The 72,089-nt window shown below is 38.7% G+C and overlaps 2 protein-coding genes across 3 annotated transcripts; one reads left to right on the top strand and one right to left on the bottom strand.

Annotated features, from left to right (window-relative positions):
* Nucleotides 1-14,702: 14,702 nt before the first annotated feature.
* On the top strand, nt 14,703-54,945 carry LOC117411127 (F-box only protein 11). 2 transcript variants are annotated; one of them, XR_009328824.1, is made up of 22 exons: nt 14,703-15,060; nt 40,714-40,841; nt 42,328-42,409; nt 43,540-43,684; nt 43,795-43,924; nt 44,333-44,416; nt 45,020-45,152; nt 46,384-46,490; nt 46,637-46,748; nt 47,073-47,179; nt 47,438-47,575; nt 48,173-48,390; nt 48,753-48,933; nt 49,307-49,429; nt 49,518-49,603; nt 49,912-49,988; nt 50,127-50,270; nt 50,644-50,754; nt 50,907-51,014; nt 52,598-52,648; nt 52,805-52,903; nt 53,360-53,497. XR_009328824.1 is itself a non-coding variant. In XM_034018295.3 (22 exons), the coding sequence occupies exons 1-22, from the start codon at nt 14,973-14,975 to the stop codon at nt 53,487-53,489; spliced, it is 2,640 nt and encodes an 879-aa protein (XP_033874186.1). In that variant the 5' UTR covers nt 14,704-14,972; the 3' UTR covers nt 53,490-54,945. The 2 variants fall into 2 exon arrangements, 1 of the variants encoding a protein (XP_033874186.1); XM_034018295.3 differs by having other exon boundaries at nt 14,704-15,060; nt 52,598-52,706; nt 53,360-54,945.
* Nucleotides 54,916-68,696, bottom strand: LOC117411126 (DNA mismatch repair protein Msh6-like). Its single transcript, XM_034018294.3, has 10 exons — nt 68,309-68,696; nt 66,366-66,571; nt 65,288-65,463; nt 61,319-63,869; nt 60,714-60,991; nt 59,594-59,711; nt 58,778-58,867; nt 58,075-58,229; nt 56,311-56,510; nt 54,916-55,108 (listed from the first exon to the last, which is right to left on the bottom strand). The coding sequence occupies exons 1-10, from the start codon at nt 68,566-68,568 to the stop codon at nt 55,027-55,029; spliced, it is 4,116 nt and encodes a 1,371-aa protein (XP_033874185.2). The 5' UTR covers nt 68,569-68,696; the 3' UTR covers nt 54,916-55,026.
* Nucleotides 68,697-72,089: the final 3,393 nt, after the last annotated feature.

Below are 72,089 nucleotides of genomic sequence, written 5' to 3'. Positions count from 1 at the left end.
TTCTTCAACCCACAAATAGCATGTTCAATATTTTTCAGTTCATAACAATACTCTTGCACTACTCGAGGTTATGGACAGTTTGGCCTTTGGCTCTGGATCATTACTGCCTGAAACTGGTATGTAACCTAAAGTCCTCTTTGCTGTGCTTAACAGAACATTTAATGTGACTAATAGAATGAATAAATAAACACATGATGAACTACCATATCTAACCCTAATAATGAATGGTAGTACAGAATAGAAACTCAGTATTATATATTTATAAAAATGAGAAGATTTGCTACTGTTAAAAGATATGGTAAACAACTGTTATAAAACACTTGTTATTACATTATACAGATATGCTGCATACAAATGAGATTTGGACTTTACCTTTAGGGGTAATATTAAAATAAAGCACACTTCCAAACTATGCCACTAAAAGTAACAACCCCCCAAGCCTGCATCCCATTAAGACTCATTTTGAGTCATTGTGGCAAAGTGGTAAGTGGTACGTGCAGGTGCAGGGGTGATGCAGTGCAGCAATGAAACACAGAGAGTTATAATCCAGTTTGGAACAGTTTTTAATTGTATCCAGGTCTGGTGGCCAAACAGTAATCCCCCGGCAATACACACCAATGTGTAGAGCATGGCAGGAAACAATAATAACTGGTTTTGCAAACCAAATAATATTACACGTTATCCGCCCCACAGTACAATACAATACACCAGTCCGGGTGCGTGCAGCAGTGCTCAAGGTGGGTGATAACAAATAACAGTGACTGTGGTGTTGTTGTTCCGGGTAGTGCTGGCCCAAGCGACAGCTCCGGAGACGTGTTAGCCGTCTAGTGAATTTACAAAACAAAAGACAATTACTAACAGCGACAAAAACAAACAAAACACTCACAAATACTTTTCTTAATATAGTTTGTGAACTCTCCCGGTCCTTCCAGTTCCGTCCTTCTCTGAACCAAGCGAAGGAAAAGATTTACGATTCTCCGGCCCCTTTATGCCATTACGCATGACCCATTGGTAAACAATTGCAGCTGTCTTTACTGTCTGCAGCTGCTACATCGTTTACCTTCCGGGTCAATACATTCCTGCAACAGAGTCTTGCCTTCTTCCAGACTGACCAACTTCCTGTCCCAGGAAATGAACTGTCAGGCCAGCTGGTCCAAAGCCTTTCCCTTTCGCTGCTTAGTGCCCTCACAGGTCAGGAGGGAGATTTACAACCAAAACTCATTATATTTCTGTCACAGTCATATTGAATGCTCCCTTCAAAATCCCAACCTGCAGCCTCTGGGAAGGTCGTGATCTCTGTTGTCATCTTCCACATTCACATCCCGAATTTTACATTCTTCAAATGATCCAATTATCCAGGTGGGAGTGGATCTGGGGAGGGATGCCCTTGTGAACTGAACTGGTGTCTCATATCACACATTCATTGGCACTTGATTTCCGAAACATCCCCTGACCACAGCATTTGGTACAAGGTCTAAATCCTCAATTTCAAAAAGATTTCATTGAGTGCTCCTCGGAAACTAGCCTTCTCTAGTGCGATCTGGAGCCATAATATAATGCATAACATAACTCTCAGTTCTCAAGATGTAACTAAAAGTGTGAGTGTGACATACACACACTTCTAGGACATGTGTCCCTCCCCCTGAGATATCATGTCCCTTTTCATGATGAACGAGCTTCAGGGTTAGGATTTCATATGATTGACTAGGATCTATAAGGTATTTTTGCTGTTAAATGTGTAAACTTTGATGGCTCTCTGGGTCATGTTGTACCCTGGGGGGATTTACAGTGCTGTGTCTTGTATCTTTTTTGTTAAGTGGATTGTCTGCCGGTCTGGAGACTGAAACTCTCCACATTGAGCCACAGAACAGGAACAGCAAACTCAACGGCAATGTGAGTTTCCCTTCTTTTTCTCTCAAGTATGCCTCAAGCCTGCCCTGAATCATCCAAATACTTCTTATTTTGAGACTGCCTGGTCATGTGGTCTTGTGCACAACACTAATTCCACTTGTGATATAAAACCGATTTGAATCACCAAGATTAGGTAAAGACTGAGTTTGTTTTTCCACTGTCACCTAAGATAATACAGTATGCTGTGATTAGATAGAAACCCATTGGTCGTTGTTAATGGTTAGTAATCTGATATTGAAACAGGAGAGAAAAACAAACTTAGACATTTAGAAGGACCGACAACTTTAGCATTACCCACATGACAAAAAATATACAATTGTATTCTATATTACAATATACTTTACTATGTAATGTATTCCATATAGTAAACTAGAAAAAACTAGTGTTTTGGACACTACTATAGAATAATATATTCATATGTATATGCATTCCCAGCAGAGCATCTAAAACCATTCTCCTGATTATCTGAAAAGAAAATGAATAATTTGCTCATTTGCTCTATTCCAGCTGTTTTGTTCATGAATGAAGTAATACGAGCATTAGAAACAGAGCTTGAGATGGTGCTTTTTGGCTTATTGAGTCCAGTTCCCTTTCACAGCACCGCTCCCCCAGGATGGCTCTGAATGACCCTGATGGTTCAGCTTCTGTGACCTCACCTTTTGTGCTGACTGTTATCACTATCATCTCTCTGATTATGTTGAAACCAAGAGGTTTGCCTTTTTGTTCTGTGTATATATTCAGTTTAATGCCATCTGCTTGTGTCACCTTCAATCTCTGTGGTTTGTCCACCATTCCAGTCCCTTTTTTTCCCAAACACACTTTCTCCCAGTGATCTTGGCCTGAGCTGACCTATCTCCACTGCTCTCTGCCCCACCTCACTCCCTCACCGCCAGCCTGTAAAGATGAGACTTCTGGTAATGGTTTAGACCAGAAGGTACCATAGAGAGTACAGACAAACAGAGCATGTTTATTGTGTCAGTCAAATCCTTCAGACTGCACATAGTATGCAGAGAACCCATTACTTGCAAGGATACTCACACTGCCTCACTGGAAATGAGCAGGGCTACTAATCTGTGAAGGGGGTATAGTGGAGGCGGCTGTACGGACACATGTTATTGAGAATATAAGAATCTGGGGATATATGGTGGCATTTGTCTGTCTGTACACCTGTCAATCTGTATGTGACAGATTTTCTACATATATCTGATGAACCACTTATCCAAATTTCATGAAACGTGGTATAATTGACATTGTTGAGAATGCCAGACTCTGGGGATATACTGTGGGGGAGTCTGTCTGTACATCCATTCTGCGCCTGTATGTCACACTACCAGATACCTGGAGAAGTGCTTATCAAACTGGGATTAAACATTTAATATTCTAAACTATTCTGTACACGCTGTCACAAAGTGTCATTAGCTTTCTGAGGAATTCGAAGAGAAGTTTTTACAATTTCAGCATTTCGTTATTAGGCTCAGTTCTAATCAAACCCTTTATTTTTCTACTTGCCAAGCAATACAACAGTTCACAAAAAGGGCGAAAAACATATGGGTGTAATCACAACTGGAAATGAGAAGCAGCACATAACTGTAATGCTGTGTGTGACAGCAGACTGGAAATGAGAAACAGCTCATAACTGTAATGCTCTGTGTGAAGCAGACTGGAAATGAGAAGCAGATCATAACTATAATGCTGTGTGTGACAGCAGACTGGAAATGAGAAGCAGCTCATAACTATAATGCTGTGTGTGACAGCAGACTGGAAATGAGAAGCAGCACATAACTGTAATGCTGTGTGTGACAGCAGATTGGAAATGAGAAGCAGCTCATAACTGTAATGCTGTGTGTGACAGCAGACTGGAAATGAGAAGCAGCTCATAACTGTAATGCTCTGTGTGACAGCAGACTGGAAATGAGAAGCAGCACATAACTGTAATGTTCTGTGTGACAGCAGACTGGAAATGAGAAGCAGCTCATAACTGTAATGCTGTGTGTGACAGCAGACTGGAAATGAGAAGCAGCTCATAACTGTAATGCTGTGTGTGTAGCAGACTGGAAATGAGAAGCAGCTCATAACTGTAATGCTGTGTGTGACAGCAGACTGGAAATGAGAAGCAGCTCATAACTGTAATGCTGTGTGTGACAGCAGATGGCTGCAAACTGCCTCCATATGTTGTTTTCTTATATGAGTAAATGCATCTTTGTAAATTCATCTTTATTTAATTTTTTATTTTTTCCTCAAGTAGAGGGTGGGAAATTTGGGCAGCATCTTAAATTTGATGGCATCTTAAATTCGAAGGAATACGGTAGTTGTTTAATTAGGATTTTGATAATGAAGACTTAATTAATATTCATTGTGCAATCTATCTGTGCAGTACCAGTCCCTCCTCCTTCTCGCATGGGTTGGCTCTCTCCCTAGGCTTGTCACAGCCGGGAGATTTCTTAAAGCGCAGGTAATAAGCTTTTTATCGGTGCATTATTCAAGTTCTGAAAAATGTACATAATTGTTAGGGATACTTGTAGGATCTGTGGACTCGGCACACCCCTAACACTACAACATATTACTCCATTGCTTAGGTCTCCATTGCTTAGGTCCAGTGACTTACTGAATTAATATTAAAGTTGCCTTGATAACTTATAAGGTCCTTCATGGTTTAGGGCCATCCTATCTCCAAGAATTACTAACTCCATATATTCCTATTTATTCCTTAAGATCAGAAAATGCAGAACTCTTAGTTGTTCCAGAAAATCTTCTTACAGTGCCTATTGAAAGTCTACACCCCCTTGAACTTTTTTCACATTTTGTTGTGTCAGTGCCTCAGAGTTTCATGCATTTAAATGAGGATTTGTCCCACTTATCTACACACCATACTCCAGACTGTTAAGGGGAAAAAAGTTTTTATTGAGAAAAAAATTATATATTACAAATACAAAACTGAAAGATCATAATTGGATAAGTCTCCACCCCCCCTGAGTTAATACTTGGTGGAAGCACCTTTGGCAGCAATTACAGCTGTGAGTCTGTTGGGATAGGTCTCTACCAACTTTGCACACCTAGATTTGGCAATATTTGACCATTCTTCTTTACAAAACTGTTCAAGCTCTGTCAAGTTCCTTGGGGAGCGTTGATGGACAGCAATCTTCAAGTCATGCCACAAATTTTCGATTGGATTTAGGTCGGGGCTCTGACTGGGCTACTCAAGGACATTTACCTTTTTGTTCCTTAGCCACTCCAGTGTAGCTTTGGCTGTGTGCTTTGGGTCGTTGTCATGCTGAAAGGTGAACTTCCGTCCCAGTTTCAGCTTTCTTGCAGAGGGCAGCAGGTTTTCCTCAAGGACTTCTCTGTACTTTGCTCCATTAATTTTCCCTTCTATCCTGACAAGTGCCCCAGTCCCTGCTGATGAGAAACATGAAAAAATGAATGAAAAAAAACTATTTTAATGCATTTTAATTCCAGGCTATAAGGTAACAAAAGGTGAACATTTTGAAAGGGGGTGTGGACTTTCTATAAGCACTGTATATCATTTGGAGCTAGAGCTTGTTGATGGTTGAATTTAGGCAGGTTGAAACATTGGATTCTTTTAAGTCTAAATTGAAAACATACTTTTTTTATGTGCTTTTATATAATTGGTTGTAGCTGGAGTGTATTGTACATATGAGCTCTCCTGTTTTGTTTTTAACTTTGTAGAACGATCTGGGATTCCATGGTGTGAAGGGTGCTCTATATATACGGAGTGCAGGATGCGCCCTACAGACTCTCCTCACCAACAGACTCAAACTGGTCCAGAACTCTACTGCCAGAATTCTCACCTGCACTAGATCAACTAAACACATCACACCAATCCTCATCAATCTACGTGGTGAAGCAACATCCCAGCTAGAAGCAAACCCAAAGTGTTTCTTACCCTGGAGCAACGTGGTGAAGCAACATCACAGCTAGAAGCAAACCCAAAGTGTTTCTTACCCTGGAGCAACGTGGTGAAGCAACATCACAGCTAGAAGCAAACCCAAAGTGTTTCTTACCCTGGAGCAACGTGGTGGAGCAACGTGGTGAAGCAACATCACAGCTAGAAGCAAACCCAAAGTGTTTCTTACCCTGGAGCAACGTGGTGAAGCAACATCCCAGCTAGAAGCAAACCCAAAGTGTTTCTTACCCTGGAGCGACGTGGTGAAGCAACATCCCAGCTAGAAGCAAACCCAAAGTGTTTCTTACCCTGGAGCGACGTGGTGAAGCAACATCACAGCTAGAAGCAAACCCAAAGTGTTTCTTACCCTGGAGCGACGTGGTGAAGCAACATCACAGCTAGAAGCCGGTACCAGCTGCCAAACAGTTTGGAGTTAGAAAAACACAAATCCAGAACCTGTTACGATGGAAGGCAGAAATTATGAGTCAAATGAAAACTATTCAATAAAAATTAAACATGCCAAAATTGGAAACAAAGAAGTCAACTTGCTCACTTCCGAGTGGTTTAAATCCACTGTCGCTCGTTATGTAAATGTCTCTGGTCCAATGTTTTTAAGTCCAGTGCAAGCCATGAATTTAACATAAACACAACTGCATTAGTAAACCCATCAAGAGATTTCAAATACAGTGCTGTAATGTAAACTGTATGTAGCGCTCATTTAAAAGGTGATTAAAATTTCACATGAAACATCAGTAACAATAGTAGCGTTTCTGTGCATTGTAAAAGTGACCATTTTACAGCAAAACTTTGAAGAGAGACCACCTCTTACAAGTGACCACTTTTGCTAACTCCCATGAGTGGTCAATCTTGGCAGGTTTTACTGTGTATATATATATGGCGACCATAAGGCACGTTATATATTAACGTCTCTACAGAGTTAAAAGATAGTTCACAGCAATGACATGTAAACCATGTATACTTTGCTCAACGATGCTCGTAGAGATTAGGCTGGTCGCACATTCAAAAATCTCTTCTTTTAGATTGACCACTAATATTATGCATGCTTTTATTATTTATTGAAACAAAACAAGAAACAAACACAACGTGTTTCGACACATAATGTCTTCATCAGGTGTTGCAGTGACATTATGTGTCGAAGCTGGCAGAGTTGAAAGGTCACATTGTCACATGATTTGAATGGAATGAGGCAGTGCTTGTCACTTACAGTAGGATTCTTCAGACAAGCTCAAAGGAGTTCAAAACCTGGTAAAGGCAGATAAAGAGACCTGTTATAATAACTGCATTAGAGCAACAGAACCTAGGAACTCAGAAACATCATAAACAGGAAGAGAAAAAAGCAACAAACATGACTTTTAAAGTTACTGTATGGAGCATTTGACCTTATAATGCCAAGTTGAAAAACAGCATTCTTTCTAATAGTTTTTTGTTTTTTCTGTTGACAGAAAAATGTCATCAGTTGGAGAATTCCTTCAACACAGTAGTATTTTCCACTTCAGATGGTATACATGCCAGATTGTTAAAAGTGTCGTTAGCGTTGCCAAAATCAAACAAAGCTCAGCACAGTAAGGACACTTACAATCAACCAGCAGCACAGAGAATGAACCAGTCTCCTCCAGAACAGAGTAAAGTGACTGCAGGGTTAGGTGGAATCTGCTGTAACAATCACAGGACATGGAATCAGCTTCTGTTTAGACATCCAGACCAAAAACAGCTATCTGAATACTCACTGATACGAGAGGGTTGGGTTCTTCCACTTGCTACTGGTATGCTAGCAGACCCAGCTGTTAAAAAGGGATTAGTTTGTAAACTTGGCAAATAATGGTAATAAGAGTATATTAAGTTGGTAGGAAACATAATATTATGTAAATGTTGATGATGAATTCCCATTCTCTTTGAGTTGTATTTTGACCAGTTCTTTGTTCTAACCTATTATAGTAAAATCCAAAAGGAAGCTGAGGTTTGAAGTTATGGATGGTTTTGGTCGATTGTGTACCAGTTTTGTGTAAATGTATCTCTACCAGCATTATGGTGCATCTGTTGCAGGTTATTGATGACAATGACTGATGCAATGCAAAGGATCTCTCCTGAATGCACACTGCTTGTCTGTAGATAATCAATATTTAGCACCGTCATGTTCCCATGCACTTGTAAAGTAATTCTATACAGTACAATACCAGTCGGATATCTCTGATATGGGAATTGAATCAACAGTGCTAGGCTAAGTACACACACACAATTTGCATGGCATTATTATTATTTGTTTATTTGGCAGACGCCTTTATCCAAGGCGACTTACAGATACTAGGGTGTGTGAACTATGCATCAGCTGCAGAGTCACTTACAATTACATCTCACCCGAAAGACGGAGCACAAGGAGGTTAAGTGACTTGCTCAGGGTCACACAATGAGTCAGTGGCTGAGGTGGGATTTGAACCGGGGACCTCCTGGTAACAAGCCCTTTTCTTTAACCACTGGACCACACAGCCTCCTATCATTAGAATAAGCATGCTAGCTGGGTACACTCTGAAGGGTGAGCTAAAGGTTGTTTAGCATTTCAAAACAGCATGACAACAACTTGACAACAAAAATAAACCCTGCTAGAGGTGACAAATTATAGCTAGTGTGCATTTCTGACCAAGACCCTCAGACTCCATATCCACTGCCTCTATATTATTATGTTAAGGACCTTGACAATCCTTTTCAGCTGTTTCTTAAGTGGCACTCCACGGGTAAAACACACAGTTCTTGCTGGTAAATGGTAAGTCAGTTTTTTAGGCAATCTGTGCGAGTTATATTGTATCATAGAACAACCAGACACGACTCTCCCACTGTTTTCAATGATCAAAGAGTCATATTCACAAAGCATGTCTATGCAGAAAAACATTACTGCTCATTAATTCCCAGAGTAAACTAGTCGCCATAATGTTCTGGAGCTTCAGCCTGCCAAGGAGTTATTCTTTAAATCACAGGTTTCACTTCAAGATGGTTTCTTCTAATCCCACATGAGTGTCATTATCCAGCGAGACAGCTGTAAATAAAAGGTGTTGTTAAACTGGGCAGTATTGTCCTGGAACGGAGAGCATTCATTGGTGTAGTAGCTAATCAAGCAAATGCCTCACTATCAATTACCACACCACTTCCATTGTAAACACATTCCAGGCTATAGAAATGTAAATCTAGAAGTCTAGCATTTTCCTAAATATTTATGCATCACACTGGGTGATACTGTGCAGTATGCAAACATCCCATTATATAAAAGTAAATTTCAGTCCTGTGCATTAATCAGTGTGCTAATCCTCTATAAATACAGTACTATGAGTGTCTATTGCTTCGGATCCGGGTTCTTGTTCAATTTCTTGAAGAAAAACAATGTATATTTATGCTTCTGCTTTATCTCCGTGCTTCGTGTTTTGTGTATCGCTTAAAGAACAATGGTACGAGAGTGAAATATCAGCGTTTTAACTAATATATTCTTCTGGTGGTTTAGAATCACATTACAATTACTCAAAAACTCACATGGATATGATGGTTGAAACAGAAAATGATACATAAAGTGAATCTAAATATCTTGCTACACATACCAAAAAGGTTAAGGGAGTGGCTCAAAATCCAAAAAAATGTCAAAAATGCTTCAGTCTTTAAATTTTTTTTTTTTTTTACACCTGGCAAGTCAGCCGACACGTTAAATCTGAATGTAACAAATGAATCTGTGAAAAAATACATGGAATTCAAATCTTTGACACTTTTTTGGTTAAACCTAGGAAAAATTACACTTTTTTACACTTGGTGCCTCATGCTGTGTTAGATTAAACTTTACTTCTGACACTTACACTGATTGATATGCTCCTGTTTACCATAGCATTGCCAGTATTCCCAGCCCATATTCTTTTTTTTTGTTGTTTTTTTTACTGGTCTGTTATAAATCATCATACACAGTTGGGTACATGACGTTTCGAAGTGGAAAAACACAAATATAATCAAAGAGTTACAGAAGTCTATAGAATTGATTAATTTCAGATTTGTATATTTTTTTTTTTTTTTTTTTAAAGCAAAAGTGTTTTCTGCTTACACTTCAGCAGTTACACCAATAATACAGTACTCTTACAGTCATACCTCATAGCGTTCACTTTTTCAATATATTTAATCTTTACCTGTTTAATACTTATCCTAAAGGGCACGTACATTACAACTGCATGCCACTCATAATCAAAACCAGCTCACTTCAAAAAGATCAGCTTTCAAGACACTTAAACAGCAGACACAAGTGTTAGAAAGAGATTAGTGAGTAAACCTGTTAAAAAAGAATTGAGTAGAAGCCATGAAAGATGATGATTGAGAACACACATAAGAGTATATTAAACTGGTAAGAAATTAAATATTATGTAAAGTCTTGGTCTTTTAATTGTATTTTGACCAGTTCTTTGTTATGACCTTTTACAGTAGATTTAAAATTCAGTGCTGTCCCTCTGTTCTATCCACCAATATGAAGTTTTGTGTACCGGTTAAAACATTTTCAATGAAAAAGTATATATAGTCATTAGTATATATTGTGACAACTCTGGCGCTGTTGGACAGAGTGTCAGTCTTATTCAGGACTCTTAGCCCCGTCCTCTAGTGTAAAAGAAGATGTCAATCATAGTATTTGTTGTTTAAACAGGTCAGTGTCTGTATCTTTATTCACAAAACTTTAACAAAACAGCAAACAAACAAAACAAAAGCCTAGCTCCGTCTTGGAGTTACTAACTAAACAGTGATGGTTCACTATCTAACAACCGGGCAGCTAAGCTGCTTACCGGCTTCTTCAAAAACAAAAACAAACTCTTATATGGATTCAATATATATAATGGTTACCTTTATAGACATTTCCAGGAGGACCTTTCAACACCTCAGCTTCTGTCTAACACCCAACAAGAGAGACCTGAACAGGGTTTTTAGCCCTGCTTAAATATCAACCTTTTAATACAGGTGAAACCAATTACTCAACCCTGGGTAATTGCAGACTGGCCCATTCTAGTCCAGGTATTCTGGGAAATGTAGTTCGGCTGGTCGGCTTAGACCATCAGGACTACATTTTCCGTCCACAATTTCTTACATAGGATACAGGCTGTGCCTTATACGTGGCCCTATATATCTTCCTTCGATGACAGTGCCATGCACTTTGTTACTATATATATATATATTTCTAATTTTACATTGATTTTTACACACAGCAATCAAGTAGTGATTTACATTGCATCAATATATATTATACATTATACAAGTGAATGCAGTTTACTTTTGGTTAATCATCTATTCAAATTGTATGTCTGTGACAGGTGACAGGGAGAGAAGGAATCTGAGCTGCACATCTACCTTCTCCTAGATGGGCCAACTGGATGGTGGGACAGAAGTGGAGGTCGGACATCTTGGGGAAAGGGCGTAGCTGTATGACCTCGGAACAACTCCATTGTGATCAGCTGTGGTGCGGGCGGCGGCTGGAGAAAGCGCGGTGCTGCAGTGATCATGGGGAGGAGTTTGGCAGTACAAAGGGGACGCGTTGAAGTTAATGCAGCTGGATGCTATGTGTGTGTGTGTGTGTGTGTTTGTCTGTCCATCTGTCTGTCTGTCTGTATGTGTGTGTGTGTGTGTGTCTGTGTGTCTGTTTGTCTATGTGTGTGTGTGTGTCTGTGTGTCTGTCTGTCTATGTGTGTGTGTGTGTGTGTGTCTGTCTGTATGTCTGTCTGTCTGTCTGTCTATGTGTGTGTGTGTGTATGTCTGTGTCTGTGTGTCTGTCTGTCTATGTGTGTGTGTGTGTGTGTGTGTGTCTGTGTCTGTGTGTGTGTCTGTATCTGTGTGTGTGTCTGTGTGTGTGTCTGTCTGTCTATGTGTGTGTGTGTGTGTGTGTGTGTGTGTGTGTGTGTGTGTGTGTGTGTGTGTGTGTGTCTGTGTCTGTGTCTGTGTTTGTTTTTGTGTGTTGCAGCCGAGAACGTCAACGGGAGCTGAAGCCGCGGAGCTATCACAAACCCCTGATTCACTTTCCCCTGCACCTCACCAGCCCATTACCCTGCACTTGGAGCACAGGTGGATTATAATGTTTGGATACTGTGTTTATTTTGTGTTTGGACTATTTATTTAGGGACTGCAACCCTGTATATGTGTACCCCTCGTACCTTTGCTGGAAGAGGGGTTGAAATACAATTAAAAGAGCCTTTGTTCTGGAACTGTATTTCACTGACTGGACATTCACTCCTTCCATACACCACTCACCTTCCTGACAATGCCACTTAGGATTCGTTTGCTATTTAAATGTTATTTAAAAGCAAATTTATCTTCAGATCAGTAATAAAAACACACATTATTGTCCCTCCCCTAATCCTGAGTGAAATCCAATTCACAGTGCCTGGATCCGGTGCGTGATAAAGTTCAAATTGTACATCAGCAATTGCCCTTGATGAGACGAATGCAAAGACTGCAGGACCTTTTCATGGGACCCTTTTTCATGGCACGGCATAAAATGCAGCTGTGTCTTTTCCTTTTTTTTTTGGTGACAAAAGGTTTGTTTTTTTGTGATATTGTTTCTCTATCCCAAAAAAACACCTCACAATTGTACACTGCAAGGAGGTGCAAGAGGTTCTTTATTAAAAGTGTGTGGGGGGGGGGGGCAGCCTTAGGAGTCTCATAATATAAATAATATGCACAAATAAAAATGCATAAATACAAAAAAATAAATAGCAATCTAATAGATCAATGATGGCTGGCACTTAACAAACGCCCCCATGTACATCATAGCTGAATCGGGCAGGCGTTCTGTTTCTGTGTCAGTGCTCAATGCTCATCTGCAAGGTCTGTACGTCAGTCAGTATACATTGCATGAGCTTAAGATGTCTGGCTGAAGGGAGGTCATTTCTGTTGTTCTCAGGAGAGGAGGAGGGGTTGTGGGGTGAGCGAAAGCAACTGAGGGCCTTTGAAACCATAAAACACTATATAAAGAGTTAGAGTTACATTCACATGTCATGTGTCAGCGGGAACAATTCAAATTAAAATGAGGCCCAACCATGAAACTGTGAACTGGAGCATGGCCTAGTGGTCCCTCCTCTGCCCAGTCAGCAGTGAATTAGTTGGTTTAGAACACACAGCGGCCCCCCCCCCCCCCTCATAAATATTTGGAGAATGCAAAACCATCCTTAGGATAAAGGTTAGGGAATTTGCCAGCGTACTGACAGTAAACAAAACAGAGGTCTGTTCTACGCAATGTGTTCAGAACGAATCTGATTATTCCACCCCTGTACACTAAACATAATAGTGTCCACAAAGTATGATAAAATAATCCAATAGTATAAATTACTTCAGTTATATTACAGTATTAGTAAAAGTACTACTTTTTATTCTGCTTACTGTATATCTTTTAAATGCAGGAACTATAGTTCTTTGCTAGTCCTATTGTACTATACCATGGTATACAGACTAAAGCAGTTTGACAATACAATAGAAATACGCACTTTAACACTGTCAAAAGGGTTTAGGACAAACAGCAGGCAGCCACGACAGTGGTTTGGCATGATGGGTCTGCAGCGTTACACTGTTCTGGAGGGATGCATGATCATTTGTCAATGATTACTGCCTTTAGTTATTTCAGGAAGCTGGGGGAGGAAATCTGCAGCAGAGCTGATCTGCAGAATGGCCTTTAACATCATGAGTGTTCCTAATAGTGAGGCATGGAATCCTGAGCAGGCTTGGAGTGTTCCAAATAGTGAAGCATTAGAATACTGAGCAGGCTTGGAGTGCTCTGAATAGCGAGGCTTCAGAATCCTGAGCGGGCTTGGAATGTTCCGAATAGTGAAGCATCGGAATCTTGAGCAGGCTTGGACACGGATGCAGCTTCCAACCAAGCACCAATACGTGACGGAAACAAATAGCAGGGAGATGCAGCTTTTTGATATTACTCAATACATTTCAGGGATCGCATTTGTATAACAAATTAATCAATCATGTGAGCTTGTTTAAACCTAAAGTGTGCCCAACCTGTCTCCTGCGTTTCTGTATATATGTTTCAGTAGAGCACCCTTCAGTGTATATATAAACCACAGCTGTGTCTTAATTCAAATTCCGACCCCAATACCAAGCCATAAACGTGTTATGTTATTATTAATATATATATATATATATATATATATATATATATATATATATATATATATATATATTATTAGATTATTTAGCAGACGCCTTTATCCAGGGTGATTTACAGAGACTAGGGTGTGTGAACTATGCATCAGCTGCAGAGTCACTTCCAATTACGTCTCACCCGAAAGACGGAGCACAAGGAGGTTAAGTGACTTACTCAGGGTCACACAATGAGTCAGTGGTTGAAGTGGGATTTGAACCGGGGACCTCCTGGTTACAAGTGCTTGTCTTTAACCACTGGACCACACAGCCTCCTCTACAATTAGAGCTCCTCTACCCCTAACTGTGATGCACAACGCTTTCCTTTGTTTAAAGGAAGGCCAAATTCTCTATCAACTACATTACTTTTTGGCAAGAATTCCCCATTGTGTTTCTGTTTCTGTGCAAGAGCAAGGACTGTTTGCTTTTGATTGGTATGTCCAGTCCCTAAATGAACTTGTACGTACTACTGACTGGAGAAGTGTGGCTTTAGAGTCGCGTCTCCAGTTTTAGAAAGTGGCAACGCAGATTAAGGTAGCCTAATTTGCCTAAAAGGGCCATCGAATACACCCAACCCCAATAGTCAACACTATTTGTGTATTGGATTTTTATTTCCACTTTCTCGTATCTCAGTCAGAACCCCACTATTCATTTTAAAAGAGGCATTCCTATTTGCCGTCACACTCAGAACTATGAAACACAGACGGCGATTGGCTGACAGTCTTCCCGTGTGAATTTTTTTGTGTGTGTATGTCTCCCCCAGAGTCAATGGCTCCTCCTGCCAGAGAGAAACGGAGCTTACAGAGAGGAGTACGGGGGATCTTTAAGAAAAATATAAATAACACCAAAAAATAACAATTCATGGGCGTATGAGGTAGGGATTTCACGTCACGAGGTTAGAGGAATTGTATTTATTGGTTTGTTAGTAAAAAATAATTCTGGAAGATTAGAGGGAAGAGTTCACATTTTTTCTTAAAAATAATAAACTCCCCAAATGAACTCCGTCAGAGCAGCCAACAGAAGACCCAGGCGAGTGTCGAGGCCGCGCCCGGTACAGCCAGAGAGGAACAACGGAGAAAGAGGTAAGGAAAGACATTTTTATACGGCTAACAAAAGGTGGTATGTTAGAAAGAGGTGTCCCCAAAGTTTATTGTAACACAGAACCCCAGTGGGCCTGCATTGGAAACGGGCGTGGGGGGGTCTGAGTGCCGTGCAAGTCAGCTAGCCACCGATAGGAAAGCCCGAGGCTTCACCTACAGTGGCCCATAGTCCAGGCCGCGCTTTGTTTGCTTTTATTTGCCCTAATCCCTGCTGATCTGGGCACAGTGTTAGAGGTATGATCTGTGCAAAACACCCTGATTACATGTATTGTTACAGGAAATATATATATATATATATTTAATTAGATGTACTCTTCTGAAATATTGTGCGTTTTAGTGGATTTAAAAAACCTGAATTACGCAGGTTTGTAGCTTGTTGTTTTTCTCCCTCTATGGGGTGAAGTGTTAAATCGTTACTAACTTGTGTTGGTACCCCCTCTCTCTAACAGTCATTTGTTTTAATGGTATCCTAGTTAGCAGTGTAACGTATGATTGCTGCGCAGTTGGGTTAGTGGTGCTTGGTTAAAGGGATCTGACAAACACTCAAACCGAAAAAGATAACCTGTAAATGTTTATTGCGCCGACATACGAGAGTGATCGTTGTATTTTTTTATTATTATTATTATTTTTTAATTTTATTGCTGAAAAAAAAAACCCGAAACAAACGTCTTATTCCTAATGTGTGTGTGTGTGTGGTTTTTTTTTTTTTTTTTTTTTTTTTTTTAATGACCAGGCCGTGGTTTGGGTGTCGATTGGCCAACTGTGTTAATCTATCATAGGCACCATTGTTACAGGACCGAGAATGCTTGAAAACTGCTGGTAGACTCATTTTGTAATTTTAAATGTAAACTTATTTTCGGGTTTGGTTTCACGTTCAACATGATGTCATATATGTATCACAGGCGATAGTTTTTTTTAATTTATTATTTTTGTTTGTAATTGTTTTATTGTAACCTCATGTGCAGATTTATCATACAACATATTGAATGCTGAAAATGATAATCTTTGCTAAATTACTGTAAGGAGTTATATTTCGACTCGTAATCAACGTGTTATTTAACATCCAGTGTGGCTATCTTATGTTGAATGTCGTCGAGTCAAGCATATTGGTCTTCCTGTTTTGCTGTATTTGATTTTGCATAACATTCAAACCGGTATTGTCTATTTTAGCCAGCCTGTTTTTAAACCATCTCAAATCTTAGACCCTGCGATCCAAAATGTGGCAAATCTAATATATATATATATATTAACATCTGAAAATCAAGATGAATTGAGCCCATTTATGCAATATATTTACATCTATTCATACTGGCTTGTAAAATGTTACGATGATAATGACGATATATGCTTTTGTGGCCATACCTTTTAACGTTGTTATAGATACTCTGCATGCTTAAGTATGTCGGCGAGTAAGTCATAGTCATGTATTCAAGTTAAGTAGAATTCACACAGAAAGCAAGCTCTGCCGCCTCAGTTTGGATTGTAGTTAAAGAGCCAACAATCAGTGCCCACTTATTCGTGTATTACAACCGCAATAAAAATGAAAACATGCTTACCCTGGCCCACTGACAATATTGCAATTGTTTTCACATGTATTCTAATTTGCACCAGTTTGGCAAGTTCTAGGTGACAAATTAGAACAGGATCCCATAAATTGTTCATCGATTGTTTGATATAAAATAAAAACAGAAGCCTGACATACAAAATGTTTAGTTATGTTCTGAGTGATGAATGTTTAGAGCTGGTGACAGCAAAGAAGGCTGTAGCCTAATGCTTGGTTTAACCTCAGAGCAGGTAATGTACAGGCAGACATGGAGTGCAAGCATCACAACACAGTGAGAAATGTTCTACTTATATTTGGCCTCTGAGAAGATAAGTCCCCTGGTTAGAAAAAAAAAAAAATCAAAATAACAACTTTTGACAACATTATATGTTACAGGCATATGAAGTAGATATTCTAAAAGATGGTGGAAAAAATAGCCTAATTTTATTTTTTTGCATTGTGACTAGCGCCTGTAGGCAGCAGAGGTAAAAAAAATAAAAAATAAATAAACTACCCATTACCTACACGAAAAAAACCCCAAAACAAGCAATGTTGATGTGCCAGGCAGTTACCATGGTTACCACCAGCAAAACCCAAGTTGTATGGAAGTTCATTAACACAAAATGGTGCAAAACCGAATGTTGCTGGATGAGGAAACCTCTAAAACCCACACATTTGCTGCACCGGGATATTCTGTAGAACAAGGTCAGTTTTGCTCCAAGTCCAGAGCTGCAGTAAAAACTTAAGCACTCTGCACAAGAAACATAAGCAATTCATATTTAAGGGATAAATGCAGGGAGCATTGTGCATATGACGAGTTAAGCCTTCTATATGGATAAAATCCAAGACGGAACCTGACTGCTGTCTTAAAGTACAGTAGATGCATACTGTAGTTTTAGATATTAAATAACAAATATTTTGGTCTTTTCATTTTAAGGTCCCATATTAAATAAAATAAAAAAAGCTCTGCTCGCTATGGACCATGTGCAACATTTCAGTTCATTTTAAACTTTTAGCAGTAAACTAAGCTGAAGTGTCGGGTTTACATTTAAACTCCACACCCCTTGTTTTGTTTTTTGTAAGCTGCAGAAGCAAAAACTGACAACATATGCACATAGTTATTATTGTAGGCTAATATTTTTACTTACAAGTCTTTTTCATACATCTAGTTACATTTAAAAAAATGGATGTAGTAGAGGAACACATGCAGTATGTCCTGTATCATATCTCATAGGTGTAACGCGTACGATGCAGTACAGTAGACATGTAATAGTCTGTTTTTTCAACAATAGGAAGGATCATCTCAAAGGTTGCTTCTTTGCAGCAAAGTGTATAAAGAAACGAAAAAAAAAGTAATCATCTGGTTCCGTTCTTTTACAGGTGTAATTCAGCTGGAGTTGCACACCAATGAATTGTATTCATGTCTGTACTATTGCTGCAAATCCTTTGATTATGGCTTTTGAAGATGGAAAAGAAAGTTTGCTCCAATCCTCTCTTTTGCAGACTTGCGTTGTGAATGTACATTCTTTGGATTGTAATGGGTTTGTAATTCCTGACACAGTTAAATAGACTTTACCCGATTTTTACCAGATTCTTATACAGCAGTGCTTTTTGCTGTACATGTTTCCATGATCACATTTGTTGCATTTCACTGAGTTGTGTGGGACTATTGCTTTCCGTAATAGGAGTAGATACGATGCCATAAAGGTTGTGAACAACCAAATGCCTTGGCATTTTTTCAAAATCTGTCTTTAACAGGAAATTCCCCAAAGCCAAATTATTGCTAAATAGTCTCTTCTAGAAGCTCTTTTATGATTGTTTTGTTGTGAAAACATTTGTAGACGTAGGTGACTCGTTGGTGAGGCAGAACTTCGAATCTGGAACCTTTAAGATACTGTATTATTATTATTATTATTATTATTATTATTATTATTATTATTATTATTTATTTATTTATTTCTTAGCAGACACCCTTATCCAGTGAGTCTTAAAATTGTTACAAGAGAGCACTTTATTTTTACATACAATTACCCATTTATACAGTTTTTTTTTTTTTTTACTGGAGCAATCTAGGTAAAGTACCTTGCTCAAGGGTACAGCAGCAGCGTCCCCCACCTGGGATTGAACCCATGACCCTCCGGTTGAGTCCAGAGCCCTAACCACTACTCCACACTGCTGCCCTCTGTATGTGTGTGCACTGGTTTTGTATGATGGGTTTTTTAACATGGACAAGGTATTTGTTGTGGATTCATGGTGAAGTACAGATTGTGTATATCATTAGTAATGTGTCAGCAATGATACTATGGCTCTATACTGACACCTCTGCCACCTTCTGGGGTGAACGGCCTGTGTAGTTCTTGACCACAAGGTGTTTGTAAGGTAGCATTTTTTATCATGGGTTTTGAGATTCTGGAGAGACACAAATACGACACAAGAAATGTGTCTGGTAGCACAAAGTAGTACATTAATTCCCTTTATTTCCCTTCTGCATGTACAGGCTCATTTTACCGTATCAAGGTTTCTTATGCCATGAAAAGAAAATGCTGATGGTGTAAGAGCCATGCAGCATCCTTGGTGTCTGGGTAATGGGAACGCAAACGAATACTAGCGTACCCACTTTTCAGAGGTGAAATATCGCGACCTGCTGTGGTTTCTAATTTTGGTCAACTGAAAAGGTTTAAAAAAAGCCATCACATTGAAGGCAGCATTAAGATTTAACCTAAAAGACTGATGCCGTATAGATTCTCAATGAAGCATTTCTGTGTGTTTTGAGCAGACGCAAGGTGCATGTTATCTGTTCTATTACGAATGAGCATGGGTCATAAAAATATTTTCATATCAATTGGTTTGTGTTTTGCATGCGCACTGTAGCAATGCAAACTAATTTAGTAAAATTCAGTTTCAATACAGTGCAAATGCAAGAACTTTTGTTGGTTTACATTTGCAGTAGCGTGTGATGGACTATGCTAGGTGTAACAAGTCATTCTAGCTGCTATAGGTTACGTTGGGCAAACTGCAACTAAAATCAGTCAGCGCAGCTAGCTTGGTGGAGCTAGAATGCCACTGTGGTTCTAAACTATATATGGGATGCCAGCCCTGAATATAAATCTGGTTACCAAGGATTGTGGGAGATCAGTTAACTGTAGCTGTCACATAAATCTGAAACTGTACTGAAACTATTCCAAGTGAACCAGAAAGATGGGAAAACACAAGCGCCTAATTCATCTCGCAGAGAGAACATAAAGGTCTAATGCATCTCGCAGATCTAACTTGCATAGATGTTGTACCGTCTTTTTAGTCATGCTCATAAACCTGAATTATTTATTTTTCAGAGTTTAGATTATCAAAGCAAGCAGGAATGTGACATTTAAATATCCCTATCCAAAATTATCCAATGTCAGCCAGCCACCCCCTACACAGCAGTTACTGCAAATTGTCTCGCCATTTGGCACCATGGTGTGATGTTCTTACATTTCCATATTCTAGAAAATGTATATGGCATTTGATTTTCAGGTTTTCCTAGTTGTCAAAGAATAATTGCAAATTACTATTTTTATTAGCCAGTTGGGAATTGATATCTTATTATCAGTGCTTAGCACAGTTCTCCCTCCTTTATTCTACAATTTGATAAGTCATTGGGCCATTATAATTGCACAGTTGTTATGTTGACAGTACATTTATACTATACTTTGCCATGTAAAGACCCATTACTAATTCTCTGTCCCATATTTCATGATTTTGTATTATGTCAGATGGTGAAGTAACAAGGGAGCATTGTACTGTGTATCTTTTAGATTGTCTACAAGGGGATTCTTAAAAACAAGACTTCCACAGGTGAGTTATTGCAGCCACTGGTTAAAACAAATAAATAGAAAAATCATGGAATATACACCTGAACATAATGTTTTTGAACTGTATAATGAACGGAAGTCTGGTAGCAAGCTCAGTGATGTTTCTTCATCAAATGAGCAAAATGAACACAATTGCAGGTGTTTTTGGTGCGTCATGTCAATTGACAGGATTTGTCCACCTGCTGCATATTCTGCTTTTTAAAATAGAATTTCATTTTACTGACGTCAACACGTTTGTGGAATGGATAAGAATCTTTAAGTTAAGTGTTAGTGAATGTAAACATTGAAATAAGTGATCTATGTCTGCCTATTGGGCAGCTTTGCATGTGGATATTGATCCTTGAGGGGCTAAGCTCAGCAAATCAAACAGCTTTGTCTAACATGCGCAGTGTTCTGTGCTGCCATCTAGATGAAGTAACCCTTTTTGACATGTTAGTCTCAGGCACTATGGAATTTGGCATGTTGCCACATTCATAGTATTTAACTTTACAGGAGGCTTTTATATAGGAAGGTTTTCATCGCAGGAGTCGTAACTCATGTCAGACCAGTCCACCTACAGTCAGAGGCGTGGCATGAACATGTTGCTATCTGAGGGTGTTTCTAATGAAGTACTACTGTAGCAGAACATTGCCTATGATTATTTGTTATGTAGGATACCGCATGTATTTGCAAACAGGCTTTGAGTCTTTTGCAGATAAATCTAATTTTGTGCACATTTCCTCAACTGGGCAAAATAACGTTACTAGGTGTAACTATAAAAAGAAAGCTATTTTATATCTTAAGATAGGGATTAGTACGTAAATTTACTTTAAACCCCCCTTTGTGGTAAAACGTGAGAGTAATCCTTTTCCTCCTCAGTTTTATGTTCATTACATCAGAGCAGATTAAAGAATCCAAGAAATGGTTATCCTGAGTTCTTAATAGTTGAAATATTTTATAACCTGTCATGTTGCTCTTTCATTTTGCATGTTACTGTTGTGTGAACTTGGACATACTGTCAATATCTGGTCTATTTGCATTGGGAAATGATTTCTCCATGTAGTAAAAGTGATTTTTAGTTATTGGCATTTCAGGAAGCAGGTAGCATGAACAACCATAGTAGCAATCATTTACTGTCCAGCATCTTTCAAGTAATCACTAATCACTGAAAAATTAACTGTCTGGTTCAAAGCTTGCACAAGCTGCAGTACCAATGAGATGTGCAGAGACGGACCCTCATATAGAAATACAGTATGTGATACTTTTTATCCTGATATAGAACCAAATTAGTAACATTTATTCAGGGCTGGAAATAAAACTCCCATTGCATAGCAGTTTCACCCATTCCAGGTTTTAATATGAGCTTGATTAGCCACAGTGACAAGCTCAGGTGTGTGATTAAGCTTGTGGTAAAACCAGAAATGGATCAAAGTCTTATTTCCATCCCAGTTTATTTGTTATGCGAGGAAAATAGAGCTTTAAGTACCTATTGGATTCTGGAAAAGAGGCAAATTGAACAAGTACTTGGATGGTGTCAGGATTGTGAGTAGTTGCAGTTTAAGATTCTATAGTAATTCTAAAGTATAAGATTCTATAGTAACTACTGTACTGCACCAAAGTAGCCATATAAAACACAAGTGGATTATATATATGGGATGAGTAGGCTTGTAAAATGACCAGTGAAGAAAATTGGTGTTTATTATACTTTCTTTTCTTTCAATGTCTTATGACTATGTCTGTTTGAACAACGTTATTAATGCAAATAACAATTGGCATAAATCTATAGCAGTAAAAGTATGTAGCCAGTCATAGGCTGTGTAATTGTATAGGTGCACAGAATTGACAACATTGCTTCAATAACATGTGCCTCTAAGTACCTCCGAGTCACTATGGACTCCCAAATTACGTTTCTTAAATTGAAAGTGCTGTTGGCTGTTCTCCTGGCTAGCAACAGAAGGTAGTGACAAGGCATGAAATTAAAATATTCTTGAAGGTTAGTGTCTGTTTCTGTAGCTAGTTACAAAAACACTGTTTGTTTGTCATAGCTTTTTATTTTATTTTTATAAACAGTCCTGGAAAGTTTAAGTAATACATTTATTTTATTCGTAAAGACTTTCTTAATGTAGGCTAACTCATGGATTAATGCTTTGTGAATTAAGCCCCATGCAATTTCTGCAGTTACAAATATCACCCATTAGCCCTTATCACAGTTTGTCAGATGTGTTTTTTAAGTTTTTATAGCTATTGTCTGAAAGTGGGTTTTGGCTGGGCTATACAGTTCCTCTATACAGAATAGACTACATGTCGGAGATGCAGCTTTCATAACATAGCAATTGAGGGATATCTTGGTTCCACAAATGTCCGTCCCCCCGTCCCCCCCCCTTCTGGTTTAAGTGTTAATTTTATTATAAACATTTGGGGATTTGCATCTGCCTTAAACTGGGTCTCTCAAGAGCTCTCAGGTGAGCACACCGACAAATCTGTTGACTGAGTTGTAACCTCAATCTGTTTTTTTAGCTGGGCAGTGCCTTAAGCAGGAAATGTGCTGTGTACTAAACATTTTGTGTGTGTGTGTAATATATATGTCAAACCTGTATTAAGAGACCACTCAAGGGACAGTCTAATAGTGGCCTCTTAGCACAGGTGGTCTCTTAAAAGGGCTCATAACATATGAATTTTCTGTCTCTCTGACATGCTTTCCTGTAATCATGTATGTATGTCTTGCATACACTGTAAAAGCCAGAAGATGTAATATGAACAAAAGGAAGTATGTAATTTAATAACATTCATTTAGATAATGCATTTACAAAAAAAAATATTTTGTTAAAGTAATGAATGCTTGCCTGTCTCGGGTCACACAAAGTGTTTTAAATCCTTTGCAAATTTCATGCCTGTGTCTGCCTTTCAGGTACGTATTCATTCATTGCATCCTGAAACCGTGCGAGAATGAAATGCAAGTTAAAGTAGCATCTGGGGAAAGTGATTAATGTCATTGCTTGCTCTTATGTTCAAATAATGAATTCAACCTCAAAGCCTCCTTGTGTTTGTGTTTTGTGTTTGTTCTTTTTGTTTTTTTAATTAAGCATGTCTGTAACGGGAGAATGTTTTTGATATCGCAGGCTGCTGCTTTGACTGCTCATGCAGACTTCATGTTTTCAGTGCTATGGAAGTTCATTAGGTAATCAAACCCCTCAGACTGAATATGGAAGCCAGATTGAGGTTTTGTGACCTTTTTAGCATTCTGCCTGATTGAGACAGCAGGCAGTTATTTTCTTCGTATTTGATACACAGCTTTATTATAAGATTCTCTGTCAAGTTACATACAGTGCCTTGCGAAAGTATTCGGCCCCCTTGAACTTTGCGACCTTTTGCCACATTTCAGGCTTCAAACATAAAGATATGAAACTGTAATTTTTTGTGAAGAATCAACAACAAGTGGGACACAATCATGAAGTGGAACGAAATTTATTGGATATTTCAAACTTTTTTAACAAATAAAAAACTGAAAAATTGGGCGTGCAAAATTATTCAGCCCCCTTAAGTTAATACTTTTTAGCGCCACCTTTTGCTGCGATTACAGCTGTAAGTCGCTTGGGGTATGTCTCTATCATTTTTGCACATCGAGAGACATTCCTCCTTGCAAAACAGCTCGAGCTCAGTGAGGTTGGATGGAGAGCATTTGTGAACAGCAGTTTTCAGTTCTTTCCACAGATTCTCGATTGGATTCAGGTCTGGACTTTGACTTGGCCATTCTAACACCTGGATATGTTTATTTGTGAACCATTCCATTGTAGATTTTGCTTTATGTTTTGGATCATTGTCTTGTTGGAAGACAAATCTCCGTCCCAGTCTCAGGTCTTTTGCAGACTCCATCAGGTTTTCTTCCAGAATGGTCCTGTATTTGGCTCCATCCATCTTCCCATCAATTTTAACCATCTTCCCTGTCCCTGCTGAAGAAAAGCAGGCCCAAACCATGATGCTGCCACCACCATGTTTGACAGTGGGGATGGTGTGTTCAGGGTGATGAGCTGTGTTGCTTTTACGCCAAACATAACGTTTTGCATTGTTGCCAAAAAGTTCGATTTTGGTTTCATCTGACCAGAGCACCTTCTTCCACATGTTTGGTGTGTCTCCCAGGTGGCTTGTGGCAAACTGTAAACGACACTTTTTATGGATATCTTTAAGAAATGGCTTTCTCCTTGCCACTCTTCCATAAAGGCCAGATTTGTGCAGTATACGACTGATTGTTGTCCTATGGACAGAGTCTCCCACCTCAGCTGTAGATCTCTGCAGTTCATCCAGAGTGATCATGATCAGTCTTCTCCTTGTATGAGCTGAAAGTTTAGAGGGACGGCCAGGTCTTGGTAGATTTGCAGTGGTCTGATACTCCTTCCATTTCAATATTATCGCTTGCACAGTGCTCCTTGGGATGTTTAAAGCTTGGGAAATCTTTTTGTATCCAAATCCGCCTTTAAACTTCTCCACAACAGTATCTCGGACCTGCCTGGTGTGTTCCTTGTTCTTCATGATGCTCTCTGCGCTTTAAACGGACCTCTGAGACTATCACAGTGCAGGTGAATTTATACGGAGACTTGATTACACACAGGTGGATTCTATTTATCATCATTAGTCATTTAGGTCAACATTGGATCATTCAGAGATCCTCACTGAACTTCTGGAGAGAGTTTGCTGCACTGAAAGTAAAGGGGCTGAATAATTTTGCACGCCCAATTTTTCAGTTTTTTATTTGTTAAAAAAGTTTGAAATATCCAATAAATTTCGTTCCACTTCATGATTGTGTCCCACTTGTTGTTGATTCTTCACAAAAAATTAGTTTCATATCTTTATGTTTGAAGCCTGAAATGTGGTAAAAGGTCGCAAAGTTCAAGGGGGCCGAATACTTTCGCAAGGCACTGTATGTGGTCCATTACATATGTTACATATGTGGTCCATCAAAAATGAACTTTTTCATCAAATTAGATTTATTTTTACAATGCAAGGCAAAAAGCTGACTGCCAGCTAACAAAGCCAGCTCAAATTCAGGTACAGGGGTGTGCAATTCATATCGCCTAACGCCCAGGACAACAAGATTTGTGTGAGGGACAACCAGTTTTGCCATTATACTTTGCTTGTTTGGTTAAATAGTTTATTTATTTTTCCTATGTTTGTTCTGTTGCTAGAAAGACACTCCGGGTATATTTCGAGACAGACATGCAAGCTTTTGAAAAATGAATTGCGGAACGTCTAGCACCTACACACAAACATTTTTAGAAGTTTTTACATCCCACCCCTATCACTTCTGATTGGCTAGCTGTGGGAAGAGCTGATCTTCTATTGGTTACAAAGAAACCCAGAAATGGCTGCCAAGAGAGCCTCTGGCAATACACTGACTGTAATCTTTTAAGCTTACGGTATTTACGTTTTTTGTAAATAACTGATACTGCTTTCTTAATACATGAACTTATTTTTTTTTACGAGATTTGAACAGAAGCCATATTCGTTATTTATTGGACATGCACACTCCATCAATTTTGAGATACTATTAAAACGTGAAGATTGACATATGTTTATAATGATATAAATGAAATGCTTGTACAGAATCTCTATATAATGGACTGTAAATCTCATGGCAATGTGTGTATTTATTTTATTTTTCAATGAGTAGTGCAGGGAAATAATTTTGCTGTAAAATGCTGTTATACTATTAATATGTCACATACATGTTATAGCAAAAAACTAAAAATCACTCGAGTACGTATTATTAAGGAGTTAGTGATGCATTAGAAATAAGTTATAAAACTAAAGGTTTTACCTCAGCCACCGTGCCGTTTCCTTGTGTTGAGCGGGTGACGGAGTAACGGATTTGCACTAACTAACTAACTAAATTAATTAATATATAAATTCAACTAAGTTTTTTTTAATCAAGGTGTTAACGATGCCCCCCCCCCCCCCCCCCCCCCCCAAGTATTATTCACTTTTCTGTATATACAACTCCAAAATTATTCCACAGAACTCTCACAAAACGGCTAGCTGCTTTTCTAAACATCTCGACTCGCACAGCACACAAGCAGCGCCACAACAGACAGTCCATCGGCGTAACGCCCACAAAACCACCCGTTTTCTTGTTATCCAATGATCCAAATAAACATCCAAAAACGTTTTATACAAGCGTAATTGCCGGGCTTCTGGGTAGTGTAGTTTTCAAAGCAATCAATTATTTTTTTTATAGGCGAATAAGGTTGTTTTTTTTTTTTTGTTTTTTTTAGTTTTTAGCAGAATTCCATTTTCAAAATGCCAGTTCTGTTCCCAATGCCTAATTCCGTGATTCCGCGATCGTGGAAAATCAGTAGCCCTAGTAATAGTTGGCACTGATTTTGTATATGTGATGCAACAACTAAAACACCTGTAGATCAGGAGCTGAATTCAGCTTGGAGAAATAATGGGGGGGGGGGGGACTGGCTGAAGCTATTTTTATATTTGAATAACTCCAAGTATTGCTTATTATAGTTGCACTCTTAGTATGTTACTTAAGTTTGCTAGCAAATTTGTTCCAAACTGTCATAACTTGGAGGTGAAATGGGGTCACAGGGAACCTTTTGTGTATCTTGAAGAATTTAGTGAACCAGTCAAACAACAAGGCTAGATCCACTGGTGCGTGTTCACTGTTAAAACCAAAATCCTACAAGTTATGTTATACTTTTTTTGTGTGTTTTTTGTGCGACGGGGAGGGGGCAAGTAGATTTTTTGTAGCATTTTGTCCCTTGGACAAGTTGTGTGTGGTAGCATATTTCTTTTTAAATAAGTAACTGATAGTCATTTTATTTGATGGTACTGTAATGTGAGACTAACAGAACTGTAAATCATTGGATGTCCATCGCACATGATCTTTGTCCTTTTTCACTTCCTCTAAGCCATTTGTTAAAGTTTGTAATTGAAGGTGTCAGGATAGTGAAACACGTGTGAATAATTTTCAGTGTTGCAAAGTATACAACACTGCACTATAAATGTTAACCTTAAGGTCATGTGCTGCCTTTATACTGCTGAAGTCTGTGGATGTGTTATTAGGACAGTTAATTAAATGCATTTTGTATTAACATGACATGTCTCACGACAGGTTAATCTTTTTTACTTGTTTGTTTACTCTTGTGTTTTCATAGTTAAACTCCCGTGCCATTATTCTTCAGTCCAGTAGAATGTGCTCACACCCTCCCTGGTTAGTCAGTTTCACAGTAAAGCCTGGACGACAGGCTTTAACCCTTTTAAGGACCAAGCTTTTCTCAGTGGGATGCTCCCCCAGAAACAGTTTTTTTTTTTTCGCTGTATCTGACTGTTCCTATAGAAATTCACAAGTCTATTTTCTACAGTAGAATATTGGAATTGGTGTCCTTTTTAAACGTTAAGTATTTTTTAAATTCTGTATTCCGCTGGAGATGCAGGGGAGAGCAATTCATATCACCGGATGCCCCGGACCACAAGATTTGTGTGAGGGACAAGAAGTTTTACCATTCTACTTTGCCCATCGGACAAGTACTTTTTTTTTTCTTTTGTCACAACGTTCTGTTGCTAGAAAAAATCCCGTAGATTTCTAGGGACTCGCGCAAGGTCCTGAATTCTAAACTGCAGAAGTCTCGCACATACAAATAAAAATTAATAAATAAAAAAAAGCCTAACTCTAAACCTCAAAGCAAACATATATACAGAGTACACATATCCTTTTAGTTCACAAGCCCTCAGTCACACACAGTAACAAACATATTTAAATTAATGCAACAATACTATTACATTACCTTTGTCTCCATACCAGCGAACATACTGTGTCGCCTTAATGCTTATAATGAAAACATGTATTATGTTTTCCCTTCATTGTGAATAAAAATGAGATTTGGTATAATTTAATTAAAACACTAATACATTAAATTTTTGTGCATGACATATGACAAGTATGTTTGGACTGAATTACATCTTTATATGATTTAATGAATCATATTATTATTATTATTAGTCACTAATTGATTGTGTTCTTTGTTTAATTAATTCAAGTAAAATCCTAAGTTATAATACATTTCTGTGTGTTTTTGTGGGACGGTGAGGGGGCAAGCACAAACTTAAGTTAACAGTCACTGTTCCAAACAGGTTATCAGTCAGTCACATTTTACTACTATGATAATAATAAGAGATTGGTTGTGCCTCCATGATACATCAACAGTCGCTTCCACAGTTTGCATTTAACTTTTTGGTCGTCTGGGCAGTTAACAAAAAAATCCCAAACAGCAGAGGGGTTTCGAGACATTTGTTTCAATACAGCTTAAGCTTTACAACGCTTTGCTATCGAAGGCGAATGGAGAAAAAGGTTTGCCTCGGGATAACGCGAGTTGGAGGGGGAGAGGCGGACGGTGCTCAGTTTTTTTAATTGAAATTATTAGTGTTGGCGTATATTATGTGTTTCAAACATATTATACCATAGCACTTCTCTTACGCTGTCTTGTACACTAGGTATTCAGTACATATTTTACTGAAGCACTACAACCGCTATAGGTACCCCCCCAGTGCTTTGGATACTATACCCTGCTCCATACATGACAGCAGCACCATAAAAATTGTTTTAAGTAATATGCATTATACGAATCAAAAGATTGAATTTCAGATGTGAGTGACATTTAATGTGTGATTTATAGTATGCACACATTGTCAAACGGTTTTTGTTAACAGAGGGAAAACCCCCCCCCAAAAAACAGTGCGTGAATGGTGCCTGACGAACCTTCGAAGGTTTAAAACAATCTTCGAAAGCCTGGCTAGCAAACAAACCTTCTATAACACAACCCAAAATTTTAGTGTTTTTTGTTTTTAGTTAAACTGCTAGAAACTATTTGTTTTTCAAAATTAAAAGTAATTAACAGCGTAAAATCAAGTTATACATCGCACATCACATCTGTATTAACCTATTTTATTTTAGCTTATCAAGTACCCAAACAAGTTCAAGAACATATCATCTTCACTTTACTGAACATTTATTTTCAAAGCCATACTTAGACAATAGTTCCCGCTGCATTGACTTTACAAATTTGTTGTATTAATTTGAATTTAAAAGAAAAGTATTAAACAGTGCTGCTTCATCAATTAAAAAGCAAAAAAAATAAATAAAAATAAGCTAAACGGTGCACCATTTAATAACCAGATGCAGTTAAAAAGAATGGAAGACTTGAAAAGTTTACTACTCAGCTTTCTAACCAATAGCTGTTTGGTACGGATCCCAGGGGCGGGTTCAGTTTGAATGTTGACAAATCAGTGGCTCATGATGGTGTGAATAAGGACATTCATAAAGACTGACAACCATTGTGTTAACAGTAAGTGAAGCAGTATAGCTGTGACGTTTGAGAGGTCAGTCAAGAGTCAGAAAGCTTGCATTTTAACATAAAAAAATGACTAAAGTTATTGAGAGTAAGAAATTCAAACTTAGTTAGAACAGTGGTTTTGTGTTTTTACCTAGCAACATGACCTGAAAGCCATAGATCTGGAACAAATAAATCGGGTTGTTGAAAGTTAAGTGAGACATAACCATGGCTGTAGTAATCCCATTGTGGCACTGGTACAGTAGTTTAATATTAGACACACCAGCTCATACGTCGCACCAGTGTATTAGGTGCTCCCCCCTGCAAAAATTGCCTTGCAAATAGACTAGTTAAAAAGGACAGTGTTTATGGGGCTGTCAAGGCTTGTTTTCAAAAGATATCTGCACTGACATTATATACAAACCAATGGAATACTGTGTGTGTGTGCGTCTCACATACATACATACATACATACATACATACATACATACATACATACATACATACATACATACATACATACATACATACATACATACATACATACATACATACATACATACATACATACATACATACATACATACATACATACATACATACGGTATTAAGAGAGAGAATACATGCATGTCTGTCTCCAGTCTTATGACTGAACGCGGTGAATTCGTTGGTTGATGACTTTGAGACTTGCGAGTGGGTGTGACACACTGCCTGATGCGAGGGAATCGCATCACAAAATATTAAACCTGTTTTAAACTTTGCGATCGATCGGCCGGTCCTGTAAAATCACATCGCAAAGCATAACACGCTGCTCGATGCGACTGAAAAATCGTGTCACTATTAATCACATCGCACAGTGTCCAGGGCTTAAATTATAGCCTCTTTCCAATATTTTCATGTTGTGTAATTTGTATTTATTTAGGCTATATGTTGATTTTTTTTTTTTTGGACTAAAGTGTTTGCAGGTTGTGTTGCATGAGGTTAAACTAGTTGACTTTTTCTCTAATTTTGGAAATGAACATGCATACTTTTACTATCAAACACAGATGTACAGTATGTTTATCCATGTGTGTGTCATCTAGAGTAAATGCAGACTGGGTCTAGTAAGCACTAAGCTGACAATAATTTAACATGTGTTTTCCTTTGCAGTGTATTAGAATGGCTTTGTGGGACATCTTGTGCTTCAAGAAAGAATGATGTTAATGAGTTCAAGTCTTTGATTTATGTCTGTTGCCTTTGGATGACATTTATATTTAATGAAACACAACCATAAACCCTGAAGTCGTTGTTGGTGTTTTTTTTTTTGTGGTGTGTGTCTTGCGGTTTTACTTCTTTTTTCCCCTTTTCATTTCCAATAAAGGTTTTGGTAAAGAGCCTGTGCATTTTGCATTTCAGGCAGATTTAACCATTCCTTCATTTTTTTGTAATGAAATTCCGGTTTATTTTTTTTAATTTAGCAATTGGGACAGTTTGGGATTTAAGTGTGAATAATTATCTAACAAAACTACAGCTGTGATAGTGCTGTGTGCAGTTTATCCCACCCCCTTTCCCACTCTGACATATGGGGTTTGTTGGCAGGGAGATGGTTTGGCAGAATTGGCACTGGTGTGTTGTTACTGATTTACACGGAGGTTTTTACGAGTGCCTGTCGGTGTGGCGCGGTATTTAGAGCTGTGTTTTGAGAAAGAGTTGTCACACTTCAAAAGCCAGTACGCATTCCTCACATTTTTTTAGGGTTATTGACTGAATTCTTTCTAAAGTAAGCTTGGTATTCGTTTTCGTTGTGTGCACTGTACGTTGGCAAATCTACAGTACTCTCATTCCCGATGCAGTTGTAGGTTTAAAATAAAGAAGAGTAAATATGACAATTGTGCTATGTTGTGTTTTTTTTTTTTAATGTAAATTGGTGGTTGTTGTGTCCCTCCTTTCACTACTTGTCCTGGAAATAATATGCAAACCCCGCCGCAGTAGATCTGAATTTAAACTTTTAAAATAAATACTGTTCTTACGTCTGTTGTAGTATTTTGCCAGTAAATGGTATGTTAAAGTAAGTTTACTCAATTTGTGTTCAACAGTGTTCCGTGCAGTAATGGTGATTAGTGAGCTGTGTCGTGTTTACAGTTAATTGTCAGTAACCTGCTAGCCTATTGCTGCAAAACAGAGCTGCTGGAGCTCAAGCTGTGGGTTGCCTGGTTTACTGCTTGACTCCTGGTTCAAGTATTGAAGCATGAGTTATTTCTGCTGTAAAGGTACATAATGAAATTAAGTAGATTTTATAGCTTTCTTGTGTTTTGTAACAATGAAAGGTGTTTCTTTTGTGGTATCTGATTCTCCAACATCTGTTGCATATACTGTACCATGAAGTTGCCTGGAGGAAAATTATAGCATGTCTTTGGACTTCAGTTCCTTTTTCAAGTACGAAATGTAACCATTGCCGTATGGGTGTTTTACCTCCTAAAGATCTCGGCACCATTTTTCCTTTCAAGACTGACATGATCGGAGAGCTTTGTTCAGATAAGTACATTGTTGCTTCTATCTGTATATACAGTCAGCCTTGGTTAACTCGACTGGTGGATAACTTGAAACCTTTGCTTAATTCGACAGACAGTCTTGGTTCCAGATTTTTCTCCATATGATATGCATCCTGCCTCTTAATTTGACGCCACGCTTTACTCTTAACTCGACACTTACTGTTACCGAAGGGATAAAAACTATTAGACTAGTGGATAACTCGACACTGTCGTTTCACGTGACTGACCTCTGGCTGGAAACTGTATTCATTCATTCATTCATTCATTCATTCATTCATTCACTCATTCACTCATTCATTCACAACTACCACGTGCAGCTGGTTACAGTATCAGTTCACAATGAGTGAGAAGTGAAAAATGAGTTCTCATTCAATTGTCTTTAAAAGCTCAGGTTATTCGGGATAACAAGCTTGTCAGCATAACTTTCAAAGCGTGTGTTTTTGCATGCGAAAAACAATCGACAATGCTTGATTTGTTAATAAACTAAGTTTATTATTGTTTTTGTTAAGAGTTAATTCTGTGTAATTTACATTTTGTTAACTTTTGTTGTTTAAGCCGTCAAATTAGACTAAAAGTAGTCAACAATTTGTTCACAATTTTTGGTTGGATTGTTTTTGTAAAAAATGCTGTAGTTATTTTATTCTTATTTGTTGTACCGAGTGTACAGTACTGTATACTGTAATTGATTCATTCACAGCAGTTCTTTCAACCGTTTTCATAAAGACATTTACCTAAAAATAAACTTGTAAATACTGTAAATGTGTGAGTTATGTTTATGCATGTTAATGCCATGGCTCATGTGCACTTGTGGCTAACTCGACGTCTTGGATAAGCCTGCTTAATTTTTACAGAGGCCAAGACGAAGGTCACGCTCCGTACCAATCCTGCGTTTTTGCCGAAGACTATCTCTGCGTTCCATGTCAACCAGTCGGTGGCATTGGATGCTTTCCATCCACCTCCTTTCCAGTCTGACAGAACGACAGCTCCATATGCTCTGCCTGGTTCAGGCCCTGGCGTACTACATTGACAGGACAAAAAGTTGGAGGCAGTCGAACAATTTTCTGTCTGCTATGAGGCCAGGTTCCATGGTTAAGCCCGGTCTAAGCAGCGGCTGTCCAAATGGATAGTAAACAGTCAAGACTGCATATGAGCTGGCCATCTTGCTCCCTCCAGAAAAGCTCACTGCCCATTCCACCATGGCAACTTCGTGGGCTTTATTCCAGGGTGCATCTGTCAAATACATTTGCAATGCAGCGGTGTGTGCTACTCCCCATACATTCACTAGGTTCTACAGACAATGTCACGGATCCTCAAAACCCTGGCTTTGGAACTAGCGTTAAAGGCAGCTTCCCAGTTGACCCTTACAACACAGGCATAGAGGTGAAACTCTACTTCAGTTTTTTCGCCTAGCTACTTGTTACTGGGGTTCCGAATAGTAACACACAAGGTAGCTTTGCCTTATTCTTGTAGCATTCCAGTCCTTCAGTCTTGCCCTTGCAACAGCATTGGTACACTCACCCATACGGTAATGGTTACATTTCGTGCTTGAAAGGGAACATTGAGGTTATTATCATAACCCTGGTTCCCTGAAATAGAAATGTAACCATTAACCTTCAAGGTCGCTGCATCCATGATTGCAGCAGGCTTGAAGGAAAAATTATGCTGAGATCTGTGAGCACAGTGTCTTTTGTGCCCTCGGGGGTGGGCCATGACTGCGTCGTGGACTTGTGGAGCAGCTTTGGTATAAAATATTCAGGTTTGGGGTCTTTTGAGGTAAATACCCATACAGTCATGGTTACATTTCTATTTCCGGGAACTAGGGTTATGATAACGTGTTCTTTAGTACTGTGTGTGTGTGTGTATATATATATATATATATATATATATATATATATATATATATATATATATATATATATATATATATTTAAATAAAAATATTATTTATTTTTATTTAGATTTTATAATTCAGTGTTAAGTGAATTCATAACTGTTGCATTCTTACCTCTGACTGAGAAATAAAACCATTTGAGCTGTTGCCAATTTTAATACAATGTGTTTTTTAACAATAGGTTGGATTTTTCCATTAGTAGCCAATGATTCTTATTAATGGACCATTAAAAGTGCTGGCTAATGATATATCAAGTCTACAGGATTTTTAATAGGCTAGTATGTATTTTAAGATGACATGCCTAGACTAGAGTAAGATCGTTGTTGCTTGTAAATTTTATAGTTGAGTAATGTGAGCATTTATCAACTATAATAGGTGTGGCAGTGTGGGGTAGTGGTTAGGGCTCTGGACTCATGACCGGAGGGTTGTGGGTTCAATCCCAGGTGGGGGACACTGCTGCTGTACCCTTGAGCAAGGTACTTTTTACCTAGATTGCTCCAGTAAAAAAAAAAAACAGTATATGGGTAATTGTATGTAAAAATAATGTGATATCTTGTAACAATTGTAAGTCGCCCTGGATAAGGGCGTCTGCTAATAATAATTTATAGCTGAGTTATAAAATTAAAACCCAAATCGGCCATCAGATGTTTCTTCAGTTTTGGGGAATTTTGTAATGAAGTTTTTGCTTTTCATCCATTGTCTGATGCACTGTTTTCATCTGAAGGTTGGTGGTTCAAGAAATAATGTGGGTTGTTCAATGCATTAGGGTGGAGAACCTCTGAATGGGACATTATAAAGCAAAATATTATTTAAACAACTTAAGAAAAACCTGTGAAATGTATTAGTTACTGAACCAGAAAACCTTTTTAGAGTTGGAAATGATGCATAGCAATTTGATCAATTCCTGGTTTTACTATGAGTTTAATAAGACCCGCTGAGCTTGTTACCTATACACTGGCTAATCAAGCGCGTAGTAAAACCTGGAATGGATGAAACGGCTGTGCAATAGGAGGCTTATTTCCAGCCTCGACTACATATAGATAGCGATCATGGTAGACCATGAATTGCCAACTAAAAAGATCTCCCATAGTGATGAATCAAAATGTGATGACACTGTGGGCTGTATTTCTGTGAACTGGGGATTTGGAGAAAACAAAGAAGCTATGTTCATTTTGGCTGTATTTCTCCATTAATAGCCATGTGGAAATGATCAGGCACTTGTCCTTTTTGTAATTGTACTGTGTATAGTGAATTGTACCAGGACAATAATTATTATTTTGAGGCTTGCAAAGTAAAAGCCATGGCGATCAATCAATTTAACTGCTGCCTCTCTTTGAAATTAGTCAAACCTGTATTAAGAGACCACTCAAGGGACAGTCTAATAGTGGTCTCTTACATAACTTATGAATTTTCTGTCTCTGACATGCTTTCCTGTAATTATGTATGTCTTACATACACTGTAAAAACCAGAAGATGTAATATGAATAAAAGGAAGTATGTAATTTAATAACATTCATTTAGATAATACATTTACAAAAAAAATAATTTGTGAAAGTAATGCTTGCCTGTCTCAGGTCACACAATGTTTTAAATCCTTTGCAAATTTCAATGCCTGTGTCTGCCTTTCAGGTACGTGTTCATTCATTGCATCCTGAAACCAACACAAGCATAAGATCTTTTTCGATTTACCGCGCACGTTGTTTTCATACTCAAGTATGGCTTGAATGTTTCTTTGAATGTGTTTATTTTCCTTTTAAAGGTTTGCCTTTAAGTCTTAAGCCACCACATCCTAATTGAGAACATTCTGTTAAGTTAGAGGGAAAGAACAACACAACACGAAACAGACACATTGAAGCTACCTAGTTCCCAGGCAAGTGTGAGAACGAAATGCAAGTTAAAGTAGCATCTGGGGGAAGTGATTTAATGTCATTGTTAGGTTGTTGCATGAGCAGGTTTGATTGTAGTTTTATTATGAGTAGGGCTGTAAGGGTTTAAACGGTAAACGTGGATTAAAAATATTTTCGTTTTAATTTGTATTATACGTTTTTAAATGCAACTTAACAGTTAAATATATTGAATTATTTTTGCAATTTTCCGCAAAGATATGTTTCCCTTTCTATGGTTTTCCCCTTTTAAGGAAACCTGACCTGTTCTTCCATGTGATCACTCTAAATACATATTGCATAAATTAAGGACAGACCAACTTCCTGCGTTGTTGTGTATCTCCATCTCATTGCCTTTTTTCAGGTCTTATAGGGCTTTATGGAATCCGTGTTAACGAGAACACGGACGGAATCACGGAATTAAATGAATATTAACGTGGAATTAAGTGCTGCACGAAAAAAATTCATTTGGCAGTAGAGCATTACGCTTGATTTACATATTTGAAGGGGAAATGTGAAACTAATTGTCAGTACAGGCAGTGGCGTAACTGGTTTCAAAAATGAGGGAATGGGTGGCGGGGGGACGGTTTCTGTAGCTGGGTTATAAATTAGACGGGGTATTCTGTAAGGGATAAACAACGAGAAGGGCTGAATCGGTGAAAATCATTCACCGTTCAAGTGCGTTAAATAAATGCAATCATGGAAAATAAATAGAAACCTTTTTAAGGACTTAAACAATTAGACAATGTTGCAGACAATTTAGTGTCTGTATTACAGCACAAAAAGTACTCCTCACACAGGCTGCTATTACAGCAGTCACTTTGAACAGTACGATCCCAGTGTTCACACAGAAAAGATTTATGGTAGTGAAACCATGAGCATAGCAGTAATATAGAATTGATCGAGTTCAAAAATAAGTTATGAAACATGCCTATCTGTTTGCTTTGGAGCACCCCACACTGCACTAAAAAAAATGAATAAAAAATACAACCTGTTTTTAAAGTTAACAATATAATTTTTCAATACAATTAGATAAAACAATAGTTAATCCAATGAAGACGAACGCAAACCAAATGAAAAAACTAGAAGCCTGTAGGTGTACAGTTTTGTGTTGTTCACTTTGCCTGCAGTGTGCGTTTTAAATTAACCTAATTACATTTTTTTTAAACGGTAAAAACGGAAATCACAAAAATAAAATAATAATAATAATAATCTTTATTTATAGAGCGCCTTTCATACCACAAGGTTCAAGGCGCTGCACAAAAAACAAAAAAGAAGGTAACAGAACACAAAGATTAAAATCAAAGTTAATAAAACGGCATGAATTGATGAATAAGTTGAACAGTTACAGTTAAAAAAATAAAACAAAAAAAAAAAAAAAAAAACCATCATATATCGCAAAAAGAGATAAGACAATTTAAAACAACTAAAAACAACAATAAATAAAATCAAAAAGCTAAATTATAAAAATAGGTCTTAAGCCTAGATTTAAAAGTAGCTACTGTAGGTGAACCTCTGACATGGTCGGGGAGAGAGTTCCACAGCTGAGGAGCACGAACACAAAAAGCAACCTCTCCTTTCCTCCTGAGCCTCACCCTCGGAATACAGAGGAGGCCACTATTAGTCGACCTCAATGCACGCCGAGGCTGATAGAGACAACAACTCTGAGAGGTAATCTGGTGCCATTCCATTTAGTGCTTTAAATGTAAGCAAAAGAATTTTAAAATCAATTCGATATTTCACTGGAAACCAGTGCAGAGAAGCAAGTACAGGAGTTATATGTGCTCTCCTTTTGGTTTTGGTAAGGACCCTTGCAGCTGCATTTTGCACAAGCTGCAGCCTTAATAAAGCTTGGCTAGTAAGTCCAGAAAAAAGAGCATTACAGTAGTCCAGTCTACATGAAATAAAAGCATGGATTACTTTTTCAGCATCAGATAAAGACAGAAATGATCTAATTTTGGCAATGTTTCTTAGATAACATACTTTTGTAATTTTTGTAAACATTTTAATATGTGACTCGAAACTTAAAGTAGAATAAAAAATAACACCCAAATTTCTCACTTCAGACTTCAAATTAGGAGTCAAGTCCCCCAAATGTATTTTTGATAAATCAATTTGTTGCTGAGAGCCTACTATCAGAGATGTATAACTGTGAATCATCAGCATAGCAGTGGAAATTTACAGCATGTTTATGAATAATCTGGCCTAGAGGTAATCAGAACAAAATAACACGAATTCCATTCCTAGTCTTAGTACTGTACGTTATTTCAGTAAAGTGAATAACCTGTGTGATTAAGGCACCTCACGGCTCCATTCACGCCACAGTAAAACACGAACACATTGGAAAAGAAAAACATGTAGCTACTATTTATTTATTTAAAGAATGGCGAATAAGATGTCTGTTACAAAGTGCGTACACCTTTTGTCCATATTTTATTGTGTGTGTTCAACAGGATGTCTGCAATTACAGAACAGCTTTTAATTATTCAAGCGAGCTGAACCGAGAAGCCGTGAGAGGGATGCTGGGAAATGAAGTCTTTATTTTTTCACGTGAATGTGCAAGCGCCGCTGTGAAGGGGAGGGACGCTGGGAACTAGTATTGTATCAGACAACGGCTTTGATTTTTAATGAAAAAAAATAAAGGTTTTTGGTTCTGAATATGTTTTGTTTCCTGCCAACAAAATACAAGTGAACGAAACTAAAAATGTAGTCTTGTCACTGTTAAGTTTAATTTAATGTTTTTTCGATGTTGGATACACACACTTTTTATGGAGCTTCTGGAGAAATGGTACGTTGTAAAATCGACTGTTTTTTTATGCTATTAAAATATATTACATTTTAGTGCTAACTTAGTCCTCCTTAATGCTTTTGTTTACCATTGTTTGTCTAAGTGGATGTATATGGTACGCGCTTTGAATAACAGGTTAAAATATGACTTAAATATTGGAAGTAAAATATAAAAATATGAAATGAGTGAAACATTAAATTTGTCAGTTTAACAGTTAAATGACCGGATTAACAATGGGTTTAAACGTGTAGTCAATTAAACGTAGATTTACAGCCCTAATTATGAGATTGTATGAAGGTGCTAATTACTGTACTGTAAAAAAAAAACTGGGCATACCATATTGAAGAGCCCCATCAGGACAGACGTACTGTAAAACAGGATTCTTTTTTTGCGGCAACTTAATTTCGCTAATGGCCTTCAAGGTCCATTTTTGCTGTAATAAATGTTTGTGCCTTTTTAATGTACGGCACATGTATGAATAATATATTTCATGGAACATTAATTTTGCAGATTTAATAAACGCGAAATTAGCAAACATTTTACTCGCGAAATGTTCTTGTTTTACAGTAGTCAGATGAACTTTTTTTCGTTGGCCTAATTTAAAAATACATTATACAGTTGGTGCTTTGACTGAAGCAGACCATGTTTAAGATGCGTGAAGTGTTCAGAGACCAGTCATCAGGGCCATTGTTAAATATTTAAGTTAAGCAATAGTGGATAATGAATAATGGATGCAAAAAGCTGTAACCCTGTTCTGCTAATGGTATTTGCTTTTTGTATAGCTTTCTTTTAATGTTTTTCAAACCTTTTTTTTAAAACTTTAATGTATGCCTATTTTAATGTAACCTGATCCCATATTTCAGAGAAAATGACCATATTCCTTCAAATTTGACACTTTTTTTTTTTTTTAAACACCTTTGGCGCTCGGGTTCGTTGTGTACGAGTTATTTGACCCAACAGAGGAATTTCGTTTTCAGCTTGTACTTTTATTCACACAATAAAGTGAACAAACAAAATAAAACAAAAACCTAACTCCAAACGGGAGTGCTAAACTAAACTTCTTTGTTTTCTTTCCGATTTTTAATCCTAACACTACTTGAAGACTAAGCCATTTCCCATCACACACAATCCAATACAGGTCTCCACAGTACCTGTGCTGATTCCAATCAGATCGGTCTCCTCACGGCTATAAGCAGCACTCACTACGGGGTTTCCCTGGCTTGCAGGGCCCCCATTTAAACAAATTGGAGCCAGGTGCTTCGCCTGACTCCTCCCCCCTATTCTGCCACACCAGTCTCAAACAGCATTGCAGTTACAACAGACTCGAACTTGATAAATTTACTCGGTTTTCTAACCAATAACTGTTTGCTATGGATCCCAGGGGCAGGTTTAGTCTGAATGTTGACAAATCAATGGCTCGGGAGGATGGGAATAAGGAAATTCGTAGAGATTGACAGCTAGTGTTAACAGAGAAGCAGTATAGGTATAACGCTTTTAGTCAATGAGTCTGAACGCTTACGTTTAACATTCAAAGTGACTTAGGGTATTGAGAGTAACAAACGAAAACTTTTAATTAGAACTGGTTTTGTTAGATCCTGAAAAAATAATCGGGATGTTGACAGTTAAGTTTGTGCTGTCAGAACTGACTTCAATTGGTAGACTGTACATTGATGGCATCTGTTGGCTTCCTGTATTTTATTTTTTTCCTCCATTGAGACATCCTGTTACAATGGAGGGGGGCATACAGTACTTTTACAGTATCTAACACTAACTTGGAATGGACAATGGCAATGTACATATGTTGGTAGTGGTGTTTTAATAAGCATTTTTGTCTTCACAGATGAGGAAGTTCCAGCAGATATGGTTGCAGAAGAATCAGGTCCTGGTGCACAGAATAGTCCTTACCAACTCCGCAGAAAGTCTCTCTTACCAAAACGAACAGCTTGCCCCACAAAGAACAACATGGAGGTACAAAAAACATGCAGCTCATAGAGCATGCATCCTGCATTAGTTGTGGATTTTTTTATATCAAAGTTTAAGTATTGGATAAGAATACTATTGATATGTGGGGGGGGGGGGGAGGGGAATGGTTTGTCATTTTCTAACCCTTTTACACATACACATTTTCAGTGACTTGATGCAGTATTTAATATTTGCGTTAATTAAAATTTTACATACCATATCATCTGATTTACAGGTATGAAAATACTATAAATGATGTATACAAATTAATCATGCAAGATACTCATAAAACCATTATATTTGCAGATAAATGTAATCTCTTTTTGTTACATTTTGTATATATACATACAGTTTAAATACCCCAATGGAAATTTATAATTTCTAGAAATGTCTCAAACAAAGAATTTTAGAAAAAATCTTTTGCAATAAAAGTTTTGCTTTTGTGGATGAAGAAAAAGTTACAAGAAATAATTCCGCAATTTTTTTGTAAAACTCCAAAATTCAGAAGTATTCATACCCTTTGATGCTTCGATAGTATTGTCTACAAAGTGCTAGAAATTTCAATATGATAATGCAGAACCTAATTTTAGAAAAGTCTAGAAAATGCTGGATTGTAGGTGAACATTTTTAGAGTATAAAAGTTAGGCATAGGATGATTACTGTCATTACCAAGAAGTCAATGTGGGGAAAAAGTAAAGAGCTATCTGAAGACCTTAGGCAGAACATTTATTGTCAAAGCTGGAGAAGGATACAAGAAGATTTACAAGAATTTGAGTATCCCAATTTCAACTATTGTTTCTATTATCAAGAAGTACAAGACTCATGGTACTGTCACAACGCTCCCATGGTCTGGTAGAAAGAAGGTTCTTTCACCAAGAACAAGTAGAAGAATTGTGAGGAAGGTTAATAACAATCCGAGATTGACTGCCAAAGATATTCAAAGTGAATTGGCGGCAAGTGGGACTGGGGTTTCCATTTCAACCATAGGTTGAGTATTGCATGAAGGTCTCAATGGTCACAGGCCAAGGAAAAAGCCACACACAAGGACAATCGCTTGAAGTTTGCAAAACGGCATTTGAATGATGGATAGGAGTTATGGTAAAAGATTTTGTGGAGTGATGAAACAAAAATAGAGCTATTTGGTCACGCTGATTGTCGTTGAAGAATGGTCAAAAATCATGTCGAAAGCTCATTGTCAAATATCCTAATCCTTTCAAAGAGGTTATTGCTAAAGGTGCCTCAACTAGCTATTAATTTAATAATTCACAAAAGCAAAACTTTTACCACAAAAGACTTTTCCTATAATTTGAGAAATTTCTAGAAATTCTAAATTTCCATTGGGGTATGTAAACTTTTGACTACAACTGTATAGTTTTATAACCCCATTCATGGGGCTTGTTGGCTATTCAGAGAATAGCTACAGTACCCTGGATGTGGCGTTGTTGGAAATGTTTAGTTGCGGTATTGACTGTGCGTTTTTGTGTTATTCTAGGGTGCTTCCACATCTACTACAGAAAACTTTGGCCATCGAGCAAAACGTGCCAGAGTATCCGGAAAGTCACAAGACCTCCCAGGTTTGCTCAGTGTTTTTAAATGTGTTTCTAATATATTGCTGGTGTGTGAATGTGGGTGGGGTCACACAGGGCCAGCGCCAGGTTTTGTGGGCCCCCCTCCCACACACACCTTAACCTCCAAATCAAAAAAGGTTTTCATAATCAACAGTCCGTCGCTAAACTGGACATGAGTTGTCTGATTTTTTAAAAAAATATTTTTGTAATCTGTACGGTAGGGCTATATAGTTGTAAAATCAAATGAATACCTGTAGCACACTCTTATTTTAGCCTACCAGTAACACAAAATAAATCATGCTTCTGCATTTTACACATTACAGCACAGTCTAAAAATAGTAAAAGAATTAAAACTAAATGATTTTAGAGCATTTTCTTTTTTTCTTTTTTTTTTTTTTTTTTTTTTACTGTAGCCTACTTGGTACACCATTAACAGAAAACAGAACACACACTTTTACAGAAATAATAATTTAAATTTGAGTCTTGTCTACTTTATTGGACTTTTTAAGATTATTTTTTTGTCGCCTTCCTTCCGTTTGACATCCAGATTTGTGTTTCTTTTCATTTGTAAGTTCCAGATGTTCGGCAGGTTTCCTTTTTGATGGTTTAAAATTGTGTAATTATAATAGACGTTATGATAATAGTAGATGTTATGATAATGGGGCTTGTCAAATGAACGTCTTGATTGTTGGATAGTGTGATGGAAATGTGCCAATTTATAGAATGTCTTTAATTGGCACATTTTGTATAATTGTAGTCGAGATCAGCCAATAGCTTTTGGCTTTACGAAGTACTAGGGAGGACGGAAGCCAATAGAGTGGAAAGAGGTGGGACTAAGGGAACTGGACGCAACCAGGATAAGAGAGAGGGAGATGAAAAGTTGCACATGTGCAGTTTAGTTTAGTGAAAACTAAATCGTTTTTACACCTAAAGGCTTCTTGAGTAGGATAGCTGGCACAGAAATAGTTTGCTTTTTTTCCCGCTAGTGTAGTAATTTACAGTTCAAAATCCCACTCATGAGCAAGATAGAATACCTGTCAGTTTTCTTAACATATGTATGCCCATTGTAATAGTCACTTTTCTTTCCATCGCAGTGACACAATTACTTGAATTGACTTGTATTTCTCATTTTATAGCTGCTCCAGCAGAGCAGTATCTCCAAGAGAAGCTACCAGATGAGGTGGTTTTAAAAATTTTCTCCTACCTGCTGGAACAGGATCTCTGTCGAGCAGCTTGTGTGTGTAAACGCTTCAGTGAGTTAGCGAATGACCCCATTTTGTGGTAAGTGAGCAGCTGCCTGCTGTTGTCTCAGGGTTTATGCAATGTCAGAGATTTGCAAACCAAAAATACATTTCTGAAATTGTAACAACTGTCATTTTATTGGAAACCAGGAAAAGGTTATACATGGAAGTGTTTGAATATACACGTCCAATGATGCATCCAGAACCTGGTAAATTCTATCAGATTAACCCAGAGGAATATGAACATCCAAATCCCTGGAAAGATAGCTTTCAACAATTGGTATGTCAGTCTTGGTTTCACTTTATTACTTTTGCGTAACTTTCTGGTGAAAAATGTTTTAATACCGGTGGAAAATAACTGTCCCAATTTAAACAAATACAAATGTATAGCATAGACATTCTGATAACTGTCCTGGGAGAGTGAACCACACACAAGCTTACTAATAAAATGACATTATCACCACTAGGGTCTCATTGGTTGGTTTTAACAAATTGCTAGAACAAACCGTTTTTTCTTTTACAGCAGAAACACATCTTTTAACCCTGCAACTCCTCACATTACTGTAGTGTGTGTTTTGTGGGTCTCTTTCTCTCTCAACGTGGTTCTTTGAACGCCTCATAGCCAATATGTTGCAGTTTATTTTTGTATGTATCAAAGGTTTTAAACAAAGTTGTCTCCTGTTTTCAGTATAAGGGAGCACATGTAAAGCCAGGGTTTGCAGAACACTTTTACAGTAACCCTGCCAGATATAAAGGAAGAGAAAATATGCTTGTAAGTGTGTTTTTATTTTAATTGTATTTGTGTTTTTATGATTGATTTGTAAAGTAATTTTAAAGGTTAAGCTTCATTGCAATGTTAGTTTATTCCCCTAAACATCTTTATCTATCTTGTTCATTTTTTGTGGAGTATTTTTGCTTCCATTAAATGTGATTATAGTGATTCTAAGAATCTGTGTGATAACACTTTCACACAGATGTAGTTTTTGTCCAGGTTAACAAGTTCCTACTAATGTGTGTCCTGCTTTCTAGCAGAAAGAATATTGAGAAAGTCAGGGAGATTTAAAAAATGTAAGCGTAAATAAAAAATAAAATATGTATTCACTAAAGTTTTAAAGTAAATCAAATGCTTGTTCTTGGAGGCACCGAGACAGCTGATGAGAAGCTACAACATAGCAGTCCCCAATGCATATTTCTAAACCAGCAGTGTTTGTCATCAAACTGCGATTTGTCTGCCAGACAGCTGATTCTAGTTAGAAACAATGTGCCTTGGTAAAATAAAATATTTGACAACTTCCACCACATGTACTACCTCCTTCTCCTTTTCCTCTGCCTCCTCTTCCTCTACCTCCTCCTGACTGGCTTGTTTTTCCTTCAGTATTATGATACCATTGAAGATGCATTAGGAGGTGTCCAGGAAGCTCATTTTGATGGACTGATATTTGTTCACTCGGGTATCTACACTGATGAGTGGATTTACATTGAATCGCCAATCACAATGATCGGTGCAGGTATGGTTTTGTTCATCCTTTTACATTATTTCCATGCAGGCATAGGCTGTGCAGTGGTGAAGAGTTTATTTTGTACAGACTGAACAAGTTGGCTTTAAAATAGCCAGATGGCTTCACGAAGAGAGGAAGTGGAAGTAAGGCCTGAGGTCAAAGTAGAAAATTGGCATGTCATGAAATGCATTTAACCCTTTGCGGTCCTATGCCGGACCTGGTCCGACATTGCAATTATTCCTATCCGGTCCAATGTCGGACCCTGTCCGACATCATCAAAAAGACACAAACGGGTTTCTAGTCGTTTTTTCTCCGGAAAAAGCCGAGAAAACCATTCAGTGGCCGAGTGGGAGCGACAGGAGCCGAGACAAGCCGGAAAAAAAAGGGCGTATCTCATGAATAGTCATACTTGCCCCTGGCACCAGATAACGGCAGCCATAAGGAAACAAGCTGGCTGCTATTGAATCAGCGCTCAGAGAATATCACAAACATTTGCAGAGCTTTTTTGAGATGTTATAGTAATAAAATAATGACTTGGATTGCATTATTGAGGCATTTGGTGATAAAAACAAGTGATCAGGAGATGATTGATCGGTATGTACGACTATTATTTATTTCTTAGCATATGTGAAAGCTATAGCGAACGAAAGGGTGGGGCGTTGCTGGAGATGCCTAGTGAGTGCTTTGTTGATATGCAGGGCCTTTTAAACCCGTTTGACTGTGAAAAAAAAAATACTTTTAAACAGCGAATCTAAAATGAACTGCACGTGTGAAAATAAATTGGACCTGACGCGCCTGACACGCACTTAATAAATGGACTGCAAAGGGTTAACTGTTTGAGGTTTTGGGCTACTTTTTTTAAATCCTGTAGGCAACATTTTTAATGCATGGCACTTCATAAAGTGCAATTCTTCTTTCTATTGTTTCAAGTACAGTATGTAAAGTTAAGTTGGTCTCAGATGTTGGTCACAGAGGAACAGCTAAGGAGTGAAAACACAATTGTCAAACGTTTCTGGTTGGTAGGGTGCATTTCCATTTCTGCAATCCTGGGAAATGTGATGTTTAGTCATGTGGAAGATCAATTGGCCCTGTAGTCCATTTGGTTTTTTTTAAGATTTTAATGTAAATGTTCCATTTTTAAATTAAAGATACATTTGTGTAACAGTAGATTACTTTTAAATGAATTCACATTGCTAAATGCGTGTCATTTATGTTGTGTTTTTTTTTTTTTTTATCATAGCACCAGGAAAAGTATCAGATAAAGTCATTATTGAAAACACTAGAGATTCCACATTTGTCTTTATGGAGGGATCTGAGGATGCTTATGTTGGTTACATGACAATTCGGGTAAGTGGCTTCCATTGCATTGTCAACAATGCTGGTCTACCCCCACCCCCCAAGTGTCAATGTTTGTCTTGAGGTAAGATGTTTTAAGTTGGATTCACATTTTTTTAATGTATTTGTTTTAAATGTATTTGTTTTAATTTCAACAGTTCAACCCTGATGACAAATCGGCCCAGCATCACAATGCACACCACTGTCTGGAGATCACAGTAAACTGCAGCCCAGTAATAGACCACTGTATCATCCGCAGCACATGCACAGGTCGGTGTCCCCTTCATGCTGGGCTTGAAACACTTTTCATTTATAAACATGAGTGCTTGTATGTTCAACATAGCCCTTACTGCAACTCTGCAACTCCCATTTTATAGAATGTAAGAATTGCACAAATGAGATACTATATATATATATATATATATTATTTTAAACCATTAAAACCAAAAAAAGTATTGCATTTATATGTGGTGATTTGAAACAAATGTTTAAGATTGTTTTATTTTTTGTATTCTGTAATATGTCATTTGCGCTTTTTTTTTTTTTTTTTTGGTCTGTCTTCACTACAAGTGAAACTTTCTTATGTTCTTGCAGTGGGCTCAGCGGTTTGTGTCAGTGGCCAAGGAGCTTGTCCTACCATCAAACACTGTAACATCAGTGACTGTGAAAATGTTGGATTGTACATAACCGATCATGCACAGGTAAGCTTGTGGTTAAGGAGTTCACAATCTTTATTTTATTTATAACATTTTTTAAATTGGCATAATCATTGTTCAATTATTTCACATATCTAAATGTTTTCTGAATTAGCTGGCCAGCTGTTTGGGAGGTGATTTAATCCAACTCAAACCAGAAAAAACAACCAATTACGGGTACAGGTGAAACCACTGTGCTAAAGAAGTGGATACATAATAATAATTATTGCTTTCAGGTGGATTAACTGCTGTTTGTCTCCTCAGGGCATATATGAAGATAATGAAATCTCCAATAACGCTTTAGCTGGAATTTGGGTAAAAAACCACGGCAATCCCATCATCCGAAGGAATCACATTCACCACGGGCGAGATGTTGGTGTTTTTACATTCGATCATGGCATGGTAAGCAGAACACAACGCTTGGGTTCATGACTTACTGTAAGTGTTAGCTGTAGAGCAGCAATTATGTTAACTTAAAGCTCAACTTAGAGCCCCATGTACAATGACACGAACCATTTGACCACCGCACTCGCATTGTCAGTTTAGATAGAACGAAGCAACTTCTGTCCAGATGCTCTTGTATCATGTGATGATTCTGTGTGTTAATGTTGGCTTTTCGTGCTATCTTTTACTACAGTGCAGCATTATGATCTTGTAGATGTGGCAGTCCTTTAGCTATTAATGTTGCTTAATATTAAAATACACATTCTGCATGCTTCTCGAATCCTTTTGATCTACATGAAACAAGTCTTTTACATCTAAAGAGTGGTGGAAGATCAAGAGAATATACTAGCCCTACTTTATTAGTATCTGTTTTGAGTTTTTGAAACTATATTCAATTTTATTTTAATGGAAGTATGAGGTGGTGGAAAATGTTTGTTAAAGATAGTTACATTTGTGCTACAGATTTCTGCGCAAGTCAGATTCTGGGGTCCAATGAAAATTAAATGCCAAATTGCATATAATTAGTGACTAATGTGAAATTGATTTCTCTTTTAGGGTTACTTTGAAAGCTGCAACATACACAGAAACCGAATTGCCGGTTTCGAGGTGAAAGCCTATGCAAACCCTACGGTAGTCAGGTGTGAAATTCACCATGGGCAGACTGGAGGGATCTATGTCCATGAAAAAGGAAGAGGCCAGTTCATAGAGAACAAAATCTATGCAAACAACTTTGCAGGTGTATGGATAACTTCCAACAGCGATCCAACAATTAGGTATGTTTGCCTGCCATGATTATGTTCTTTCGTTCTTTCTTTTGCATGCAAAAGAGGACGTTTGTTTATGTGAAACAAAATTCACTGGTAATGTAGACAGTGCTTTTATCAATCAAATTGAGACCACTTCCTAAAAACAAAGTTTTAAGATGGGGTGGGGTCTGTTGAGAATTGGAAAGAAACATGCAAGGGTAACTTAATGCAGTATGTATTAAACTAGTCAAGAACATTCACAACACAGTTTTATGCTTAATTTCTGGGATTAACTACTTCTATACATTTTGTATAAATGCTGCAATGTACGTGTCATTGAGATTCATCATGTTTGTAGATAGTTAATGTCATTTGCCTTATTTTTCCAGGGGCAATGCCATTTTTAATGGCAATCAAGGTGGAGTTTACATATTTGGAGATGGAAGAGGCCTTATAGAAGGAAATGACATCTATGGCAATGCGTTAGCAGGCATACAAATCAGAACAAACAGTTGCCCTATTGTTCGACACAACAAAATTCATGATGGGCAGCACGGAGGCATTTATGTGGTAGGTCCACCTTCAATACTTGTATTACAATTTTTATAATTCTGTATTAAGTCATTTTATACTTGCCTGTTTTTGTGCATGAGGATGGCGCTGTACTGAAATTCTATTTATCCAGAGCAGCGATTGGTTAATGTGCATTTATTTAATATATACTCTATTGGTTCACCTCAATGGCAATGTATTCCCTCAAGTGCAAAATGCAGCCCTTCTAAATGCTGGAAAACCCAGGTTACCCAACTGTTTCATCCTGCAGTGTTACTTAATCAGTTAAGAGCACTGATAATAGGTAAGAAATAAAGCCTTGTAATAGTCAGTTGAATTTATTGAAATGGTTATCTATTTGAATTCTCCATTTCAATATTTGTTTTCACAGCACGAAAAGGGACAAGGTGTAATTGAAGAGAATGAGGTGTACAGTAATACTCTGGCAGGTGTATGGGTTACAACGGGGAGCACGCCAGTGTTACGGAGAAACAGAATACACAGTGGAAAACAGGTATACAACCTTTTAGATGTCCTCTTGATGATTTATAAAACATGTGTTGTCTTTTGTGCTTGAAACAATGACACTTGCGTTTTAATAGGTGGGAGTTTACTTCTACGACAATGGACACGGAGTGTTGGAAGATAATGACATCTACAACCACATGTACTCAGGGGTCCAAATCAGGTAGGTATCAATCTTTTTCACTGAGTGTGTGAGAGACTGCTCGTGTCTGCCGTTCTTGCCAAGAACTTGGTCTCTGACTTTTTTCGAATAAAAAAATCAGTTAAAATACACAATTAACAGGTTTCATGATGTTTTAAGGAAGAATCTGACTTGGCTAAAAAAAAAAAAAATTCCTTTTCAAAGGGTTTCTGGTTTATAAAGATTTTGGGCACTCAACAAACGACTGAATTTCTAGCCCTAAATATAACACATACTTTGTTACTTGTTGTACTCTTTGCTTTTAATGGGTTTCATTTTTTGTTTTCTAGAACTGGAAGTAACCCCAAGATCAGACGGAATAAAATCTGGGGAGGGCAGAATGGTGGAATTCTAGTTTACAACTCTGGTGGGTACATTTTCTTCCTGCCGATGGCAGAGTTAGCATTTCTTTCTCAGGGGTGTGCGTGCTTGAAATCATGCAGGTATTTATAGATGTTTTAAAATTGCTGTGTTAATTTAGCTTTTTTCTTTTTTTTATATACAGGTTTAGGATTTATAGAAGATAATGAGATCTTTGACAATGCAATGGCAGGGGTTTGGATTAAAACAGACAGTAATCCCACTCTCAGAAGAAACAAAATTCATGATGGGAGAGATGGAGGCATCTGTATATTTAATGGAGGCAGAGGTAAATATGTACTCGGATGTCTTCTATATTTGAAACTGTGGTTTTCAACATGATTATGTAACTGTTTATTAAAACCATGCATATCATTTATTTGTAGTTAAGCCTTTTTTGTGCTGTAGAAATATTTGTGTTTTAATCCTATTGATGCTAATAAATACATTTTAAACATGTTTTTTTTTTTTTTTTTTTCTGGAGGGAAGGGTATAGTTCTTTCGTAAAGGCTCCTGCGTCTTGTCCTTTGTTGGCCCACACTTCCTAAAAATTTCTATGAAAAATCGTCCTAGACTGAATATAAATGTTCAGATTTGTAGTTCATGTTTCAGCTTGACACACACTCATAGCGAGTCTGTAATTCTGTTTTGGCTTGTCCCAGGGCTTCTTGAAGAGAATGATATCTTCCGAAACGCACAGGCTGGTGTGCTCATTAGCACCAATAGCCATCCTGTGTTGCGCAAGAACAGAATATTCGATGGCTTTGCAGCAGGTCTGTATTTTTATTTATTTGTTTATTTATTTTATTTATTTGCATTTACTTTTGTTCTTGAAGGACTAAGGCAAGTCTTATTTTTCTGTTTTTTTTCTGTTATAAATCTTGGTGAACAACATGTGTGTAAACCTCTTTTTGTTATTTAACAGGTATTGAAATTACAAATCATGCCACAGCAACACTAGAAGGCAATCAGATTTTCAACAACCGGTTTGGAGGGTTATTTCTAGCATCTGGTGTAAATGTTACAATGAAAGGTAATAACACTTGCTTGCCATAAATTACCTGCAGTGTATTGTACTACTTGTACATGGACATATTTGCAGGGACTGCAGAATTCTGTCGTGATTTAAGTCTTGCACTGGCTTATAATTAATGTTTGTGTCATTTAGACAGTCTTTCATTTTTTGCTATGTAAATGAAAGCTTGGGTTGTCCTTGATAATTAATCACTTGCTTGCTGTCGATAGCTAAATAATGAATTGTATTAATTCCCAGCAGCGGCACTTCCCTAGCGGTACACTTAGCAGCTGTGCCGTATTGACTGTAGCAATGTTATTCTCTTGTTTTTAGTGATTAGGGTTTCACTACCACATTCACTACAGGTTCTGAATCCTTCATGAAAACATTTGACTTAAACCCAGAGAAGTGAATTATTGGTTTCTGAGCTGTACTGTTCAGTGCTTCTTTCCAGTTTCAGTTTGTAGTTTCTATTTACAATCAATCAAATTTGAGTATCCAGATGTACTTAATGTAACGGTCTTGTTATGCTTTGACCACTCCCATGCTGCTTGTTAGTGAAACATTTACTATTTTGGTTATTAATTCCATTCACAAGCAATTTCAGGTTGAACCTAATGCGTAGTACTCTTCACGTCAAGCATCTCAAAAGTGCACCATTGTTAAGTATTGGCTCTTTCGGTTCTTTTTTTCACCAATATTAAGCGCGTGTGTGTGTGTGTGTGTGTGTGTGTGTACATATCCTGTGTTACATTTTATATGTGAACACATGCACGAACACTCGAATGATCTAAATCAAACCACGTTCAAGAACATTAGTCTTGCATCCAGTTTTCTTGATACAACAGCATTTGGGTATTGTTGCATGGCTTGAATGCAACACATTTGAATGCATTTTCCAAACCACAGTAAACCCTTTGGTTTGCACTGTAGTATGTCCTCCAAGGAATCACCTGCCAAGTACAAAGAATGGTTCTTGTATTTCTTGGAGAACGTGTGACATTGAAAATCCTATTAAAATATCAGCAAATTTGGCATAATCCTTCTTCCACATAAACATAAAAGTAATACTGCTAGTTCACCTTGAAGAAATGTATACATGACAGAACTAACAAGTAGTTGCTTGCTAGTACTGGTGTTGTGACTGGGCTTTAACCTTACACAGCCATTATTTGGTTGTAAAATGTGTTGTGTACTCAGGGCGTGGATACTTTTGCAGCATACGGTACTGCTTCTCCAATTGTGACAAAACTTGCTAAGGACCTTCTTTAACACAAAGCATTGAATGTATAATAATTGGAGTATAATGAAACTCTGTCTGACCGACCTGTCCTGCATGCATAGGGGGGAACCCTATGTCTGTTTTTACATACATCTTGAGAAACTTATTTGTTATAAAACTTGGTCTGGACATACTTTTAGAAAAACTTTGAAAAGAATAGAATCTGTAGGTATATGTTAATAAAATATTTTGTTACTGATGGCTCTAATTTCATTTACTGCTATGGCAGGGATGCTATGGCAGTCACTGACATGCTTGTTGTATCACTACAGTTGGCCATTCTAATCATTTTCCCCAAAAATGTTTTGTTTCACTGTAGATAACAAAATAATGAACAATCAGGATGCCATTGAAAAAGCTGTAAGTAGAGGTCAGTGCCTGTACAAGATTTCAAGTTACACCAGCTATCCAATGCATGATTTTTACAGGTAAATGTATACCACTTCTGCTAATTGTCTTAAACAGTAGTTGATAAAAATATAAAATTAAAAAATGTTCTGCTGACTTACCTTTTTTTTCATTTTAGGTGTCACACCTGTAACACAACAGACCGCAATGCAATTTGTGTGAACTGCATTAAGAAGTGCCATCAAGGGCACGATGTAGAGTTCATTAGACATGATAGGTCAGTAAATGCCCTTTCTGGTTTCTGATCCGTTATCTGAATGTTAAACGGCTTTGTTTCTCAATCTGTTAGTGAATGTAGTTTTATGATTTCCATTTAAGAATTTATTTTATTGATATTTCTAACAAAACATCACATCTTCCTTACAAAGAGGAGCATGTGGTTTTTTAGTTTTAATATATATATATATATGTATTTTTTAGGCTGCAGCACTTTTGCTTTGCATGAGAGGAAAATAAAATGTTTATTATCTGCGCAGCTGTCATGTCCTATGATTTTCTATTGCAGCCTAACGTTTTTAATGTTCCTTACTTGATATACTGCAGCCGTACAGGTGATATTTATTAATTGTATTTAAGATACCATTATCGATTACACTATATTGGGTTTGTAGATGTTCTGAAGCTTTAAAACAGTAGTGAAATATTCTTACCTTGTGCTTATTTGTTCCTGCAGGTTTTTCTGTGACTGTGGTGCTGGAACACTTTCTAACCCGTGCACGTTGGCTGGAGAACCTACCCATGATACAGATACTCTGTATGACTCTGCGCCACCTATAGAATCCAATACGTTGCAGCACAACTGAACTCAAGTCGAGAGCTTCTGGCATTCTAGTTAGCAACTCCATATGTAAAGTTCAATTCTTTGTGGAGGGGGTGGGGAAGAGGAGAGACAATACAGCTGCCCAGTTCTGAAAGAAGATTGCTTTGAGTTGTGATATCTGTGGATTTGACAAATCGTTGCAGCTTTGGAGCATTGTGTTACTAACGCCCCCCACCCCAATGTACGTATTCAAGAGGAAAGTAAATGAAAGCTAGCAAGCAACATGTTGACTCAGGATTAAAGAAAGGACTGGGCACTCTAGCATTACTGCGTAAAAACTTAAAAGACTTTCTGGAGGGACAGATGTGGAAATGTTACGCTGCAGTTTTGTAGATCCAACTTGAGCTGGTGTTTTTACAAGCAGCATAGAGCCATTCTCCACCCAGCAGCAGTACCATTCTGTAGACAAGCAGAGCTATACATATTCTGCTGTGTCAATGGCTATATGGGTACAGATTTGCATTGGTTTATATGTATGGTAATATGTGATCTACCACTTCCTGCTTTTTTTTTTTTTTTTTTTTTAAACATGTATTGAGAAATATGATTTTAATGCTTTCTCATGTAGCTTTTGTACTTTCAAGCAAAAATCTTATTGTACTTGAATTCTTTCATAGCACACCCTAGACTTGCTGTAACTGTACTCATGTCCCAGTACCTAAGTTCTTTCTATGAAAGAGGAAAAAAAAATACACACACACTATGTTGCCTCCAGCAATGTTCCTGGTTTTAATAATATGTGTTTAAAAAAAAAAAAAGAGAACTGTCTGGATTAAATTTTAAGAAAATAATAAAAAGAAAAATTAGTGTTTTCATGAGACCTGAGGTTTGTAAAGATTTAGGATTCCAGCCTAGATCTCTACCTATTTGTTTTAGTGTTTTTATTTATGTATTTTTTTTTTTAAGTAGGCATAAGGTATTTTAATTACCTTTTTGTATATTTGATTTAAAAGTGGAAATCTGCTACTCTATGAAACACCCAAGGAATACTTTAATACATTTTTTGTTATTTTTAAGAAAATCAAATGAAAGTGCTAATTTGCCCTTTTGAAATATTTAATTTGAATGGGAACAAACACGGTCTCATGGAAGCACTCATACAAACACTCTGTTCACAATCTTTTGAGCAGCTTGGTGTTTGTTACAAAGTGTAATATTGCTGGAGACTATAGATAGATATGCTTCTTGCTGTATTGAAGCTGAGACAAATATATATACAGGCCTTTAGTTTCATAGCTGCTTTTTTTGTGTATTGGTGACAGTGGGTTATCAAAACAGCCTGAAAGTGTATGCATGTACCATAACATCTAGACTTAATATATTGTGGAGTATTCAATAACCAATATGTAGATGCTAGTGTGAATTAAAGGGTTTAATTTCCTAGAAGAAAAAAAAAAAAAAAAAACTGGTCATTTTTAAAAATAAACTTTATTAGATCATTACAGTAGTGAATAACCTTTTTTTGACTGGAGGGGGAGTAAACAAAAGTTTAAGAAAAGAACACACTTTCCATAACATTTTTAAAGTTCGATTATGGTCTTCACCAGTGAAGTGAACGTGTTGGCATCTGCCTTTGGATCTTCAGCACGTGAACAGAGTTCCCTGGAAGAAGAACACAAGTTGGAACTAACTGTCACTCAAAACAAGGCATCCCCTCTACAAAAAAGCACTCCTAGGTTTTTGGTAATTCTGCTGCAGCTGTTAAACCCTGGATGTTACATATGCAATAGGATCTGGATATAATCACATGAGGCATTAACAGTACTGTGCCCTAATCTGAGATTCACCCTAACTTCTACATCAATTTTGCCTTTGTTATTCAAGCTGGATAAATGAATGATGCACTAAATCTTGTCAATGTGGGTATTGCACTTTTGACATCCACCTTGAATCCATTTCAAAAGTGAACATTGACAACCTTCCTCCCCCTTCCTTTTATTTCACATTAACAGGGAAGAAACAACAACAGGAGAGATGCACACTCCTGCCATTTCTCAATGGGAGAAGTCTGGCAAGGATGTTTGTTATACCAGGTTAGATCTGTTGCTGTGCACACAGAGGCTTGTCAGTTTTTCACTCCCACTTTGTGTGTGAAGTGCATTTCATAGGGAAGGCTTTTTTAAAACAGACAAGTCATGTTACCTAAAACACACTTATTAAATTTAGATCTATTTCAAAATGAAACCACCACTAACAAATTGCAAGTGGAACATCAGTTAGTGTCAACCTGAAGTTGGGGCCGCAGAAATGGAGTTTAATTTCCACTTGTTTCGCGATGCAGTAGTCATATCAAATGTGTAATCCATGCTTAAGTCTGATATTTTTATACTGTAAGGCTTGCTTTGTTTATTCAATTCCTTGCAGTGTCATTTGTAGACTTGTTTTTTTGTATCCATATTATTTAGCCCAAGTACTTTGTAATGCCCTTTTTGTAAATACTGTTAAGTCATGCTGCAAGTTTTGTCTTTTTTGTTGTTGGATTCACTTTTTTTTTTTTTTTTTTTAACTATGGGTGCCAGTTAAGTGACTGAATCTACTCTTGATTCACAAGTGAACCACACTGGACTGGCTCGGTTTTGGACATCTAAGAGAGATCCACTTTACATGGAATTGCAATTCTTATGCCATTATCAACTAGGAGGATTCTTCTCTTGGTAATAATGAGTGTGAAAGTATAGCCATCCTAAAGCTGCACTTGTGGGAGTATGTACCTCTAATACGACATGGCAAAAAAAAAAAAATAGACACCTGCAGTTCTGGTGGTGAAGCAAGGATTCTATGGTTTCATAACAAAAGCTACTTACTTGAAGACCCTTAATGAGACGGTGATTCTTTCAAATTCTTTTGCCTTTTTGTGACCGGTCTGAATGACTTCCTCAGGAATGTTTGCAAGCCTGGCAGCATTGAAGCCATAGCTTTTAGGACAGGCCCCTCTGATGAACTTGTACAGGAATGTGATCGTCTCTTGGCTAGGATCTTCACACTCATTTTCAACCATGCACGCCTGCAAACAATATGATGGCATTATCATGTGAGCATTTGACCCACAAGAATGTTAATTTATAGGCTTGCAATCCTGATGCACCTTTTAGTTAAAATACTAACTCTGGTAGCAGGGAAAACAGGGTTTGCTCAGATTTTAGTTCTGGTTAATCAAAATGAAAAAAAATGGTCCCCTCCTCTTACCCATTCACTGCTGACAAAAGACTTTATAAAAACAAGAGCCAACTCAAATCAGCTATGTTATACCATCTCAATTGTTATTTTTGTACCTTCAGGAATGCAACTGGTTATGACTGGTTGCCAATGTGAATTAATCATTTAAAAAAAAAAAAAAAAAAAAAAAAAAAAGGTTTTCACTTACTGAGCTGACAGAGGTTAAATACATACTTCACACTCCCTCTAACAGAGAGGACAGTAAACTTCAAGGGAGAAAGCTACAATTGCCTCTAGCAATGTAAACAAACTGGCAAACCAACAATCTCTGGTTTCAAGGAAAATGTGCACAGAAGACTAAACTATTAAAGAATGTAGTAAACACGCACCCGGGAATCATAGTGTAGCGTCAAAGGGTTGTGAGACACTAGCTTTAACCCTTTGCAGTCTTATGTCAGACCTGGTCCGACATTGCAATTTTCCCTCCCAGGTCCAATGTCAGACCCTGTCCGACATCAAAGATGTAAAAAACAGGTGTCTAGTTTTTTCTCTGGAAAAAGCCGAGAAAACCATTCAATGGCCGAGTGAGACCGAAAAAAAAAAAAGAAAAAAGGGGCGTATCTCATGAATACAGATAGCCCCGGCATCACATAGATAACATGGACATAAACAAACAAGATAACTGCTTCTGCATCCAGCTCTCAAAGAATCAGACATTTGCAGAGCTTTTTTTAGATGTTATAGTAATAAAATAATGACTTGGATCGCATTATTGAGGAGTTTGGTGATAAAACGAGTGATCAGGAGATGATTTATTGGTATGCACTACTATGAAGAAGTATGTGAAAAATACAGCGAACAAGGGGTGAGACGGGGCTGGATATGCAGTACTGAGTGTCCTGTTGATATGCAGTGCCTTTTAAACCTGTTTTACTGTGGAGGAAAAAAAATACTTAAACAGCGCATCTAAAATAAACTGCGTGTGAAAATAAATTGGACCCGACACGCTGAATAAATAGACCACTAAGGGTTAAAACCAATAAGCTGCTCTAGTGTACGAGTTACAAAAATGTGCTTTGTTGATACTTGGAACAGTACTGTTTTAGTTCATATCGATAGTGGTTGAGTACAACATCATGTACTGTATTGTACTACATACGAAAGTTTACAAAACAAGGAGGCCATCTTGCTCATTTAGTTGTTAGTAGCTTATTGATCCCAGAATCTCATCAAGCAGCTTCTTGAAGGATGCCAGGGTGTCAGCTTCAACAACATTAATTGGAAGTTGGTTCCAGACCCTCACAATTCTCTGTGTAAAAAAGTGCCTCCTATTTTCTGTTCTGAATGCCCCTTTAATCTCCATTTATGACCCCTGGTCCTTGTTTCTTTTTTCAGGTCGAAAAACTACGTACCATGTGCCCAAGCCGTACTGCTGTGCAGTGTGAATAGTCCTCCACCAGGGAGTGGTAATGTGTGGAAAACAGAGTGCGGCACTGGATATTCTCAGCGAGCTCCTTAACCACAGCACTTGCAATGGCAGTGCCATCATAAGTAGCTGTGCCCCTTCCTACAAAAGGATATGAAATGCATGTGTTTGACAAGAATGATTGTTTCAAAATACAATGCAACTTAATGAGAATGAGTGCTCCAATAAAGTTTTTACAATTAGACAGTACTGAATAAGAATCTGAGCTACACCCACCAACACTATCTTGTGGAGGCTGTGTGGTCCAGTGGTTAAAGAAACAGGCTTATAACCAGGAGGTCCCCAGTTCAAATCCCACCTCAGCCACTGACTCATTGTGCGACCCTAAGCAAGTCACTTAACCTCCTTGTGCTCCGTCTTTCGGGTGAGACATAGTTGTAAGTGACTCAGCTGATGCATAGTTCACACACCCTAGTCTCTAAGTCGCCTTGGATAAAGGCGTCTGCTAAATAAACAAATAATAATAATAACACTGAATTCATAGTGCAGTGCGTGAATACAGGTACACTACAGATCATTTCTGCTCAGTTTTACAATGTTTGAAGTCAGTTTTTTCCCAGTTCACCTTATATTAAGCAAAGTAAATCCAGGCTTAGACTGAATACACATCAATTCAAGAAATGCATTACCCAGTTCATCCAGCAGCACCAGGGAATGGGAAGTACCATGATGCAGAATGCTTGCTGTTTCGCTCAACTCCACAAAGAAGGTACTTTCACCTAAAAGAGGAACCACACGCCAAACTCATTAGCTGTGTTAGCAGTGCTTGTTTCAGCAGCCAGGCTCACGGGTTTGTCTGGGGTCAGAGCTACATAAAAATGAAACTAGTAAGATGTGTTTAGAATCCGCTTTCTATCTCAACTCTAACTTTTCTGTCTGGACACGTGCTGCATATTGATATGCATGCCATGATACATGTGATGGACTACTTGTATGATGCAGAATAATCAAATAATTTAATGACTGACTTTGTTAAAAGACAAATTAAACAAGTTGGGGAGAGTATGTATTCATACCAAACTATAAAAACACACCAAGAACTACAATGAGGTATGCTGTGGTTTTGATCTTGTATTCCGATACAAACCTCTCATGATACAATATCATGTAAAGTAACAATTCATCAATACACAATGAATTGTTACATCCCTAACATTCAGACTTAGTTATTCTAACATTGTCAAGGGGTTGATGGATTTCCATGGAACTCACAGGTTTTGTCACATCAAGCCATCACTTTGTACTACAGCACGTCCGGTGATATTTTTTCCAGATACGTCTGATAAATGATTGTTTACAGTCATAAAGTGGCATTGTGGAACCCAATAATCCATGAGCAGTGAGAAAACTACTTCACCACATAAACAAAAACTTATAATACTATTTATTATTATTATTATTATTATCATCATTATCCTCAAACAGATTTTCCATATCCAGCTCACCTGCCATAATTCTGTCCGATGCTCCCAGCCGAGTGAAGACTCGATCCACAGGAGTGAGCCGGAAACTCTCTGCAGGAACATAGCAGCCCAGCTGAGCCAGGATCACCATGAGCCCACACTGAAGAGAACAGCAAGAGAGCCATTGTTGGGTGTGATAAAACACAGATCAAGGTGCACAAACAGCATGCACCTCACAGCACTACAGATCAAAACCCCCCTTTTTGGTGGGAATGTGGCCAAATTACTTTTAAGAGCACTGTATGCAATGCTAATGTTGTAAAGAACTTCACCTTGCTTTGCAAATATTACAACTTCTCTCATAAGATTTCTCTATCTCCAGGCTACCAACATGGCTACCAGCCGATTACCTGGGCAGTTCCGTGGGAAATCCCCCAGCTCAGTTTAGCACAGTATTCACATTGTCCAATGCGTGCATTACTGTGACAAGCTGTTCTTTCAGGAGGCAGATTAAAGTTAAAACAGCAACAGAGAAATGTCTCCAGCCACCTGGGCAGATACAATACCACTTCCTACCACACCAGTTCCTCCGGTACACACAGCATCCCTTTTGGCTTCCACACATCATTCTTCTTAACTGCCATCTGATCACACATTTTGTGATGCGAGAACACGCATTTTATATAGCTTTTTTGTGATTCTGTTAACCCATAGAGTAAAAGGAAAGCTATCCTTATATATATATATATATTATATAATATATATATATATATATATATATATATATATATATATATATATATATATATATATATATATATATATATATACACATACATACATACATACACATATATTTTATATATATATATATATATATATATATATATATATATATATATATAAAGATTTCCATTTGATTAGTGCTTCGAGCCAATTCAGGTTTTAATGCAAGCTTCAGCACCCTTGCATGTAGGAACATCTTGCATATTTCTGCATACAAGGCTTTCAGTAAGACCTGGCCTGGTCCTACACAGCTTTCATTTTGCATTGCTTGTATCTGTTTAGCCAGTTCAGCATCAAGCCTTGGATGGATTCTCTTTTGGTGGCCACCTGGTCGTTATGACAAGTGGGCGAACTCTCAACACAGGAATCCCCTCACCTGTCTCATAAGGGTAGACTTGCCACCCATGTTAGGTCCTGTCACAAGCACGCAGGAGGCCTGGCTTTCACTCTCTTCTTCATCCTCCTCTCCACTGCATCCGATGAACACGTTGTTGGGGATGAAGTCATCCCCAAAGAAGGTCTTGGTGATGCAGGGGTGGCGCGAGCCTCGCAGCTCCAGGAAAGGCACAACGCCATCCACTGGCAGCACCACCTCGGGGCGGCACATGGGTCCATCCCCTCCCTGGCTGTAGTTTGCCAGACAGATGAGGACATCTGTAAAAAGCAAAAGATAAAGCGCTCAGATTAATACACACACACTGGTCCATGCCTCTTCCATATGCTCTCAGACCCCCCGTCCAAGTTTAGTTTGAGAACTTCAAACTTAATGCAAGTTAGATAATTGGCTTTGTGAGCTGGCCACTGAACAGTCCCAAGTCACAGTAAGTGCTGATGTGTTTAGCCAGTATTCCAGATGGAAAACACTGTGGATTCATATGTTCTACTTACTATTTCTTTAAATGCAACAAAGCTTTTAAAAAAAACACAAACTGAAAATTAAATGCCATAAAGGGAAGGCATACGAGAGGGAAGATAATTTACCTAGCACTGCGATGCATTCCACAGCAGTTTGCCAGTCCTTATAGTTCTTGTCAAAGTTGTAGAAGAGTTTCCTCATACAGTCCTTCAGAGCCCCATCCCTTTTCTCCTCAGAGGCCACCAGTTCACCAAACTGTCTCTCAATCTCTCCAGTCCAGTAACGCTTGTAGCCCTTTCTAGTGGACTTGACCTCATACTCCTCTGGCACATGCCTGTTTGTCACACTCTCTGGGATCTCCATCTGGTAACGGTTCTTGCCAGTTCCCCAGTAAACAATGGACTTGGTGCCCAATCGCTTGCGCTGCTTCTCCAAATATTCTTGTAAGCTGTGTTCTGTACCCTTGATTTCTGACAGAGCTTGATCATACTCAGGATCGAAGCCTGCTTTAGGGGTTATGACACCGGTGCTTCGCGCCTTCTGGTGGTCAAAGGCCGTCTCCCATCTCTTGAGCTCCGCTGATAAGTCAGGGAAAAGTCCCTTGTCACTTTCGCCTCTGAGGCTGACTATCTGCTTCAGCAGCTTCGATCGAAAGTTCTCCACAGTCGGCTGCATGATCCTGGTGACCTCCAGCATGACTTTGAAGCCCTCGAGCGCAGAGAGGAAGTCTGCAATCTTCCTCTTGCTGTAGGTGACCTCTTCGTAGAGGATGGCCCTGCTGTCGGGATGATCCTTACTCTTCAGAGTGCAGCCCAGGCTGTGGATCTTGCTGAGGAGCCTCTCCAGGTCTGGCAGCTTCTTCAGGAGCTCCCTGATCTCACTTAACTTTTCTGAGAGGGCCATCAGGTCCTCTGCGGCATGGAGGCGATCATCAATGGAGGAGGGGTTGCAGAGCGGCGCGCACAGCCATTGCTTCAGGAGCCGTTTGCCGAAGGGCGTGCAGCAGCTGTCTAGCCTCTCCAGCAGGGTGCCCTCAGCGGTGCCCGTCGACCCATTCTGCAGGATCTCTAGGTTGCTCAGCGTCACGCCGTCCAGCACCATGCACTGCCGGGTCGTGGCAAAGAAGCTCAAAGGATCCTTAGCTTTGCCCATCTCCATGTCCACGGGCACGTACTCTTCAAAGTTGGCCATTGACAGCAGCTCCTGATCTACAAGACACTTCTTGAGGTAAAACACACAAGCGCCAAGTGCCGACAAGGCTAGTTCATAGCCTTCTCCAGGGGTGAGGCCCAGGGAATCGCTGTCTGAGGTCATGCTTTTTAGCACAGTGGGCAGTGCCTCTTCGGCATCTCCATTTTTCTTGTTACTTTCTTTGAAGTAGCCTTCTTCTGCTAGGACTTTTAGTGTTTTGGATGCATCCCAGAACTGGGATCCAGATTGCAAGCCCTCTTGCATAGCAGAAGCCAGAGAAGCTTTTAGTATTTTTCGGGTTTCCACCGAGAGATTGCCCTTCTCGAAAAGCAGCTGGGCTGGAGCGTAGTGCGCAACCAGGGTCCTGAACCTGGAACAGTGGCGGTCATCTTGAAACTGACCCACGTGGAACTTGCCCACCGAAGTGTCCACAAAACCAACACCGTACGTACGATAGCATCCCGAAGACTCCTCGTCAGCTTTCTCTTTGACACACAGGAGGTACTTGCTATGGCTCTCAGATGAAGCTCCATCTAGGACACTGTAGGTCTGGGTGCCTTTGGTGATCACCCTGCACACCTCCCGCTGCACCACTCTGTCAAACTTAGTTGGGCGCGCCATGGTCTTGCAACGGGCTTCCATCATATCAGGAGTCTCTAATTGCTCCACCCTTGCCACCTTGTATCCTTTTTGGACCAGCACGTCAGAGTAGCGCCCAAAACCAATCTCTGGGAAGCCAGAATGAGCCCAGGAGCCCTTCATGAACATCAGCCCCATCTCTGTGACTCCTATAACAGCATCCATGTGATACAGCTCATAGAACTTGCCCACTTTGTAGAAAAGGACCGCATCGAACATCTCAGACTTGAGCTTCCACCATCTCCTCATGCCCGGAGTGCATTTGTTGAGGAAGTCTTCCGAGATGTAGAGAGTAGTTGGGTCGTAGTCTGGGTCTGTCTGCTTTCGTTTTTTGGAGTCTTTCCTTTTGCCATCCTGGAGCCAATCCAGCTTTTCATGATCCCAAACTGTCCCTCCGCCTCCTGCTGTTGTACCCCCAGCAGAGGTGGTCTGGCTCTCAAAACTCTCTGGGGCAGAGAACGCAGACAACCTCAACTTGGTGTCGGCGGCCACCACAGGCAACCTCTTTGGCATCTCTGAGAGGCTGTTGGGTTTTGCTGTTTTCTCTCTGGCCAGGGTTCTGATGGTCTCCTGCTTCCTCTTGACTGGTTTCACTGGGCTCTCGGGGTCTGCCTCAGACTCAGATTCAGGCTCGCTGACCTCATTCTCATCCACACCGCTGCTCGCCTCATCGCTGCTCGCCTCCGCCTCATCCGGATTGAACTCCTCGTCCGAGTTCTCGCTGTCCGACGGCACCATGATGCGTCTCCGCTTCGTTTGCTGACCACCGGCTCTGCTCTGCCTGGCTGGCCGTTTGTTAGATTTGACTACCTCTTCCTCCTCCTCATCACTGTGTTCCTCATCAATCTCAAAAAAAGAAGAAAGTAAAGTTACAAGATTTATCTTAAAACCTCTTCTGCATCTTCCTACTCTACTCCAGAGATCTTTAGGTATCTAAAATGCAGGTAAAAAAAGGGATGGAAATAAGACTACCATTACACAGCAGTTTGATCCATTTCAGGTATCACTAGGAGTTTACTAAGACACACCTGAGCTTATCACCTACACACTGCAGCTAATCAAGCTCCTAGTAAAACCTGGAATGGGTCTTATTTCCATCCTTGCAAAACAACTTCAGTATAGAATTGTAAAGACTCTGCTTTGGAAAAACACTGCAAGATGACTCGGAGCATTTAGACAGCAACATTGACTAATATTGCCAGATTTGTGGTTAGCTTATTAAGAGGGCAAGAAGGCTACTGCAGAGAGGCTCTAGTTCCAAAAGAATAACAGTAATAGGTTTCCAAACAAAAGAATTAAAAACACTTTCATATTTTCTATTTAAATCTAAGATTAATGCTTATAAAACGTGCATCAACAGGTCCATGGGGGAACAATAGAACAATTTTCACTTCTGTCTTTCCATTTATATTTTGTTAGTGATAACTGAATTTGTTTATTCCCCCACCCCCACCCCATTTTGATTGGCACCGTTTTCCACAGTACACTCAAATTCAAGATATATACCATTTTAATCTGCATGTGTTCAGTGCTAAACCTACAGCATTAAATAATTCTCGTTGTGCAGCAGTTCAGAGTCATGCAACAAAACACAGCCACAACCAGGGTTGGGGTCAATTCCAAATCCTTTTTAAAATCAATTCCAATTACCTTTTAATCAATTCCAACACATCACTGATGACATTTGCAATTAACAGTATTTTGTTAATTAGCTTAAAATGAAAGCCGTCGAACAATCCCAACAATTACTATGTTTCTAAAATTCGGAATCTATTTTAAAAACAAATTTGAATTAAAATAGGAATTGACCCCAACCCTGGTCACAACTCACAGCTTCCCCAGCTCCATGCACAAGAATGGCTTTATTATGGAGGCTGTGTGGTCCAGTGGTTAAAAAAAAGGGCTTGTAACCAAGAGGTCCCCAGTTCAAATCCCACCTCAGCCACTGACTCATTGTGTGACCCTGAGCAAGTCATTTAACCTCCTTGTGCTCCGTCTTTCGGGCGAGACGTAATTGTAAGTGACTCTGCAGCTGATGCATAGTTCACACACCCTAGTCTCTGTAAGTTGCTTTGGATAAAGGCGTCTGCTAAATAAATAAATAAATAAATAAATAAATAAAAATTATGCACTGATCCCTGCATTATCAGTTCCTGCTTGACAATGCTCACAGACCCCACGTTAACACCTCTGGATTCAACCAGGTATTGAGGTGGGCCCCACCCTGAATCTCCCTGAACCTTTACTACTGCTGATCAGCTCACCTCCATCTCATTCTCCTCTTCATCTTCATCGTCAGATGGCTCCACACACACAGCCAGCTGAAGCCTTTTCTCGGTGTCGTCTTTCATGGCACTGTCTGCCAAGTCCACTGCTCTGCGAATCTCAGGCCTCCCGCTGAAGAACACACCACCCACTTTCGCACTACTTGCGCCTGAGCCTTACATTTAAAAAAAATAAAAATAAAATGCGCTGTCTGAAATCTACAACAAAAGGAATTCAGTTATCAATAAGACTTGAATAGATGCAAAGCACCATTAAATAACAATATATGAAATATGCAATTCTTTGTTTTGTCCAAGGAGTTTTCATATGAAGTTGCAAGCTGAAATGGTTTATTATACAGTATATTAACTCACAGGATGCAGCATTAGCACAGTCACAAAACTGGCACAATTACATTATCAGGCACCTTTTTTTTTTTAAACTAACTGTTGCCAATGATTTTACCCCAGTTCTCCCCAATTTGAAATTGCCAATTGTGTTATTAGATCCCGGTTCACCGCTGCAAACCCTCGGCAACTCGGGGAAACAGAGGCTGAAACACGCGCCCTCCCACTACATCATTTTTCGCACTGCGGATCCACAGCGAAGCCATCAGACCTATAGTTCCGGAAGACAACACAGATCTGAATGGCTCCACTGCAGACCTGCAAGCGCCCTATCAGCCACAGGGGTCGCTGGTGCGCGGTGAACCGTGGATTCGATTCCCCTGCCGACCTAAGCCCTCCTTACCCAGGCGACGCTCGACCAATTGTGCGCCGCCCCCTGGGAACCCGCGGTCACAGCCGGCAGTGACATAGCCTGGATTCGAATCTGCGATCTCCAGGATATAGGGCGCTTTCTGCACTCCACGTGGAGCGCCTTTACTGGATATGCCACTTTGAAGCCCCATCCCCTACCTGTTTTTATTTTCTCTTATTATATTGTTTTGATAACTTAATTTCTGTTAACCACAAAAGTCAAGTCTAAATGGAATTCACCAAATTACATAAATACAGCTGTTCCAGGTTTTTTTTTTTTTTCAATGAAATTTGGCAAGTTAGCTGAAGCCTCCCTTACCTTGGTACGGCTTGACATACTTCACGCTGACCCAGCCCCTCATGGGAGGCACATCAAAGTACTGCACATGGATTCTCTGGGCTTTCCCCTTGCCCCTCAGGAGCTCCGCAGTCTTGGGGTGATTGTACACCAGGCAGGGCCACCAAGGGTGTCCCTCCAGCTTGGCCCACACCAGGTCTCCAGGTTTGAACTGGCATGTGGTTTTACTGCAAGACAACCCACACGTTACCTGGATACCACAGAACAGACAGATCAACATGCTTTCTTTTCTTTGTGCACAGCGGATGGGCGAGTGAATAGGGGAAATACAATTGTAATAAAGCACCCCCCGCATTCCTAAAAGAATGGCTGGTAATCCTGAAGTAATGTAAAGCAAGGTGTTAAAACAAAATGGCAGTGCAACTTACTTTTCGTGGACATCACTGGTAATGGAATTTACAGCCTACAGCCAGTACCAACTATTACAACAAAGTACCAAATAGGAATTCAAAGTGTCCTGTCTAGTCTATACCTCAGTTTTTGCTACATGACCAACCATACAGTCAATGTCATGGTCTTCAACACATCAGCCATATAGTGTTTATATAACCCTGCAACTTAAGTCACAATCTCATGGAGTCAGATTTGTCAAAAAAGGTAATTTATTCTAATACAATACCCACGGTCCTACTTGACCAAGAAAATCCTAGTTTATGTATGCAGCCAATATCTTTGTTAGTCTGTTATTAGGAATATTTCCCTATGGCGTTAACACTGGCATTATCAAAAACAGGTTATGAGCTATTTGAAAATGGATTGGAGATTTCCTTTAATCTGATTGGTCAATATGAGGTCCCTAATCTCTGGTAAAGAACCTCTGATGCTACCTTTCAAACTGTTTAATCACTTTGGCAGCTGAAATGCAATGGTGTCAGAAGACAGAAATGTAAGATCAGAGGGTGATCAATTAGTTAAAACCTACTACAAATATTGTTAAAGCAAATGCATAAGGCCTACAGTATGCCTAATCTACTTGGCTATTACAGTATTCTGCAAAGTACAAGGCACCACCCAATACAGGCAGCAGGACCAAAGACCCGCCCACACAAAGGATTGAGCTGGCAGAGCGCCAATCACGCAGGGGAAGCTCTAGAACAGAAATGTGTGAAACTAAAGTTGGCCTTGTCCGAGAGGTACTTTGGGCAAACGATTTACAATTTCATGCATGTTTGACGAAACATTTTAAATTGTATACATTTATAAATCGCTTAACACCAGCCCACGCGGCTAAAGAATGCAACTGTATGCGTTTCCCTTCATGCATGTCCTTAAGTGATGCAAACACTAAGTTACAGGCAAGTTCTAACAGATAAGTTAGTTATGAAAAGTTCAGCGGATACCTCGACTAAACCAAGAAATTTATGTTTTCTATATTGAAGAATCTGTTACAAATCAATTTATTAACATTTATTTATCCTCCCCAGCCACCGACACGAAAATGGCTATTTTCAAACAGCGTTCCCCTTCAGGGAATGAGAATACAGTCAGTACTGATCAAACTAAAGGCTGGGCACAGCATGTGCTCTGCAGCTAGTTACTGCAGGCTCAGCAAATCAACCACCAAGAGCATCTTTATAATTAAAGTTAACTACAGTTAAATATATCCAAAACACACTACACGTCCTATACAATACACTGCCGATGAACCAAGTCAGACCCTAGACATTCCGAACTCTCGACAGTCACACATTACATAAACACACAGCAAAGCACCGTGTATTTTTTTCTGTAAACAGATTAGCTTGTCCAATAAGAACAACTATCATAACCTACACAATACTTTTAAATAAATAATCGCGCTATTCACGATGTAAACGCTGGCCTCGTCCTATATATAACTATAAAATGAAGACAAAGGCATACAGGTATGGCGAACACTACAGAGGTTCATCGTGTCGTTTTACCTTTCTGTTGTTCCTGGCGTCTTTTTCTTATCTCCGAAGAGCTTGCCGACCCCCGCCTGGCCGGATGCTGGTTTGCTCGGCCTTGCCGGGGCTTTCTTTGAAGTGTCAGCTGCCTGCTTCGCTTCTTCCTTGGGAGAAGTGTTGGACTTGTGCACTGAAGAAGGCAGGTCCGCCTCGATGGGAGACGGGCTGGGTTTCAGTTTGGTTTTCAAAGGGGGCGACTTAGCAAAGAAGTTGAAAATACTGCTTTGCTTCGCCATTTTTGCTTATTTATGGGTTTACTTGGTACTTCTTAATTAGACCTAAACAGTGCTAGCAACCTCCATCTCTCCTCTCCTTCTCACACACGCGACTCCGACGCAAGTCAAGCACAGAATTGGCGCTCGCGGGAAATACCCACGAGGTAAAAGGTTGCAGAGGAGGGGACCAGAACGGGCGACAGCCAATAGAAAAACGTTGCTACACAGCTTCGCAACATCCGCTGCACTGCCAAAGAAAGATAGGACAAGCAGGATTCAGTGCGTGTAACCCCTACAGGCGCCATTATTGGAGCCCACTCGACAGGTGGCAATGGTAATGCAAGCATTGCGCAGACGGCAGAAGAGACTGTTATACAATTTCAAATACATTTTGCAAGAGAAGTTACAAACCAATCTATGATTTCTGATTTTGTAATGTTTATATATATATATATATATATATATATATATATATATATATATATATATATATATATATATATATATATACACACACACACACATATACATATACATATATAGTTCTTGAATTTGTCTAACTAGAGTTTGTCTAACTAGAATCTGTCTAACTAGAGTCCATTTATAGCAGTTGTTATGTAATTGTATATATTTGTGTGATTCTTGTTTTATAATAAAATTATGACATCTGAACTGCGTTTCATCCATATGCAGTTGCTGATGTTTCTATACTTGTGAAATATTTTGGTGTGATAACATTTTAGTTGACCACATGTTATGTTCTTTGTTTTTAAATGTTTAAAAAGCTTTTAAAAATTAAACAGAGCCGAAATGGCGGTTTCCATATATAGGACGACAAGCGCAAAAAATCACTAATGTTTTAACCGGTGGTTTTTTCAGGATTTAATGTAAATCGTGTACTTTTTTTTCCCCTAAATTTAACCAAACAAAAGGCCAGATTTAGCTACATACTAACAAACACATTCTGGAGTTGGAGTTTAAGGCAGCTGCATCAATGCGTGTGCTTGCATGGTAGCTTCAGATATAACGGTGTAGTGTTACTTTCAGGTACGCGCAGCCACAGATCTTCTATACATTTTCAGATTTATTGTCTTAGATTTAATTCCTATGCGCAACAAAATGTATTCTAAGAAAAGAAGGCGTAATATAAAAAGCTCGCGCACCACTACTCTATTCCCATATGCAATCTGAACAAGAATAGAATTTCTGGGCTCCAGGCACTCGTCCCTGTCTTAGCTCCGCCTATCTATGACATCATTGTCGTAGGCTCACACATGCTGTGCATTGTTCAGTGAAAACAGTCCAATGCAAAGAAGCTGGGTTATTGTATCTTAAAATCAAAGCTACATTCATTTACTGGTTGTACAGTGTATTGCAAGTAGAATACCACGCCACGAACTATAGTAACACCTGCTAAAAAAGCGTTATACGTGCAGGTTCATCTAGAACGTAGCCTACTTGTTCTGACAAACATGTTTGCTTATTAGTAGTAGTCCTATTTAATGGCCAATAGGAGGACTACACCAGCTGCCCAGTTTAGCACCCCTAAACAAAAAGGGGTGCTAACAAAGACTGGCCATTAACTAATTTAACAGAAAAACTGGTTCAAAGGGTTGTAAATTAAATGTGCAAAACAAAAGGGGAGGTGGTACAGAGGGGGCGTGCTCTAAATTAACCCTGGACCGGACCAGGGCCCTGAACATGGCTAGTAGTATTGTAGCGTCGGGTCCCGCAGGACTTATGAATGGTTAGGTGCTTTTTGGTGCTGCATTGAATTGCTGGGGGGCGAAATTTGTGTTGTAAATAATTGTATTGCGGTGTCCTCCGAAGGGTGTGCCGTGAACCGACAGCTTTTTTCACACTGCAGACTCACCGTGCAGCCACTTCAGAGATACAGCGTCTGAGGACAACGCAGCTCTGGGCAGTTTACAGGAAAGCCCGCAGGCGCCCGGCCAGACTACAGGGGTCGCTGGTGCGTGGTGAGCCGAAGACACCCTCGCCGACCTTGCAACGCCACACTGAAAAGGATCTTAGATAGAAGAGGAATTGATTATCATGAAGTGGGTAGACCCTTCACAGCAGGCTTAACAGTGCAAACTAGTGCTTAAACATCAATTTTCTCTTATTAACCTTTTAATTGTAAACATTATAACGTAACGTGCCCGTGTTTACAAAAACTGGGTGTGTGCAGGCGGGCGGGGGCCGCCACAAAGGAAGAGGCGCACAGAAGCTTGCTTTCGGTTAATTTTTTTCTTTTATGACGGCTGGGCATTTTTTTCTCACAAGCAGCTTCCGGCTAATGTACAATCTACCTAGTGGGAGAGATTCGTTCCAAATAAAGGGCAGCAGTGTGGAGTAGTGGTTAGGGCTCTGGACTCTTGGCCGGAGGGTTGTGGGTTCAATCCCAGTGGGGGACACTGCTGTTGTACCCTTGAGCAAGGTACTTTACCTAGATTGCTCCAGTAAAAACCCAACTGTATAAATGGGTAATTGTATGTAAAAATAATGTGATATCTTGTAACAATTGTAAGTCGCCCTGGATAAGGGCGTCTGCTAAGAAATTATTATTAATAATATTAATACGTCAGAGACATCAGTCTGCAGGATAAAATGTATGAATCATGCTCAATTTACGTATTGATGTTTTTAGGGCCAATTTAAAAACCTGTCCTGTGTCAAATGTGCACTGTATGCCTCTTTAAATTATAGAAACTTATCTTTTTAATTAGGGGGTTGGAATTGTAGAGGGAAAAAAACAGATAATGGTAAACATTACAATGCCGGAGGCTGAAGGAAATTCAAATGTGGATGTCCTTAGCTAAAAAAAAATGAACTAAAGGACAGAAAAGTTATTCCCTTTTTTGCTAAACTAGATTGTTTTGTTCTGTTGAATGCAATGCTACTACTGGTCTGTAGAAGTTGTTTTTGCAATATATATAATTCTGCTGCTCTTGTATATATAATAGTGGCTGGACTTTCTTGTAAACTAACAAAACCACTGACCCATTAACCCCAGTGGATGTTATATTATGCACTTGCTAATGCTTTTGTACTTTACTGCCTGGGACTGAAGCATTTTTTATGCCTGTGATCCATATTGCACCATTTTGTGTTCTATGTACCCACAGATGTTTGAATGTAAATTGAAATGATCATTAACAACAGTGAGATTTAATTCTTATCACACGCATGTGATTTCTGTTGTATGGTACAAGGCAATAAAGGCATACACAGTTTAACAAGCCTCATACCTTGAGTACCCAGGTTGTTGTGGAAGTGGGTATGTCGGTGACCCCCAAAATATGGCTTGGTATAGGTCCCCAACACAGGGCCAGATAACCAATATGCCAATAACACCATTCGCCATAATATGCATAAGGCCCCCAAAATATGGGTTTGCGTAGGGCCCCCACATCCTTTAATCTGGCCCTGGGACCCTGTGTGTCTTCTGGGTTTCATTCCAACTGAGCTCTCAATTACTTAACTACACCCTTAATTGAACTAATAATTAGACCCTTAATTAGACCTTTATAATTGTTATC

This window comes from Acipenser ruthenus, chromosome 6 (genome assembly GCF_902713425.1).
Source record: "Acipenser ruthenus chromosome 6, fAciRut3.2 maternal haplotype, whole genome shotgun sequence".
NCBI lineage: Eukaryota > Metazoa > Chordata > Actinopteri > Acipenseriformes > Acipenseridae > Acipenser > Acipenser ruthenus.
This window is presented reverse-complemented; position numbering and strand designations above follow the sequence as displayed.

Bases quoted from the DNA above. Each gene is read 5' to 3' on its own strand.
- LOC117411127 (XM_034018295.3), top strand. From the start codon at position 14,973: ATGAACTCCGTCAGAGCAGCCAACAGAAGACCCAGGCGAGTGTCGAGG. The intron at 44,417-45,019 runs GTAAGTGTGTTT...TTTTTCCTTCAG, and splicing joins AAGGAAGAGAAAATATGCTT to TATTATGATACCATTGAAGA. The intron at 48,391-48,752 runs GTATGTTTGCCT...TTATTTTTCCAG, and splicing joins AACAGCGATCCAACAATTAG to GGGCAATGCCATTTTTAATG.
- LOC117411126 (XM_034018294.3), bottom strand. From the start codon at position 68,568: ATGGCGAAGCAAAGCAGTATTTTCAACTTCTTTGCTAAGTCGCCCCCT. The intron at 58,868-59,593 runs GTGAGCTGGATA...TTCCTCTTTTAG, and splicing joins ATCGGACAGAATTATGGCAG to GTGAAAGTACCTTCTTTGTG. The intron at 55,109-56,310 runs GTAAGTAGCTTT...TTCTTCTTCCAG, and splicing joins GTCTCATTAAGGGTCTTCAA to GGAACTCTGTTCACGTGCTG.